At 37.9% G+C, this 54,211-nt stretch overlaps 1 protein-coding gene and 1 pseudogene across 2 annotated transcripts; one reads left to right on the top strand and one right to left on the bottom strand.

The window, feature by feature from the left end:
• Positions 1–1,027: 1,027 nt before the first annotated feature.
• LOC114482019 (cerebellar degeneration-related protein 2-like) lies at positions 1,028–17,233 on the bottom strand (annotated as a pseudogene).
• A 15,087-nt stretch (positions 17,234–32,320) lies between these two features.
• On the top strand, positions 32,321–53,461 carry sap30bp (SAP30 binding protein). 2 transcript variants are annotated; one of them, XM_028476791.1, is made up of 10 exons: positions 32,321–32,544; positions 34,053–34,159; positions 36,312–36,356; positions 38,055–38,093; positions 45,674–45,763; positions 47,940–48,031; positions 49,822–49,934; positions 50,002–50,060; positions 52,729–52,819; positions 52,936–53,461. In XM_028476791.1, the coding sequence occupies exons 1-10, from the start codon at positions 32,451–32,453 to the stop codon at positions 53,112–53,114; spliced, it is 909 nt and encodes a 302-aa protein (XP_028332592.1). In that variant the 5' UTR covers positions 32,321–32,450; the 3' UTR covers positions 53,115–53,461. The 2 variants fall into 2 exon arrangements, with proteins under 2 accessions (XP_028332592.1, XP_028332591.1); XM_028476790.1 differs by having other exon boundaries at positions 52,933–53,461.
• Positions 53,462–54,211: the final 750 nt, after the last annotated feature.

Genomic DNA, 54,211 nt, shown 5'->3' with positions numbered 1-54,211 from the left:
ACACTTTTTTAGACTTTAGCTACCTTTTGCCAATAAATATCCCTCTTTTTTCCTCAATTTTTTGTCAGTTTTTTATTCAATTTTTGTCCTTGCTTTAATTTTTCTGCCTTTTCATCCCAGTAAGCTAACTTTTGCCCAATAAATACGACTTGTTTAATTTTTTTTTCCTACATTTTGCCTGTTTTTGTTCCACATTTTTGCCCTTTTTCACTATTGTTTGCCACATTTTGCCCATTTAAGCTATCCTTTGGCATTACACACCACCTGGTTCCTCTTTATTTGCCCATTTGTTGGCCACTCATGACTGCTTTTGGACCATTTTTCACTTTACACTCTTTTCTTGTTACGTTTTTGCCATGCAACTGTGGACCATTTTGGCCACATGTTGCCATGTCTGCCTCCATTCACTCATCAAAAAACCCAAACATGTAGCAGACCGGACCGGCCCACTTTGGGTCGACAGCCCGCCGGGACAATGACCAGTATGTCATATGGCCAGTCCACCCCTGTCTATAAAAGATCTCACTAAAATAGATAAGAACTGAGAGTTCTGCCATCAAGTCAAATCTCATACAACCTTCTACATCAGTCATATTGATTATACGTTCACACCAAACGCGTCAAAAGCGGCAGGTGGACATTCACAATATATGGTGGATGCGCTTCTAGGGAGCGTCAGAGGTCCCGCTGCGCATCCCGCGCCTCTTGTGCAGCGCGTTTTGAAGCTTTTCGCGTCCCGAGCATCTTCAACGTTGGTGACAAGCGTCTGTATTCAATGAACACAAGCGTCCAACTACGGACGTGAGGCACGATTTTGACGCCCGAAGCGCGTTTGGTGTGAACGTACCAAGACCATCCAATTAGGCCCACAGGAGACAGTAAAAAAAGACAAAAAAAACAGGAATTACTGTGTAAATTAGCAATTACTAATTCAGTTGTAGATCTCTCAGCCTTTCTAAATACACTCATTTAAGGAAACGCCACATAATTTGGAGGAAAAGTGCATTTTTCCCCATACTTTTATCACATGACTGCAGTCATTTTAAACCTCAAATTTTTCAAACTTTTCTGAAATTATTTCCCATAATTTTCTAAAATTAAATAAAAATTGAACACAAAATCAGTTCAATTTAAAACAGAATACCCTGCAGGGACTGATATCTTTCACTTAATGCTTCCATATTTTTGGCACCTTTCATACTTTATGCCAACTTAAGAACAAACCACTTTGTATTTGACTCCTGAACTGTTCTAATGCAATCGAGCCATTCACACCTGCTTTATCATTGACTTCATTCCGCAGTCCATTAAACTCCCAGTCAGTCCAAGACCACGCCCTATTAGACCATTCCCATCTAGAATGTGACCTACTGTTCCTACATTGCTTATGTCATACCTGGAAAGGCCACTGTAGGACATGTATTGGGAAGATGAATATCTTCACCTTTGTATCAGTAGGATCTTAACACACATGTTCAGTTATTTCAGCAACAGTTACATCCACTTTCGTTTAAGTCATAAGTTCGGACAGTAAGGCAACTTACAGTATATCATATACATAGTCAAGATTTATATTTAAAACCTTTTCTTTTTAGTGTGAACACACTATTTTAGAAAACGTGTTCATACTGTAGATTAAAGTTACAATTTCTGTAATAAATGATTTACGAGAGGTTCCTTTAGCATGAACTGGGAGTCGGTCATTTACATTTATTATGATTTATGTACTGTGCCTTTAATAAATCACTGGCACTGAAGCCTTTGAATGTTGTTTAAATCTTTAATAATAAGTCAAGATCATGTAAATAGTCAATTAAAAATGTTGATGTTTTCCTCTTTTATCCTTGCCAAAATAAATCATAAATGATTTATAATGGCTTCTAAAAAGTTATTTTTTCATTCCCTTTTTTTAAGAATTAAGGTTACAGTGAGTTAAACCATAGTTAAGTCTTTTGCGTTATGAATCTAAGGGGGTAAACTTCGAATCTAGAATCTAACTTCCAGGATTGAATCCCTGTGTGCTGGCCTACGAAACTCGGTGAAGCTGAATCACTATGGCAAACTAGTCTTTCACGGCTAACCTGGTCCCGACAAGTTTTTCTATGGAGCTTAAATGTTAGCTAGTGCTAATGTCCCGCCTCCAGACCAATCAGATCTCTAGAAAACGAGCTGTCCAATGAAAGGTGATGTGGGATCACGTCACTGTGTGGATCTGATGAGACACCTGACCATGGACTGTAAATAAAAAGACGCTGAAAGGAGAAGATGCAATCCTTTCATTTACCAATGACATTCTTTAGAAAAAATAAGATTTATAGCTGATGAACTGATAAATAAAATAAATAAAATAAATCATCTGATAACACATGCGTGCATCGGGCCCATTCACACGATAAATTAATGAATTCATTCATGTAATGCTGAGAGCCTCTGCCCTGTAGATAATAAAACATATAAATATATTCCACCTTATGATGTAGGCTGGTCTGTATGAATGCAGGATCACAGCCACAGCAGACATGTTAAAAAGAAAAGAGAAAGTTAAACTTATCAGAATGTCCGTTTATAATCTCACAAATGTAAACATTAACACACATCAATTCCTGCATTAATAACTTCTGCTTTTACTGCAGCACCAGTGGTGTTTTTAGTCTGAATTATGAATTTTAATTCTTCATATTTTCAAACTTAAGCAACACGAAACCGATCGGGACCAGGTTATGAAATGAATCAGATCTGACAGCGAGTATAAAAGCTCCGCCTCCGGCACTACTGTTGCTCTTCCCTGTCATCATGGATTTATATTCATTATATTTAAGATCATAAGCTGTTTCTCCTGTGAAGACGTTCTGCCAGTTCTCTTCATTGATTGGTCAGACGCTGCAATCTCCACCCCTTTCACGTGAGCGCACGTACGAGGGTGAAATCACTTGGCTTAAATTAGCGTGTTTTGATCGACGTTCGTAATCCAGCACATATCTGGAAAGGAATGTTTGGTTAGTTTAAGCCAGCAAACGGAGCTTAATCCAATCTAGATTTGTAGTATACCCCCTAATAGTCAAGTCCAAGGTCCGTATTCAGCTGAAACCCTAAGTTGAAGAATTTGTGTTCACTTCAGTCAAACTAGGCTATTTTGAAACCTATCAATCATTCAATTGGTTTTAATTAGTTTAAATAGCAAACACATGCTAGTTAGTTCTTCTTCACAGTAGCACCTTCAGTTTAAATGTTTGCGCAAAGTGCCAAGTTCACAACTCAGGAGCTAAACGTTAAAAACACCTGTATAAGCTTGAAGTGGAGCTTCAGCGTTTGCTAGCTTTGCCGGACTTCCCAGGTTTGCTAGCTTTAGCAGCTTTGGTAGCCTTGATGTCCATCTTGGTTTTCTGGATTCGGGAAAAGATTTCTTTAAAAAGGGCCTTGTACTCGGGACTGCTCTGCCCCAGACGCTTATCCACGGCCTGCACCTGCTTACTGATGCTCTCCATGACCTCAGGGGTGGACGGGGGACTGGGTGGGTGTAGGTGGAGGGGCTGGAGTGGGGCCCATGGCGCAGTCTTTCATAGATGGGTCTCTGGAAACGGGGCGGGAGGTCTGGACCTCGGCGTGACAGAGGCTCTCCTCGTGGCGTCTGCACTTCCCTAAAAGCTCCTCGTACTTCTCCAGCAGTGCGTGGTACTGCTCGTCCACCTCCCTCAGGATGGACATCCCCCGCTTCCTCACGCTGTTGGCGTGGAGGGCGTAGCTGCCTCTTCTACGGCCGGACGCATCTCGAGCCACGATGGCGTTGAGTGCCGTGTCACTGCAGCTCTTCCTCACGGGCTGGACTCGGGCAGAGCTTCACCTCTCACACCTCCACCGCCTTCGGCCTCCTCACGAACCCCTCCCCCGGTTTCATTGGGCTCGACCTCAACAAAGGTGTCAGTCTCAGGGGTGATGTTCAGTAAGGTTTGAGTGAGTCCCACGCCGTCGTCCTCGCCGCCCAACAGGAACGTTCGAGCACGACGCAGCTGCTGCAACTCCTGAAGCTCCGCCTCCCAACTCCCTCACCCTTGCTTGGCAGCTCTCAGCGTCCTGTGAGCGCGAAACGCCACAAACAGAAATAAGGACATGATGAGAGAAGTGAAAGTAATGGATTACAAGTACAGGTACTCACGTTACTGTAACTGAGTTGCTTTTATGGGTACTTGTACTTTTTTGAGTATATTTCTAAATCAGTAATTTTACTTGTATTTACAGTACATATGTTTTAAAAGAAGTAGAGTAATTTGTTACATTATTTTTTGTTTTAAAATGATCAACAGACAATTTGAAACAACAAGAAATGAAATTACCAGACAACAATCAAATGCATCACATCATGAGATTAAACGTAATGCATGGCGCCAAAACAGCATTGAATCCCGGTTATTTTATCAGAGCTTATAAAGCTGCAGTATGTAACTTTTTTTTTGGCATCATTTGGTCAGAAATCCATAATCATCTTTGAGCATATTGTAATCAAAGTGTTTGGAGTAGACACGCTAATTTACTTTCATTTTATATATAATTATTTATTTACTTACTTTTACTTTGTATAATTATCTATTAATATTAATATTATTTATCAGCCTGAGATTTTTTTTTTATTTTGACTTGAATTCAATGGTGTTATTTCATTTTTAAAAAGAGAAGTGTACATATTGACAAAGTTTTTATTGTATTCAGATGCCTTTGTGGAAAATAATATAAAATGAATAAATTAATGCATACCCTTTGTTAAAATGCTTCTTCCAAGTTATTCTTATTGAACAAACATGGATAATGTTTGTCTGATTGATTTTCCCCCTACTTATTTCAGTCAGATGAGATGTGTGTGTGGCCTGAAAAAAACAAGCCTTGATGGAAACGTTGCATCCACAGCTACATTATGAACACTGGGCTTCCCAATACAAATACGGTCCATTTTCTGGGTACACGTCCATACCCATACCTGGACTCGGGTCTGCAGCCGGGAAAATTCAGCCACCATGACATTGCACTCCCTCTCCACTCCTTCTCTCTTCCCTCTCTCTGTTCGAACAGCGGCACGAAGAGTCGACACCGCCTCCCTCAGGTGCTGGTTTTTCCTCTTCCTCAAACGCAGGACGCTTATCCTCTACTGTAAAACTCTCAGCTCGACCCACGACGAACTCGTCCTCGTACCTGAGGAAATGATAAACCGTGAGCTGTAGGGCTGGGCGGTATGACCAAACACGTGTTTTTCTAAATTCTAACGGTTTCACGGTATATGACGGTTTTTTTTTTCATGCATAATCAGGTGTTTACAGTATTTTCTTGTGGTTGAGAATCAGTATCAGTATCAGAAAGGCTTATTTTGCAGAGTACAGTTTTAAAAGAAAACAGCACATGGAATTTGACTTGGTAGTCGGTGCGCAGAACAAAAAACAAAACGCAAGCCAGCAGCAATAATAATAATAGTGATAAATATAAAGATAAGGGATAAATAATGGATAGAGGATAAAGAAAAATAAAGATAAGAGATGAATTACTGCAGTAGATTGACTTAGGATGGTCTATTTTACTGTCATGATGAGTGAATATTGTAGAATAATTCCACACTAGTAGTCATACAAGTTTGCAACAGCAGCCCAATGGCTCTTTGCCGCGCTAGCTTAGCTTTAGCATTAGCTTGATTTCTAGCTTTAAATGCTGCATACTCAGTGGTGCGGTGGTTTCTTATGGTGAATAAGGTTAGCGTTTGTTTGCAGCTCCACCAGGAGTTATTTCTCCATTGCGATCCTTTGCTTTCTTTTTTGTGTTTTACTGCCGAACTGCAACATGCTAAGCTAACCGTGCCTCCGTGTCCGTGAATGTTGTTCTCCTGTAGCAGAGGCGTGCGAACGCAAGCACATGCTCACATGCAGCTTCAGAGCATTTTATTGTGTCTTATTCTTATCTATGTACACGTATGATTTACACCTCAACTAACACCAGAGCGCTACTGTTTACCTTCATATTTAGAAGTGCAACGTTGAAAGGGGTCCGGTCTGAAACGCGGCCAGCGTAGCATTCAGAAAGTGTGTAATCAAATACACCGGTACGACGGTATATTAAAAATCATATCGTAATGAAAATATTATACCGGCATTCAGTATGAACCGGTATACCGCCCAGCCTTAGTGAGCTGGTCGCCTCCTTTCGTCTCTCAGGACATGAGGGGTACCTGGGGCTGTGCAGAGCTCTCTCAGACAGGGAAATGAGTGGATGGTTTTACGTCGCTCCCCTCTTCTCCCTGCGAACCCGTAGCTGCTCCTAGAGTGGAGCTGCTCCACCTGCCCTGACAGAGACTCCACCTGGTCTGCAAAGTCTCAATAGCTCTGTTAAACTAGCACAGGGGGAAAAGGACATTTAAGTTCATTAAAGTTGCAGGTTATTCAAAGTTAAAAGCTGGATTATTGAGAAGATAAACCTCCCACCCTCTCAATCCGTTGCTGTGAGGCCTTGCTGTCCGTCACTAGTTTGTGGTTTGTGCGCTCCAAGTCACGGGCTGTGCTGTCCAGCTGCTCGTACACTTTGGCATGTTGCTCATTCATGTCCCGGAGAACATCCAACTGCTTTGACAGATACTACACACAAACATACAGAAAGGCATCAGGCAGGAATAAGTTAAAGAAAGACACATTTCCTCGAGTGTTTGGCCAAAGCTGACCATCAAAGGAAGGAAAATAGCAACGTGCTCGATTATAGAAAAAATAATAATCGCCATTATTTACTCGTACTTGAAATCAAAATTATTAAAACGATTATTTGTCAACCAAAAAGTTACCTTTTTTGTACAAAACGATTGTAAAAAATATTCTAAAATAAAATAATTTCACAACATAAATCAAGTATGATCACTTTATCGCAAATTTCCGTGAAACCTAACCTGAGTACAGCAGCGCGCCTACCTGCCCGTTCTGATTGGCCGATTTGTCTGAAGGGCACCTCATAAGCCAATAGACTGCGGCCAATGTTGAGCTGTGGCATTTGTGTAGATTTTTCTTAGAAAATTGCTAAATTATTGTAATGCGGCCAATAAAACAGTGTGCTTTATAGCACAATCATTACGGTAGTATACATCCGGGTATTTTCTCGCATAATCAATCTTCTCATACAATTTAATGTGAAGGCAGTACATAATAATTTTGACGTCAGACTTGTATGAGTAGTATGTTAGTATAAGTTCACATCATGAATTCATGTTAACCAAAGTCTTTTTTTGCAGGAGCTCTGCCACCCGTACCTCTAGTTCTTGCACTTGCTCTTCATTAGTGATGTACATTTGTTGCAGAGAGTCCTCCAGCTCTTTGTTCCTTCCAGCAGAGTCTTCCCCAGCTCTGCTGCTAAATGAAGGTCTAGAAGGAAGAACAAAAAAGGACATTCGGACAAAAAGCTGTGAGCAGGACGGGGAGGTGAATAATGAAGGATCGGTATCAAAAAAGAAGTTCAGAGTCGGAAAAGTGTCAAAAATGATCAAGTAGAAAGGAAAGAATTAGGAAGTTCATCCCTCAGACAAGAAGATAAAAAACTCTGCATGTAAAATTTAAATATAGTGACGTCTAGGCTAATAGACTTTTCTATTTTCAACAGGGGTTTTATTTTAAACAGGCCATCGTCTTCATTTATAGAACACAATCAGTATGAAGATGAACAATGAGCTCCCTGTGGCAGCATATGCTTTTTAATCATCTCATTTATTATTACCAGATTATAAAGATCCTCTAATTGGTAAAGCAATTAGATGATAGTGTTAATAATCTAAACATTTTCTTTTCTTTGAACTGGAGGAACACAAACAACGTCTGGGAATGAAATCTACGGGGAAGAAGGATGACACGAACAATGATGGAGAGGAAGAATTAAAAAAAACAAAAGAAGACAACACTGACTACAGATGAGAATAAATCCGACACAAAAAGGACAAAAAAAAAAAAAAAAAATGAAATTGGTGTTCAGAACCAAAGAATGTTTGACCAGAGAGACAAGCTGTAAATTTTCTGTGTTCAAAATAGTGGACGTGACTCGGATAAGCAACCTGCTTCTCTCGTCACCTTTTTCGGCATGTACAAAAAAAAAAAAACAGAGAAAAGGAAACAATGAATGCAACCATGTCGGAAATAAACTGAATAAATTATAATAAAAAATAAATAAATAAACATTAGTCATTTACTTCCCTCTCTCATTTGTGATCTATAAAGAAAGTACCTGACAGTATAAGTGAGGCTAGTGTCGTTGTCATCTCTGATCTACATGGCTGTGGACTAAGCAGCATCAATGACCTCCTTCACACATCCAGAGTCAGCGAGATATAATGCTCAACCTCACAGAGAGCAACAATGTGGCTAAGACCTCATATTCAGCTGGGAGAGATGCCAAGCCACAAGCAACACACAAGAACCTTTTCTATTTGGTTGAATACTGCTAAATGAAGTATCGAGCACTTAAACAGGATCCGACATTCAGCTAAGATAATGGCTTTTTTTTCTCAATAAAGTTTTACAACAAAAACAATACTAAGTCACTGGAGAAAAAAAACCACAAAGGCCCTTTTAGTTGTTTTATTATCTTAATCCTGTGCCCTTTTTACGATTATCTATGTTGTTATTCAGTTTCTATATTTAATCATTATTATATTTTTTCCCTTTTATCCTGTTGTATTAATAAAATAACTAAATTAATCACCAGCAGCACATTATCAACAATTTACGCTATTTTGGATTTTTTCTCTTATGAGGACGAAATGGTGTGAGTAAATTCTAGAGGTAGACAGATATGGGGTTTCAAAAGCCGATGCAGATACCGATTAAAAAAAGAAAATAATTCTAAAGCCGATTTTGGAAGCCAATATACTTTTTTTTTTTTTTAAAGCAAATTGATTATGAAAAAACAATTGAAATGCTCATATGATATAATGTATATATTAGAAATTAAATTAAAGACACCAATAGAACTCTGAACATTTACTAAACTTTAAATATTCCCGTACACAACCAAGTAAAACAAAAATCCTTATCCAAATAAGGATATAATAGGATAAGGATATTTCATCAGGCACTATTATATTATATCCTTATCCTATTATATCAGCTTTTTATTTGTAAGCCTATTGGCTTCTACTTCTCCCATGCACATGCTATTATTTTATTACTTTTTTTTTTGTAGTATATTCATACATCTGAATGGATGATTTTTATGTTCTTTCAAATTTTTGCCTTTAATGGCTACTCTAAAGTACTAATTTATAAAAAAGTTAAATTAATTTTTTTTTAAAAATCGGCCAATGACAATATTGAAAAATTCCTATATTGATAAACCTCTAGTAAATCTGTAGTGTGGCATCATTCAGGGAAGGTCTGAGTTGCTAAAAAGCTGTTTTTGTCAGGGTCATTAAAGGTCCCATATCATGCTATTTTTCACCCATCTCCATTTGTTCTAAGAACCCCAAAAACATAGTATTTGATGTTTATTTTCCCAAACTGCCTGTTTTCCAGAAGTTTAGCATCTGAAAAGTCACTTTCTGAGCAACTCTACACAAACAGGCTGATTTGCGGCCTACTTATGCATATTCATGAGTGGGCGTGTCTACAGACGGAACACTGACTTCCTCCTCCCTGCACTGTGACGTAGGACCAGAAGATGGCCCACCCACTCCGTAGCCAAGCTCAAGCTGCTTTATAAACACGAGCGTGGGGGCAGGGCGTTCACCAGTACATGCATAGACTGTACAAAATACATACAGAGCACTGCGCGAAGGATGCTGACATGCTCACCTTGTGGGCGTGTCTGTTTACATGTCAATCACGGCAGAGAGCTTCCTGGAGGCGCGGCTTCTCCAGCTCAGTGCCGCGTCAAATTCATCATCAAAGTGGGAATGCGTCATTAAATTGGAGCGAAGTGTTTGGGCTCACCCTGCAGCACGAAAGGAGCAAATCACCCTCTAACTAATGATTGAGGGAATCAATGAAAAACACTTTGGGCATGTGTTTTTCACATGCCCAATAGTACTTTATCATGTTTAAAGCACAGTACTTTACAGTACTTTATCATGTTTAAAGCACAGAAAGTTGATTGGCCCTTTAAGTGTTCGTTTTGATTTTTTTCATTGCAACACCCCTGTCGTTAGTTCACCTGTATTAATTAGGGATGTAACGATTCACTCAACTCCCGATACGATTTGATTCACTATACTGGGTTCACGATATGATTCTCTCACGATTTATTTTACAAAATGGGACTGTAGACAAATGATGACTGTACTATTTTCCTTTTATTTTTCATTGTCAAAAGAATCCCTTGATAAACTATTCAAAACAATGCAATTTAACTAAAAATAAACCTTGAATGAAATAAAGAAAGGAATAATACAAATGAAGAAGAAGCCTATTAATTTAAATTCTAGTTCTATGGTAAACAATGCAAAACTGCATATTAGTTCTTTTCTTTTTAAAAGTACAACTGAAAATGTAATTTGTGCCTTAACAATTGGACTTTAAAATAAAACCAGTCATTGCATTGTATTTACTTCAGATATTTGTTTGGACCAGCAGAGGGCGCTGGTAACCCAGTGGTCAGTTGGCATGCAGCTAATCTAGCAGTGAAGAAGAGATGCCATGCGCTAGCAGACAGAGCTAATAGAAAAACGTGACTTTTACAAATAATCACGCAATATTACAGATATTCTTTCAGTGCTAAAGGGGTAAAGAATCATTTATGAACATGTTTAAGAGTAGAACGCGGCCAGAAAGAAAGTAGTAGCAGATTCCGCCCGCCGCCAACACTTCTGGACAAGAGAAGGATAAATATATATAGCTTTAACTATTCCTGCTGTTTAAAAAAAGTACTGCGATTCAATTTTCACAGTATCGATGTGAACCGTGATACCAAAGAATCGATTTTTACCTGCCTTACGATTAATCGTTACATCCCTAGTATTAATCACCTCTGTTATTTAAATGCTGTTTATCCCTCCCTTGTTGTCAGTTCATCTTCTTACCCACGTCAGGCCAGTCTGGTTATTCCCTGTGTTCTAGTGTGCCGACTCCAGCGTTCCCTCCTGATTGTTTATCAGCTTTTGTTTGGATTATTCCCTCGTACGTACCTCTGTTTTTAGGTACCGACTCTAAGTGCTCTGCAAATAAACGGGCCTAACTGACAACCGAGTCCATATGGCCCATTTATTTATTTTTTATTTTTATTTATTCAGTTTATTTCCGACATGGTTACATTCACTTTTTTTTTACATTTTTTTTTTTTTGTACATGCTGAAAAAGGAGACGAGAGAAGCAGTTTGCTTATCTAGGTCCCGTCCCCTGTTTTGTACACCGAAAATTTACATCAAAGCTTGTCTCTCTGGTCAAACATTCTTAGGTTGTTCTGAACAGTCCTTTTTTGTGTAGGATTTATTCTCATCTGTAGTCAGTGTTGTCTTTTTTTTTATTCCTCCTCCTCTCTATTGTTGTTCGTGTCGGCCTTGTTCCCTGCCAGACGTTGTTTGCATTCCTCCAGTTCAAGAAAAGTTCATCTTCTTTCGAAGTTGTTCGAAATGTTTTTCCCTTTCCATCCATGACGTCACCACTCGGGAATGTCTCTTTTGGACACACAAGTTTGCAGCTTGTTTTGTCTCTACATCAAGGTTATTCCAGCTGTTGTTAGTTCTATTGGCAGTGTTGTATTTTCCACTGTTAGATTGAACCCTTTCTTGTATAAACACATTACTATGTCTTAGTTCATAAGCAAGGTAGTAATGTAATCCCTAATCACCCCACCACCTAGCAATTGAAATGAATAAGTGACAGACCTTTTTCGATCTTGGTTTCCACATTGAATTCAGTGTCAGTAATAATCACAGTCTGAGTCTTGTTTCCAGTGTTTATATAGATTTGGGTCCATGTCCGTGATTACCATCAGTAATGTTGTTGTTTAGGTGGATCCTTCGTATCTTAAAGACAGTAGTTGCATCAGGGGCCACGTGAGAAGTGTGTAAACAGATTCAAACACAGAGAGATTGTGATGTTACAGACGAGAAACACACGCACTGCTGTTTCCTCAAACGTCTCTCAGTGATTCCAACACTCAGAACTGAAGGAGTTTTACAGAGGACAACCAGACATTTGTCCTGTGGCTCCGATAGTCACACAGAGGAAGCACACGCCACGTATTTCCTCGTGTTTCTACACAAAGAGGGATAAGGAGTGAGTGAGAGAGGGCGGAGCGACGCTGCAGTGAGTCAGACACTGAGATACGCCACAAATGAAGTGAAATTCAAGAAAATCGTTAAAATGAAGTAATATTGTTTCAGACGATAATGTTGTTTCCTTTATCGCCAATAATAGAAAACATGACATAGACTCCGGATCAAAAATTTAAGATGTGCATTTTTCACTCTTGGATCTTAAAATGGTTCTAAGCAGAGCTTCAAAATGCAAGACAAAGAAAGAGGAGTGGGTAAAAAAAAGCGAACAACTATAAAACTGAAATAGGCTGTTTATCAGCTGATCAATAACTATATCTTTTCCCCTATATTTTTCCCACATTGTGTCTGCCAGACAGGGACAAATAGAGCAAAGCATCACTAAGATAAGAAGAATAACTGAGGAAGAGAAGGCGTAGGTTAAGGGAGTGGAAGATAAATATTTTAAGGAAATCAATAGACCTCAATGTATGAATGTATATAGGAGACAGGAATATCCTTCATGTCCAGATAGGGCAAAGCTACGACATCCTGCTCATGCATTTGTTGTGATTTGACGAGAGTTGCATTCAAACAGTGTGAAGTGTTTTCCAGGCTGTGCTGTGTTGGAAGCTGCACTTCACCCATGAGAGTCAATGGAATGTAGAAACAAGACTCCTCCTGTCATTGACTTCCTCTGTTGCACATCTGACTTTAACACAAGGAAAAATTCTAAATTAATCTGTCGCTGATCAATTTTGGGCTTTATACCAAACACTTCACGTCACAATATGCACAGAAAAAGCCTGATTTAGCAAAATAGGAAAACTGAAGACAAGCTGTTGTTGAAATTATGACTATAGTCAGAATATGTTCAGAACATTGTTTGAAGAAAGTGTCTATTGTACGGTTGCCGTACGGACAACCCCTGATGCTATTGGTAGTATAGTTGCACAATACCCACGCGGTGCCAAATTGTAACGGTTCCTGCTATACTAGAAATTCTACATGACGGTACAACCATGGATTACGATACTACCGGTGGCAGTTTTCGCTACATAGCGGCTGCCTCTACTCTCCTCCCGGTTTCTCACTGCACAGTCTAAACTCACTGTACGCTACTCACTTGAAAACAAACCAACATGGCAACCAAGCTGCCGCGGCAGCGTCGTCGTCAGTAGCATCACTAATCTTGCTCAAAAAAACCAAACTACACTACACTTTTGGCTTTGAACAAGACAGAGATGGTAAACCAATAGGAGATCCACTGTGCAGGCGCTGTCACCAGCTATAGGAGCCAAAGGAGGGAACACTCTTTTTGTTTGTTTTTTCCGCACTGGCTCTGAGCGATCTTTTATTTATTTTTATTTCTTATTTACAGAGGTATTTACAATGTACAAACAATATTTACAAATTTTATACTTACAAAGGAGGGATCACATCTAACCTCATAAAACACCAGTGACGTCACCCAGGAAATGCATACAAATATAGTTTTCTCAGGGAATCAGTTCCTGTCTATTGTATTTTATCCTCTATAGTTTATTATGTTGGAGAAGAAGCATTATTGTCAAATAGATTAAAAAAAGACAGTGGATTTGTTATTCTAAGTTGATTACTTATATTAGTTAAACAGAAATTGATGTGCAAAGGAAACTGAATGATTATTTTTTAATTTCAACCATATAAATTCTAACTTCATTTATGAGTTTTTTTTATTGCTCATATGCTTTTGTTCGTATACGCTTATCATGCACTAAACAACACTATAAGTAATTAATAAGTATTTCTAACTTGCACAAATACATTGCAGTTCATAAAAATAATAATAAAAAAGGCTTCAGTATCGCGATATTACCCAGAACCGTGATACTTTGTCTGGTAGAGTATCGTGTTTACTCATTTTGGCATCGTGACAACTCTAATTGGTAAGGTTACCAAAGTACAAGTACGTAGCGTCTTACGGTTAGGTTATAACCCAAAGTCGCAACAATTTTTAGGGTTAGAGTTAGGTTTAGTCTAAACTGCCCAATGACTGACCTGTCACATGACCTAAACTGGCCAAATAGGGGAGTTGTGTATGGATAGAATGTCGGTATGATACGGCAACTGTAAGGAAAAAAAAAAAATTAAAAAAAATTTCTGAATAATCATTTTTGGGGTTTGTTTGTGGGCTATTTTTTTTCTCTGACAAACTTTTTCTTCTTCTGTTTTTCAGAGTAATTTTTTCAGTTTTTCAGACAAGTTTTTTTCAGTTTTGCAGGTGAAAAAAAAGCCCAGAAAACAGGGGGAAAAATTTGCACGAAAAAATGAAAAAAAAGTCCAAAAAACAAATGAAAAAAAAAATTGTCCAAATTAAAAAACAAAAAAAATAAAAATAATCTGAAAAACAAAAATATTTTGAAAAATTTTATTTTTTTTCTTCAAGTGAATGCAACACGCTACTTCATCTACCAGAAAAAAAGAACAGCTATTTGTACCCAGACAAGTCCTGTTTTGCACAGAGTGTATCTATCAATGACATTCTGATGCTTGTGAGCACATGAATATGTGACTAGTAAAAGTCCAGCATCAGTTCCTGACTGTGCACTCCATCAGAAAAGTGGAGCAGTGTAATTACCTGGCAGGAGAGGAAGTGATCAGTAAATGAGAAGAGGAGGAGGCCAGGGTTTAAGTGGTGCAAAAAAACAAAACACGATGAGTCATGAATAACAAATGTACCGCTGCTTCAAGGACTCGCTGTGATGAGATTTCACGGGATGCATTAGAGTAAATAAAGGATTAGAGAACTGGTTTGGGAGGTTATTTTGCTAAGACAAACTTTCATAATGTTAATTATAACATCTTCTAAATAGCTACAATAAATCACTAAATAATAAGCACAAAATACATATTTACTAATCACAGTTAATGCCTTCATTTTTTAAACTGCTTTTAAGACAGAAAAAGCACAATTTCAGCATTTTAGTGGATCAACTTTTCATATAAATGACTTACAGATTACAGGGAATCAAATTAACTGCAAGACAGTAGATCAGAGATATTTGGAAGTAGGGGTGTCCCGATCCAATATTAATATTGGATATGGGTCCGATATCAGCCAGAAAACGAATATCGGATTTTATCGGACTGCATCTAAAATCTCCGATATATATTCAATTGTAGAATACTGTAGAAATTATGTTGAAGGTTAACATTTATGTAACCAATTGGTTCATAATAAATGGGTCAGTTTTTCCTCATACCTACTGTTGTTGACTATTGTTCTCTGTTTGACTAACATCACTTGATCAAGCCTTTTCTAACATTCCACACTACAAAATAAGTATTAAAAGTATGTATGATTCGTGCTGATATCGTATCAGATCGATTTTGGTATCGGTCAATACTGAAGGCTACAATATTGGTATCGTATCGGAAGTGAAAAAGTTGTATCGTGACATCCCTATTTGGAAGTGAACTGGATAATGTGTATTGATCAATGTTATCCCTGTAGTCTATATTACAAAACTATCTCTTGGACCTTATGGGACAGATTTGGCCCACAGACCTTGAGGTGGACATCAGTAGGCTAGCATCAGTACAGCAGACAGCACATGCATAGGGCTGGGCAATATATCGATATTCAAGATATATTGAGTTTTCTATTTTGGCGACATAGAAAATTACAATATCGCTTATATCGATATATATTATAGCTTATTTTGTATCAAAATACTTTAGTTAGATGGATTACTGAGTGCGTCCTAATCCAGACCTTCCCTAAACAAGCCAGACTACAGTAATCACCACACGTGCTGTCCCTCATTGAAGAAAAAGACTAAAGTGGCACATCTTGTGCAGCTTTTTGTTAATAAATTAGCCTTGTGGCATTTTTAATCAGTAAATTCAACCCTGAATTGTCTTATTTTAATTTAAATTATCACGATTGTGGTGCACAGTGACTTAGTGAATAGCACGTCCACTTGACTACAAGAAGGTACTGGGTTCAAGCCCTGGGCTGGACACTTGAGTCCTATCTGTGTGGAGTTTGCATGTTCTCCCCATGCTGCTTGGCATTGCTTCGGGTACTCCGGCTTTCTCCCACAATCCAAAAAAACACGACTGTTAGGTTGATTAGAGTCTCTAAATTGCCCATATATAGTCAAAGTGAGTGTGAGTGTTTGTCTGTCTGTGTGTTGTCCTGCAATGGACTGGTGCCCTCTCCAGGTGTATCCCTGCCCAGCGCCCAGTGTGAGATGACCACCGCAACCATGAAAACAGGAACAAGCGGGTCTGAAAATCGATGGATGGATTATCAATTCATATCGTATATTGCCATTTTGAGAAAAAATATTGAAATATTAATTTTGGTGCATCGCCCAGCCCTAGGGTGACATGGTCTTATTGCAAAATACAGAAAAGTACTGTTGAGTACTTTGCATCTTTGGTTAGGTTTTAATAGCGTACGAGGTATGTTAAAAAATGTAGACAATATACATGAAACCTACATGACTAAAAAGGGTCATATTCATTTGATTAGCCTAATAATAATAGAATAATAAGGATAGCATATTGTCTGGTCAGTCCAGGCCCTGGTTGGCATGATGACAGTATTGTTGATATGGAGATGCTCATGCACTGCTACAATGGTGATGCATCACATTAAGGCAGTATACTATAATAATAATAATAATAATAATAATATATAATAATAATAATAATAATAATAATCTATAAACAGCTATCAGCCCCACACGGGCTCTTTGATCGGAGAAGGCCGGTAGCTGACCGCCCCCTGCCCGGGAGGATGTCGCCACTGTTCGGCTGACCAGGATAAAGATGGAGACATGTCGTCTTACCCTGCTCCAGGTCCTGCTGGTCGTACCATGGCTCGTCCTCTTCGGTTATGAATTCGTCCATTGTTCCTGAGCTGAGCATGGGTTACTAACTAACCACTGCAGCCGGGTGAACCCAGACAAAGGAGCTCCGGTGGGTCGGAGGCTCCGGGTCTACTCAGTGCTTCTTTCCTCTTCCTCTTCCTCACTGACCCCCCACCACCGCCTCTCCCCCCGGCACTGCCCCGGGCCCACACCGCCTCTCTGCTCCGTTCATCCACTCACTGATGTCATTGAACGTGGCAGTGATGTTGCAATAACGGGTGTCACGTACTGAGTTTGTAACCCTAACCTAATCCAAAAACCAATAAAATGTACGTGTCCGTTCACTTTGAAAACAACAATAAACAAAAACGGAATTATTTAGTTATTTAGTTATTTTAAGCAAAAAATCCTTTAACGGAGCTGATTTCTCGCGATGCTTTCAATGACCGTCCAGAAATCACACAATTCGTCAGTGTGCGAACAACACGATGGGCGTTCTAAAAAAAAAAGATAGAAAAAAGCACTGATGGGCGCCGTTACGCCAACGTGAAACTAATGTACTCAATTGTATTGTTATTATTGTAAAGTAACAATAACATATGGAAGAAAAAAAAAACCCTTCGGACGCTTATAAATGCATCATTGGCTCTTTGTCACTCCACATCCAGATGTTTGTCCCCCTGTGCTTTTTAAAGTATGATTTCCCCATTGAATAAGTTATATCAAATAAATATATCATGTATTTATTGTGAGTTTAAACAGGTTTTTAAGGGATACTGGTAACATACAGGAACAGGCAATTCTGATTAGTTTGTGAGCCATCCATCAGCGCGGGTCTACTACTTACTATTAATATACTGATAACAATAATCCATCCATCCATCCATCTTCTGCCACTTATCCATAGTCGTTTCGCGGGGGCAGCATCCTTAGCAGGGAAGCCCAGACTTCTCTTGCTAGCCATTTTGTCCAGCTTTGATCACATTTAAAGGGACCCGCTCATCCGCGCCCACGAAAACTCACATGACATAAAACAGAGCACTCTGAGACAATTTCACCCACATAATGTGTATTCAACATGTTTCATTTACCTGGAATGCTTATTGTGGTATATTGTAAGTTTGTATTGTAAGTAGGCCTATATCTTGCATTAATGTAACAATTTCATAAAATCATACATATTTTTGATTAATGTTGATTTGTGAGTGGAAGGTGAGTGTGGGCAACCATTCTCAATGTGACGTTCTTTAGTTTCACTTTTGTTCCTCGTAGCCTGGTCGCCTCTTTCCTTTGATTTACATTCAAACCTTGTGATATTTCGATTACATCAGCCAGGGCGGCCTTCCCTACAGAGGGGCGCCAACTTCCCCCCCCCCCCCCCCCCCCCCCCCCCCCCCCCCCCCCCACCCCCCCCCCCCCCCCCCCCCCCCCCCCCCCCCCCCCCCCCCCCCCCCCCCCCCCCCCCCCCCCCCCCCCCCCCCCCCCCCCCCCCCCCATTTTTTCAATTATTATATTTTTAACACCCCTTTACAATCACTGTACATTTTTTTCTCTTAATTTAATATTAATATTAAAAATCTGTAATTATACCTGTAAATTTTCTGCCTATTTATATTTATATTTATTTTAATTCCTGTCATATTCTATATCAGTCTATTGTATTGTTTGCAAAGCCCACTCTTGCCTAGGGCACCAAATGACCTAAAGCCGACCCTGATATCAGCGGTTAAAGGCACATTGGAAAGTGTAGTCCTTTGTCAGAAATTTGTAGTTTTTTCACCACGGCAGATGCCACTACCCTTCACCACCAACAGATTATTACATCACCGAGTGGAAGTGAGTATGACTGTCAAAAACAAGAGGATCGCCTTTGCCTATAACTCCTTAATCCCGTGGATGATGTCACAGGGTTAAGGAGTTAGGGATAGGAAAGGAGTAGGGGGGACTATTCGTACACACCCAGGGTCTCTCCAGTGTGTCCTGGGTCCAACCATTTTATTGTCATTGTGAATGAGAATGCCACTGCACATGTATAACAACAGATATGTATTTATTTTACAACTAAGTTATTGGCTATAACCCTGAAAATTCCCTTCATTAAACTAATAGACTGCATATTAGTCATTTTGTATTTACCTTAAAAACATTGTTTGAAAGGTATTTGACAAAGCATTTTTGTAAAAATCAGATTAGAAGTTGAAGAAAATAAATTGAATATAATCGATTGTGCTCATACATCATGGACAAGAACAAGTTACATAAAATGATTGAAAGGCTGAAGTAGCCCTTTATGCAATAAATGACAAATAGTCTACATGAGGTCATTTTTTCCATCACTGTTATAAGGTTGGATGTAACTCAAATGTAGGAAAACATTTATCAGTTCCTTCTTTACACGTTTTGGTTCCTTGTTCTGATTATGACTGAAGAGAAAAAAAAAGGATGAGGAAGATAAGTAAATAAGCAGCAAAAGTTAATTAATTGAATCGTGTTACAGGCAAAAGAAATAATTGTCCGTGTTGTAAAGTATTACTTTCATCCCTCAACCCAAAACAAATGACTGAATAACTCTAATATGATTGTGAATATCACAGCATAGTGATTTTTATTTTTTGGTCAGAATGATCGCTCTGTTCATTAACTACGTCTATTTAACAGATAAAACATATCGTTAGCTAAACGTAAAGGGGCAGTATTATGAAAAAATCACTTTATAATGGTTTTGCAACAGTGATATACTGTACATTCCTTTAGCCTCATTCAGAGGACCAACAGAGCAAAGTTCATAGATCTTGCCTACGCGGAATTTTTGGAAAACCCTCAAACCAGAATCCACTTGCCAACTTTCCTAAAAAAAGGCAGTCACTAATTAATAACTTTGTATTAATCACATTCCAACAGTTCTCAAGAAACTGTTTTCTGGTGCCAAAACCTCAATATCCATGGATGGGAAGTCAAATTCTGCTAGATGTAGAATTTGCAACACTGACCAAACAAATTATAGCATAATAATACACACCCCACACTGAAAAAACTGTGGAAAATTCACAAAGAAACTCAAACAAACCTGAAACTTACAGTAATTACAGACTGTGTTTAAAGGGATGTGAAATGACCTGACAGATAGAAAGACAAACTGGTATATTTTAAGATTTAGATTTTATTAACAAACAACTGTTAATGTCAACATCAGATCAGCGCACGGGTAACAAGCTAAAGTGAAACACAAACAGCGGCGCAGTGCACGCAAGAGACCCATCGGATCTATTTACATAATTCATGTATCAAAGATAAGGATAATCCATGTTATTGTGTAGAAAAAGGAATGTTTTAACTGTGTATTCCTTTGAAAATGTCCTCTGCTCTATTGTCCTTGCCAAGTTGCCTCGCAGACACTGCTCTCTCTGTTATACAGTTTAAGCTGCACTCTGCAGCAGCTGTAGCAGCTGCAGCAGGAAAGGAAGAATGCTGCATGCAAACGACTCTATGTGAATGAACCCGACCACCAGTTCTAAATATCTGTCCGAAACCAACTCATCATTGATACGGTCGGGTATCCATCCTCTAGTATCAGCTTTAAACAGTTGATACGCGCTGATGGCTGCAGTTACCCTAACCAACGTATTTGAGTGGCTCTGAGCTGTTTTGGGGCATTACTCTTGGCTGCCCGACTAAAGTACAGTGGGGCAAAAAAGTATTTAGTCAGCCACCAATTGTGCAAGTTCTCCCACTTAAAAAGATGAGAGGCCTGTAATTTTCATCATAGGTATACCTCAACTATGAGAGACAAAAAGATAACATAACTTCTGACCACTCAGCAGCAGTCCAGTCCTTTTTGTCTTTAGCCCAGGCGAGACGCTTCTGATGCCTTGTCTCGTTCAAAAGTGGCTTGACACAAGGAATACGACAACTGAAACCCATGGAGATGCAAATTTCATTTTCAAACAGGACTCGTCACCTGCACACAGTGCCAAAGCTACCAGTACCTGGTTTAAGGACCATGGTGTTCCTGTACTTGACCTTAACCCATAGAAAATCTATGGGATATTGTGAAGAGGAAGATGCGAGACACCAAACCCAACAATGCAGAAGAGCTAAAGGCCACTATCAGAGCAACCTGGGCTCTCATAACACCTGAACAGTGCCACTGATCGACTCCATGCCATGCATTGCTGCAGTAATTCAGGCAAAAGGAGCTCCAACTAAGTATTGAGTGCTGAACATGCTCATACTTTTCATGTTCATTCTTTTCAGTTTGCCAACATTTCTAGAAATCTTTATTTTGTATCAGTTTTAAGTAATATTCAAATATTCTGAGATACTCAATTTGGGGTTTTCATTACTTGTCAGTTATAATCATCAAGAAATAAACACTTGAAATATGTCAGTCTGTGTGAAATGAATGTACTGTAGATGCGCTTTCACATCCTCTGTAGTAAAATTACAATGGCGGACCTTCCAGCAAGAGAAGACCCCATCACGGCGTTAGGCATAACGGTTACGAAAGATCGACGTGGAGAAGTAACAGTCTAAAGTCCCAAACGTACCCAGGCGGAATGGATTCCACTGAAGTCTGTACGGACTCAAAGAGGACGTCCGTGATTGTGTGCAGTCCGCCCAACATACTGGTTTCAGGGGACAGCGATAACAAACGGGATAAATCACTTGTAAACCTAAGAGAAGCATATACCAAGGTGGAGAGAACAAACGCAATTCATTGCAGTCTCGATGCGGAGTGGTGTGGGTCTGCTCTGACCTGCACCTGGTATCACTGCAAGCCACATGTGTAATCTTGTGTGTGTATGTATAACACAAAATAAATCCCTACATTTGCTACTAGTCTAAAGCAGAAAAAACCAACTGCCCTGTGACAAGTGTCCAACTTCTGAATGAAGAGAGCAAAAGGAACCTAAGAGCACAATGAGTTACTCTCGCTCTTACACACACACACACACACACACACACACACACACACACACACACACACACACACACACACACACACACACACACACACACACACACACACACACACACACACACACGCACACACATACAGACACACACACACTCCTTTTTGGATGGGGCCTTGTCTCCACGGTGACTGAAGACAAAAAAGCAGCCCTGTCACAGCTGGTCAGTATAAGCAGACAGAGCAGGAGGAAAAATATTCAGACCAGACGGAGGGTGAGGGGGAGTGGGAAAGGCTGCCATACATTTGAGAAAGCGAGAAAGTGGGAAGGGTGAAAGAGGAGAAGCAGAGTGAGAGCACGTTCTGCAAGAGTCCTACAGATTTTACTGCTGATAGACTTGAGTAGTTAGAATATCTCCAAAAACGAAGAAAAAAAAACACTGCTTCTTTTGGAAACGCAAAATGGACAAGGCTGATCAGATAAAGAGCTCAAGGGCAGAAGGCGGACAACACTTTTGAGAAAAACAAAGACAAGTGGGAGGTTGTAAACAAAGCCAAGAAGAAGAAGAAGAGAGTCCAGGGAACGTAGAATAACAAAGAGAGAGAGAGAGAATTCTTATCTCAGAGAAGCACAAAATGAAACAAAAACTTGAGGTAAGAAATTGTGTTTTGCAAAGCTGATCAGTACTTGAATTGTTTCACACCATCTTAGATTTTTCAGGAAAAATTTCATGGTCGCAAACAAAAAAACTTTAGTTTACTGCCTTTGAGACCTGCTGTAGTGTAGAGTGTAGAGGACGAATAAAGAGCAGTAGAGACCAGGGGAAAAATAGCTCATATGGCTGCTGAAGTATAAAGCTTCCAACACAAGCTTTCCAAACACACAGGGGTTGTGAATCTTTGTGTATTTAAAAAATATATTAGGACATTCCTTTCTTCTATTAGTTTAATGAGTTATTCCTAAAAATAAGTTGACTTGAAAAAGTGTTCATTCTTCCTTTCAGACACCAAGAAACACTCAAGGACCAAACCTTTGTGTTGATATTTAACATTTTCTCTGTTTAAATGTTGTTTTGCAATCCGAACATGTCTAAACTATAAAGTAAAGTAAAATATACTACCTCGAGCAATTAGATGCAGATGTGCCACCACAAATAGTTACTATTCTATATTATTATTAGTCACTATAATCATAGTGTGCCTCATATATCAATGAATCAAACATAATTTACTCCAAAAGGAAAGAAAAAGGCTTGAAATTGTTACTTGAAAGTTTGTTTTCATCTCCACCCTGAACACTAGCATTGCATTGTGGGATGTGGAGTCCCATAAATGAATGCGCTGAAGTGTTACTTGAAGTGAAGCACTTATAGTGATTTCTTGTGTTTCTTCACGAGACAAAGCAGACAGTGATGGTTTGATACCATTTTTTTGTAGTCTTTTCCTGTATTCCCCATGTTCCCAGAATGAAGTAAAAACACTTCTATCGACCCGTCTCCATGACTCCACGTGCCACAATGCAATGCCAATTGACAATTTCAACAAATGGAGTGTTTTACAGTGGAAATGAAAACAAAATTCATGTGGCACTTTTGATCTTTTCCTTTCTTTTTGGAGTAAATGATGTTCAATGTTTTGTGTTGTCGCTTCTTTTGTTTGCCAGAGATATTAACGTAGCATTAAAATAACATTTCTCTATCATTTAATTTATAATTCAGAGATTTATGCGACCCTCAACAGAGTTTGTGGTTGGTTTCTACGGCCTGTTTAAAGTCATCCCGAAAGGCTTCATCCACTCACAGCGTGATGGTGACAGGTCTCAGCCTTTACATGCCAGGCCTAAAATAGGTTGGCCTCGTAAATAAACTCTACATGCTCAGTGAGTTGTCCTGTGCACTGATCTAAGACAGAAAACAGGCATGCCAGACATAATGTACAAACACACATGACCCATCAAAATACTCATGCCAACAAATGGAGACCTAGATTTATAATCAGGGATAAAGTACATATATACTTTCTGTTAGTGTGAAGATGAAGTAGTCAAAGATTTACTTTGTATTGAGTGACACGAGGATATCCCACACTTTTCTCATTCTCCATTTCACTGTTTATTTAAAATGTGATGCCTGAACAGTAATTCTGATAACTGATTTATTCATTGTTTTTTTCCTTTGTATAGTTGTCATTACTGGTGCCCCGATCCAATATCGATATCGGATATGAAATTCAAATTTGCGGGTTTTTTTTCTTCTTCTTTTTTTTGCAATTCATTTTTTATTTATTTTATTCAATTGTAGAATACTGTAGATATTAAAAGGGTAAAATTTATGTCACAAATCTGTTAATGATAAATGGATCAGTTTTTCTCATCCCTACTGTTGCTGACTGTTGTTCTCTGCTTGAGTAACATCACTTGATCAAGCCTTTTCTAACATTCCACACTACAAAATAAGTATATTTAAATTTTTATTGATAAAAAAGTTATAAAAGTATGTATGATTCATGCTGATATGGTATCGGATCAATATCGGTATTGGCCGATATGCAAGAACGCAATATTGGTATCATATCAGAAATGAAAATGTTGTATCGGGACATCCCAAGTTGTCATTATTTAATGTGATTGTTGATCACATCTCAATCACCTCTAAGGCAGTTGACAGTAGAACCCTGTCTGAATAAAGTAACCTTAACATATAATTTGTAATCTGTAATGGATTACATTTTGAAAGTAACCTTCCCAACTGCTTACTTGGGGAATAATTGTAAGGGTCTCAATATTTGATCACAGCAGGGATATTATACATTGAAATATTTATGCAAAAGTCAAGAAAATTCCTTATTTTACTCAAGTCTTTTTTTTTTTCTTTCAAGTATAAAGGGATCTCAGAGGTTTATTTCTTCAGAGGATAAGCCTCGGTCAGTTTTCCACATCGTATTTCATCTGAACATCAGCATGGAGGCAAAGAGGGAGCTGGAGAATATTCTTGAAAGGATTTGGACCAAACTGCAGGGACTCCCAGAGGCAGACCCCCTGGAGGTGGGAGCTTTCATTGTGATCATCGTGTTTGTTGGTAAGAAGTCTGCGATTGATGGTAATAAAACCAAATATTTGTTTTTATGCTGTTAACCTGGATTGATGAAATATACTGAAAATAAGCTCAGGACAATTATAAACTCGCCGTTCGTTTAGTCCAAAGTGTTGTATTTTCTTTATCTTCTTGATTAAATTTCCAAGTTTGTTTTAAGATGAACTATTAAAGATCAAACCCGGAAAATACAGTTAAGTGGCTTGATGGCTCTTTGTGTCTTTTCATTCTTAATAGTTGATTATAGTCCGCAATCCTGTTCCTGTTATTCAGGGTGAAATTCTTATTTTATTTGACAGTAGTCAATACATTAAGTAATCTATACTGTAGAAATTAAAAGAATCCGACCCCTGTAGCAGCTGCAATTTTGTAAAAACTCCTGACATTCGGTCCAAATGAAAAGGACCAAAATTCCATCCAGGAATTTATCCTAACTTATTTCTATTAGTGTTAACATTTATGGCAGAAATGGCTCCTTCCTGTTGGAAAATATAGATGATTAAGAAATGTCATTGATACATGAAGATGCCTTATGATGCCTTATGTGTTCTTGTCCACTCAAATAATCCAATATTTACATATAATCTCCAGAAAATATGATAATACCAAAGTGAAAATAGAAGCCTTGTCCCATATTTTAGAGATATACCTGTAAAACCATTGTTATCAGCATTATATTATGCTAATAATTTCCATAATTATATGATAATATAAAATATTTACATAGTAATATAACATAACATTATATTATGTCGTGTATTATATATTATATATATTATAATATTATAGTAAATAAGGTTAAAAATAAAATAACACAAAGTCAAGACTGTGAAAATACATATGGTAATTGATAATTTTACCTGTTATCGTTTTACCCATTTACACATTGGTAATATCTCATATTCCAGTTAGTGGTAGTAATTTTGGTCAAATAATAACTAATTAAAATTTACAAATTAGAACACGTGACAGTATAAGTAGTCATAAATATTCCTTCATCGACAAGATTCTTAAAGGAAAAGCACCATTTATTTTGGGACACTATTTTTTTTTTTAATTTTAAAAACTTACACAAACACTGATACTTTGTGTAATATTCTCTGCACTAGATAAATACACTGTGATGGAGATTGTCCATCAATTGTTAAATTGTTGTGAATCTGCTTTTTTCTGTGTTGATGGTGAAAGAATTGAAAAGAAATCATGTCTATGCAAAGTTATTGAAAATAATAAAGCCTTTTTATAAAAAAAAAGAAAGAAAAAGTAGCGTTAGTTACAACTTTTGAAACAATATTTGAAAAAAAAAAAAAAAAAACTGCTGTAAAATCAGGCGTTTTAGGCCGTAACAATCACAGAAATTGGTCACAAAATCCTAAAGGTGCTGAGGAATGAGAAAAGGTCATGTTACCAATTTATTGAAAGCATTTTATATATAATGAAATATACAATGAATGGCAATTTCACCATTAATTTCATGTAATTTAAGGAAGAACTACTATATCGAGATATACGTCTACCAATATTGTGATATAAAACTTAAATATCACACAGCACTAATCACCACCAAAGGACATTCTGTTTCCATAACGTTATTCACATATTTGAGCAGCAAAGACAATAAAGGAGTAAAATGGCGCCGTTGACCATAAGCAGAGCAGCATTCCTATAACGACTAAATTCAGTGGAAGCTTTGCAGATAATTATCAAGATAACAGTTGCAAATAAGGTTTTGTTTTCCAAGCACTGAGCTAAAATGATAAATTGTGGGTTACTTTTTTTTTTTTAATTTATGCAGATTGATCAATCATCAGATGCTCTTCTGTTCTGACAAAGTTCTTGTGCTTTCTGTTGCTGTTTCTCTTGTAGGTATGTTTCTCTTCATGTTCATGGTGCCCTTAGTTAAGCCTATGTTCTGCTGCTGCAGCCACGACAAGAGGCCACGACAGCAGGTCTCCAGAAGAGTTCAACCCATCCAGCTTGACCTTGATGGAAGTAGATGAGGAAGAAACTCAGCTTTTTAAAGCAATCTCCTCCAACACTTGCCTTATTTAAGTTTGGCCATGGACTACAAATGTGAAATCTGACCCTTAATATCAATGGAAATATAAAGAAAGACCTTCTGGACTACCTGGAGTTGCAAGATCCATCTCAGCAAAAACTAAAACTTTAAGACACAGCTTCATCGACTTATAAGAAAAAACTATTTGTGCTTGGATGTCAAATGGAAACTTTTTCCTTCCAAAGAAGCTGTTCATCATTCTGTTGACATTTGAGAAGAACGTATAGGAACCAAAAAGAGAAACAATGTAATTCTAGAACTGGTGAAGTTACAGGGCCTCCTACTGGCCTGGTGGATACCTATGGTTTCTCAAAAACATGCAAAAAAAAAAAACAAAAACAAAAAAAAAACAACAAGAACTATTGTTCGTTTTTTGAAATGTTCAGGGTATATTCTTCAAATGCAAATGTTATACAACAGTACCACAGCAATATGTTATGCAAAGGAGTAAAGAGTACTGATATGTCCTACTCAAGTACTGTTACTTGATTAGAATTGTACTCATGTACAAGTACAAGTAAGACATACATAAAATACTCAAGTATCTTCATTTATTTTGGTAATAAATGTTGCCACAGTTCCCTTGCCAACAGTAAACATCTCGTGTATAAACTAAAAAAGGAAGAAAACAAATCTTGCACAATTGGAACTTAATTTCTTTTCCACCAACGCATCTGCATGATGACATGCATTCGATTGTTCTCTCGTCATTTTGCTTTTTGTAGTTCCACAATGTCCGTTGATCATTTTAAAACAAATAATAAAGATTTTGAAAAAAGTGTTAAATTTGGCAAAATTGCAGACTTCCTGTTGAATTCAGGTTATAGGTCCAAATTCCATTTTTGTTAGTCACAGTCCACTGCATACATCTATTGAATGCCAATTAGGTAGTTCAAACCAATGAAAAGTTACAAACTCTAGGTGGCGCTAACGAGTCCTGAAATTGCATTAAAAAACTAGATCTTTCACCAAACTATACTGTCCTGCCAAATTTCATTAAATTGCACCCATGGGAAGGGCCTCACAAATCCAAGTAAAGTGGTGCAAGTAGAAGTAGAAGAAGAAGAAGAAGAAGAAGAAGAAGAAGAAGAAGAAGAAGAAGAAGAAGAAGAAGAAGAAGAAGAAGAAGAAGAAGAAGAAGAAGAAGGATCCTTACGGGAACAATACAGGGCCTTCGCACAACTTCTGGTGCTCGGGCCCTAATAATTTACTCAGTAACGATTGGGTGTACAAATGTAACAAATTACTTTACTTTTTTTTTTTTTCCAATTGAGGGATATTAAGGGACATTGTTTCGCATTATACACATTACATACGGTCTTCAACTGACCGCTGCATCACATTTTACACTGACAACAGGCTAAAACCGGGGGGAGGGGGGCCCAGCAAAGGAGGAACAACGAAGCCGATAAAAGCCGGGGGGGAAGTGAACACATCTTCTTCTTTTCGTTCTGGAGCTCGTATAGGGGAAGGATGTCACTGAACTAGCGCCGAATAGTCTGCAATAAATAGGCAGTGGCTAACCGTACGGTTGCCGTATCAATATACTGGCATTCTATCTGTATGCAGCGCCCCTGCTAGTTTAGGTCACGTGACTAAGACTAAACCTAACCCTAAACCCAAAAATTGTTGCAATATTGGGTTATCCTAACCCTAACCCTAACCCAAACCCTAACACGCTACGTATGTCTACTTCGGTAACCGTACCAATACCACTGGGGGTTGTCCGTACGGCAATCGTACAAATAGACGACACTTTCTAATAAATAACAACTCTATTCTTTGACTCCAGTTCCATTAGAGTATTAGTGTAAGTCCTCCTCATGCATTAAAGAACTGGGTGGGTTTTCCAGCAGTTGACATGGTAGATCGCACAGGGACCAGAGTACATGTAAGAATTAACTCAACAAAACGTTTTTAAGTACAAGTAAAATGACTGATTTAGAAATATACTCAAAAAAGTTTAAGTACCCATAAAACCAACTTAATTACAGTCACATGAGTACTTGTAATCTGTTAAGTTCACCTCTGCTGATATGTGTGAATTCTTCCTTGTGTAAATAAAAGATGTCTGGTTTCCAAGCTCTGACAAAAACACGTCTAACCAGCAGAATTCTGGTAAACATTTAGGGTTTAAACATTACCCTGTAGCCCCGCCCACACAGAGCAAACCGCCCTGTGGTCTGCAAACTGAGATAGGGACAACATTGGTGTGTAATGTAGTGGCTGATGAAAGGGTCTCTGGTGGTGCTCATGGATCAGAACATTATCTGTTGTCTCCCAGCTTGACTCATTCAGCGTCTGTTTGGAGCCAGTGAGCCGTGAGGTGATCAGTGGTAGCTACAGGTCACATGGCTCAGCAAAGGTGAGGAATGTGTTTGTTCACAACAGTAACTAACATCAGCATTGTACTGAGTGTGAAGCTTACACGGGTATTTGGATTAAGTTTAAGGTTAAGTTGTCGGTCTTTTTGATTCAGATATAAATATAGAGCAAGGGTCCCAGGTAGCCCTCATGGACCATGTGAGGGGCCCTCAGGAGCTCGAGCCACCAATGAGCTCCATCTAAAATCTGATTTACTATCCAGGATTCAAACTCACAAAGATAAATACATATGACAGATGTATACGGTACTTAATAGAGTTAAATACTGCTGTTTTTTGTTGTTGCTTGTTTTAGCATTAAATTACCATTTTTAAACGTTTATTTTCACAAAACCATTGTGACCAATGTTTTTAATGTTGCAGATCTGGTGTATGGTCAGTGGGTATATTATTACATAATATGATGTAAGATGTATTTTTAAAGACAAGGTGGATTTTTGTAAATTATGACATCATTGTTACATTTTACAAATTTTACATGTTCCAATATTAGTTAAAAGTCATTTGCAAGTTTGATAATTTACTGTGAAATGTAATGAAAATGAAACAATTGCATGAATTAGGAGAAATAAAATGTTGCATGTTGAAACGTACACATTTCCTACCTAGCATAATTTATTATCTTACGCTCTAATTCAGTGTTTCCCAAACTTTATTGCCCCATGCACCCCTTAGCCTTTATTTCTTATGCAAAGTACCCCTTAGCTCATGTTATACATTATTTATTTGTGTCTGCAGGCTCGTCTGAACTTTTTCCTGTCTCTCGGCCAACATTAACCTTGAATTAAGGCCTTTTCATTCATTTATTTCTGATGTTTTGCTCTTTTAGAATTTGAACTTCACCTTTTGGTGTATTTTAAAGAGTTGTGCCACTAATTATTATTGATGAATAAGAATAATCTGTTTTCATGTAAAAAAAAAAAAAAAAAAAAAAGAAATCATTAAAAATGTTAAAAATTAAACTGACAAATGTTTCTGTGTATGTAGCTCCTGAGTACCTCCAAGGGGTACATGTACCACAGTTTGGGAACCACTGCTCTAATTATGGCAAAGTGAACGTTTAGAATTTTACAAGTGCTTTTCTAACTGGTCGCTCTTTGGAATATTCAGTACCTATGAAGTAGCTCACAGTTTCAGAAAGGTTGGTGAGACCCTGATATAGAGGCTGACTGTGCAATAGGACCGCATTGCACTTTTAAGGTTTGTTGTGTCTCCTCACAGCATGGCAGAACTTCCAAGGCCCACAGGGTCTCCCGAGAATTGGATGGAGTGGGTCCTGCACCGGGTGCACCAGGAGCCCTGGGCGTTCGGAGGGGCTGTGGTCATCGGTCTGTTCGTGCTGGGAACTCTGAGCCTGGCCCTTTTTGCTCTGCTGTATGGATGCTGCTGTGTGTCAGGAGAGCAGAAGAACAAAAAGACAAAAAGCGCCAAGAATAATGTGATTTAGACAGGGTTACTGGTTTGGTTGTTTTCCTCCTGCTTTTTCATTTTCTCTTTTGCAAACTAAACTAAAATTCAATCATTATCCTTGATATTTCATGATCATTTTAGTTTGGCTTGAAAGTAATTGTTTTGAATAATGCCTAAAGCTTTAAGGCACAATATAAAAAAATTGAATTATGTCGTGGACTATCATGTTAACTGAAAAATATTTTAAAATGTTAAAACCATTTTTTGTTTTGAGGCAAACGTTTCAAATAAGTCATGATTGTTATTGTACTCACGTTACTGTAATTGAGTTGCTTTTAAGGGTACTTGTACTTTTTTGAGTATTTCCAAATCAGTAATTTTACCTGTACTTAAGTACGTTTTTTTTTTAAAAAGTAAAGTAATTTGTTGCATCTCTACACCCAACCATTACTGAGTCATTTTTTCTTCTTTAAAATGATCAACTTACATTGTGAAACTACAAGAAATCAAATGACCAGACAACAATCAAATGCATCGCATCATAGCCGACCAATCAGATTAAATGAAATGCATGGCGCCAAAACAGCATCAATAGTTGGTTATTTTCTCAGTTTTAGAGTTCATAAATGTAGTTATACTGAGAGCCTCAGAATGTGTTTTATTTTGAATTGAAATAATTGATGTTATTTTGTTTAAAAAAAAAAGATTTGTACATTTTTGACAAACCTTTTATTTTATACAGATGCCTTTGTGGAAAATAAATTAAAGTTCCAGTGCAAGATTTGGTCTCTTCCTTTTTAAGTTTATAGATGAGATGTTTACTGTATGCAAAAGAACCGTGGCAATGATTTATTACCAAAAATAAACGTGAGGACCATTATTGATTGGTTGTTTTTGCTTATTCCTTCCAGGAAACTTTAAGTAAAAGAGCAATCACAGAATAGATATATTAGCTTAAATTTGATTTGTTTTTTTCGCCACATGCACAATTGGAGTCTATTTATTCCATATCTTTGGAGTGTTTTTGGGACGAATAAATATTGTGTATTATATTGCTAATTTCCAAGTAAAAAATGACCGTGTTTATTATCTAGTTCACTAATTACTTCAAATTTATCAGACAAAATAGCAACAAAAAAGACACCAAAATGTATCAAGAAATCAGCATTTTCTTGCTTTTTTAAGTTGTCACTAATTGAATGTGCCTTTTTCATTTCCGTCTGTATTTTGCTTTTATAATTTCTTCTTTTTTTCTATTTTTTTTAGAACTTTGTTGTGAATGTTTACTCCTTTAGCAAGTGTCAGACTGTGTTATTGTACCTGATTTAAAATGTATGTATTATTACTGCAAAGGGGGAGGAAGTGACTTCACGTCCCGTTTTTAGCCACTTCCGTCTGCGTGATTACGTATAATACGTCACCAAACGCGCCTCGACCAACGCTTCCAAAAGAACTCCCTTAGATTACGCGGTACAGACTTTGAAGACTCGGCACGCTAGACGTATTTACTCTGCGACGAAGCATTTACGCAAAAAGGTGTCATGGCGAGCGGTAAAAAAAGTGCTCTGTTGTCTTCTTTGGCTGATTATGGAGATGATTCAGAGCCGGACTCCGACTCCGAGCCAGAAGAATCTGGTACACAAATTATTTGTTTTCGTTTTTGTGCTGTAGTTCTAAATATTGCGTTGGTAGTTGGCTTTGTGTTGCAGCTCTAGCTAGTTTTTAGCTAACCGAGCTCGAAATCCATGTCTGGGGGTAAACGAAAATGACATGTTTTGAACATTTAGCTGACTTTGCCCACATTTAGCTCATTTTTCTTTCTTTTGAGGCAAATTCATGTAAAACACGTTCTATGTCATTGTTAAATGTGTAAACATGAACAATACATTACATCTAAATGTTAAATCTCTATGTAAAAGTTAAATCTGAGAGTTACATGTAAATCTAAATGTTAAACCGGTCGCCAAGTGTAAAGCTAGTGATCTGACCTGCCCACTTTGCATAATTTCTAAACATTTAGCTTTACACTTGGCGACCAACTTAACATTTTGATTTAGATTTTACCTTTAGATTAATTTTTTCATGTGTACATGTTTTTAACAATGATATAGAACGTTCTATTTTACATGAATTTCTGGCTCAAGTGAAAAAAATCTACTTTGTAACAGCAAAATACAATATACAATATAATAAATAAATAAGTTATGTACATACGGTTTTAAAATTAATTTCTGTCTTCATAATAAATACTTTAAAAAATCTGAAATCACTGGCGACTCAAGTCAGTCACCTTTATTATGCATGATAACAATCTCATCTATGCCTTCTTTAAATCTCTCAATCTTCGAAACAATATGAGAAACATCTCCTTCTTAAAATTAAAACAATAACAAAACACTCAAGGATTACAGACAGTAATTCATCATTAAATATACACTTCAATAAATAACCTTTTCAATTAAATCCACAGTTATTTGCTCTCTTTTAATATCTTTCTCTTGTTCTTTGGTCATTTTTCTCTTTCCTCGTGTGTGAGGAAAAACAGCATCTTTAATGATTCTGTCATGTGTGAGTACAATTACTGTGATAAAACATATTGGATTGAAAAAGCAACACTTCAGTTTTCAGAAGCTTGTGGGATTTCTCAGAAAGAGCAAATATTAGCAGAGTTACATCTTCTAAATGAACACAATGTGTTCAAGGTCCCTTGGAAACCCAGACAATTTCATTAATTTGTAAAATATCCCTGGACAAGACGTGAACCCGTACATATTGTCACCCTACATAACATCCTATTAACAGTCGTAATATTTTCATCAAAGCATCTCAGTAATGGAAAAGGCTTTTTTACGGACTATAATCAAACCATCTTTTATTATGATGTCTATCAGATCAGATGTATCAATCTATCTCAGCCATAGCAGCACAGTCATTCTTACACTTTTTGTGTTGTTATCGTGAACCTCATTGCACATTTGCATCTTTTTTTAAATCATATTCTTAATAGAGCACCATGTCAACATCATGCTGTCATTTTAGATTTGCATGAGCACAAATTCCTCTTCAAGATCAGCAGATTTGTATTTGATTAAAATATTGTGTTTTAGAAGTCTCTGGGTCTCTTGTCTCTTCTGTCTCTGCAGGACACAGTGGAAGTCTTGTTTACAAGTATGCAGACGATGAGCTGAATCGAACAGAACACATTGAGGACAAAGGCTCTGCAGATGAGGACGGCCAGGAGATCCAATCGGTCAGTATTCTAGTTTTAGCTGTCTCTCTCTCTCTTTATTTTCGATCGCATTCTTAAAATGTCGCCCTCTTTGTTGGAGAACACGTCACTATATTAATTTCAGGATCATATTTAGGAGTTGGATTCTGGAGTGTTTATCATGAGTGGAAATCCAGTTAAAACAGGTCTTTGGGCTGGACAAAGTTGAATAGATAACTGTGGCACATATAATTGAACTAGCAGATAATATACTCAATGGCCACGGTTCAGAATTAGTTATTCGGAATTAGTTATTCGGAATTAGTTATCGGAATTAGTTATTCGGAATTAAATAATTCGGAATTAAATAATTCGGAATTAAATAATTCGGAATTAGTTATTCCAAATTAAATCATTCGGAATTAAAGTGTTCTGCTTCGTGTTTACATGGAAATAGTAAATCAGAACTGAGATTCACATGGAAAACCGGTTTATTCGGCTTTTATTAATTCCGCTTTAGGTCTGGGGGTTGGAAAAGCTCTGATTGGACAGGGGGCGAACTTGACGTATTCACGTCTATCTGGAAAAACACACAAAGAACCTTTTTATTGACGGCTCCAACATAGAAGACCACACATAAGGACTGTTTGCACTTTTATTTTGATTGTAGTTTTTAAGCAACAGCTCAACAATAACACACTTTGATTCGCAGAATGGAAGGGAGGTAGGAACTGATCACCAGTGGGGCTGGGCGGTTTTGCATAAAAAAATCTCACATTTTTAAAAGAAAAAAATTGAGTTTCGATTCGATTTTTAATTATTTTTTTTTCAATGCACTAAAAATAACTGCAGATATATTGTCAAAAGTGCAACTTTATTGCTGTGATTGTCCTCGAGTTAAAATACACAGAACAATCCCCAAAAAATTTGAAAATGAGGCTCTGTCATTCAACAATTTAAGCTTTAACCCAGGTTTAAGCAAAAGTGCAACCTCGCCTTCACAGTAGCTTAAATTTTCTGATTAAGAAATCAGATAACTACATATTTTTAACATATAACATTACAATAAATAAAAAAAACTCTTCCCTTAGCATCTCAGCATGGTGCGAATAAAAAATTAAACATGCCTGTGGCACACACATAGCCTACTCAAAGGGTAAACAAAGAGGGGGCTGGCTCACATCGCGCTATGGTAACCCACGAGGAATGAACGCGAAAAAGTCCGAAAAAACTGTGGTGGGGAATTTTTTATTTATTTTTCTATTTAAAAAAATTTGCAAAATTAAAATTGTTTTTATTTACATATTCGATAAATTGATTAAATCAAGTTTTCGCCCAGCTCTAATCACCGGTAAATAAAGCCCAGTAAAACGCTGTAAAACAATAACCAGGAATAGTTGTTCAATATATAAATAGTTGCTCTACAACCAGTGCAATTATAAACTTGGTGATTTTACAGCCTGTGCAGCAGTACTGGGACCCATTTACTCCGTCTCCTGGTCTAGTATCACTCGTCCGATGAATCCTGTTCCGTTTGCCGATGTCCGTGTGTGTTTAATAAGTCCGTGTGAATGTCCTCATGTTTATGCTTCCATCTATCCACTCTTTTCATTATATCAATGTCTTTTAAGGCTCTTATTATATAAATAGTCTCAGCTGTAGTCCGGGCCGCCATCTTGGATTATGTCGTCACCAGCTCGTCATCGCGGCAAGTCGCGCATGCGCAGAACGACCGGAATTAACTTAAAGGGAAATTAAGTGTTTACAAGAAAGAGAAATTATTTAATTTGGCATTAAAATCAGAATACACCAGCCACATAATTCAGATTTAAGTTTAATTCAGAATTAAATTAATATTAGGATTTAAGTTTTTACAAGGTCATTTAAAAAAGGAATTCATATTTATTCTGCTTTAAAGAGGAATTAAAGCTTTCATGTAAACGTGGCCAATATAGCGCAAGTTATCAGGTTATCATTATTCTCTCCAACACGACTGTCTCCTTAGTCAATCCCCAATATGTGAAAAGCTCGGCCTCCATGACAGAGCTTTATAGCTGACCTTCTTTAGAGTTAAAGAAAGATGCGTGACAGGCATCACTTTGGCATCCTGTGCTGATTGATCACAACATATCCTGGTCTCTGTATGACCTCTGACCCCTCAACAATTAACCCCTCTGCATTTTTGTTTTCTTAGGAGTTGGAGGAATCTGACGAGGGGCGGGACGCAGATGATGTGGAGGTATTTGAACGCCCACCACGTGGGAGCTGATTATTCAGCAATGATTGATTTGTGACTAACCAACTCAAAGATTTGGGCTGTCACGTACGTTATCACGTACTAGGCCTGGACGATATATCAAGATTTCTATTTTGGTCGATATATATATATATAGATTCCTCCAGAGTTTTGGCACTGCCACAGCAAAAGCACAATGTTTCTAACATGACCTGGGCACCTCGAGCAGGTGGTGTTGGGCTGTAAAATTACAAACTCACTGTGTTGAGCCTCACAGAAGCTTCCATTGCACTTCAAAGCCTCCTTTTTTACACACATTTATTTATCTCTTACACAAGTGGTCGTACCTGTCTTAAAGGGGCCACGTAGTCTTTACAACATTAAATGAAGGGAGTGCTGAGTGTGCCCAAATAACTGCAACTTAGGCCTTTTTGAAACAAGTTGCTGCAGAAGTTACTGACAGTCCTTGATGAGATAACAAAGCCCAAAGTGGTACAACATTTAGACATTGTGCGGCTAGTTGTTTATTGAGTAATCGAAGTGTCTATGTGGCATTTTGCACCAAAATCCTTTATTTGATATTTATATCATGTATTGTATTGCCATTTTGAGATGAGACAGAGATATACATTTTTGTCGATATCCATTAACTTTGTATAGTAAATGTATAGTTGTATATTTGCATATGGAAATCCCAATTAGCTTTTGGCAAAAGCTATTTTAAGTGTTAATTTAACTTTCAAGAAACAGTATCTATTGTATGCTTTCTGAGACAAGTTTTATTTATTCCATCTTTTTGTAGTACTGGTGGTTAGAGTAATCTGTGTTTGTGGGTAAATAGTATTATGTCAAGGTTTAGGACCTTGTTAAGGCAGGCATACACTGAGTGATTTATGGCCCATTTTTGAGCCAAATTTTCACTCGTGCCTCTATTTTTGGGATCGGACTGAGTCTTGGCTAAATCGTGTGTCACGCATCGATTAGTATACATGGGGTCAAGAGAAGTGATTAACACCTCACGACCATAGACTGTAAAAAGAATGAACCGGACAACCTCCCCGGTGGAGTGAAGCTTTTATTTTTAGAGCTCCCCCTGCTGACTGGCTGCAGTATAGGTCATAAGCCCCGCCTCCTCAATGTTAGCGGATGGGATGTGGGTCTAACTGTAAAGTTGAAATACTTATCACATAATTTTTTAAAAATAAAATACATTAAAAGTGTTTGATTCAGCTGGTGTTCTGCGTATTGGCTCTGAGTCAAACTGTAGGGGGCTGCACTTGGTCTGATGTGTTCTTTTTGCTCGGCTGTTTCCTTCACATCTCTCTGTCCCTCCCCTCCTGATTTGAGGAGCAGCCTTTGATGTGTGCGTGATGTTGCTAGGTAACGAGGGGAACTCTCGTAAACACCAGCAGGGCTTAACCTGTGTTATGTTTACAATGTGGGCTCCACAGGAGACATAGTGACCTGGGCACTGCAGAGACTAACAAGACATTTTCACTTTCTTTGCTAGCATTCTTTGATGTAGCTATCATTGTATTTATTAAAGTGGAAACATTATTCTATTACCAGTAATTTGAAATGTAGGCGACTCTAACCAAACCAGGACCTTGCAGATTATGTAAATGTGGAATTGTCTTACATCAGGAAGACTAAAGTATCCCATGTGTTTCTTTCACTTTTCTTCCATCTTTTTTTTTCCAGGTCTCAGACACAGAAAAAAAAGATCCCAATGAGCTTGTTTGGTGAGTACATTTAAAGACACATCAGTAGGGCATTGAGTTTTCCATTTTGAGCTACCCCAAATTATGTTTCATTGTGTACATTTTTTTACGTTGTTGCTATTTTTGTTTTTATTTCAATTTAATGAGCTTTCCCTAATTTGACGTTAATTATTGACCTACTTAACGCTTCAAAATCATGGCATAAAATGCACGAGAGAGATTAATTAGGTAAAATTGTGTGAATTATTGTATTACAAAAAAAAGAAATATTGCAAGACAAAACAATACATGAAGAAAACACAAAACCATAGTAAAACAACAACAAATAACAGACAAGGTGCAGAACAGAAGCAGATTTGTTATATAATTAATATATACATATAAAACAAAGGGACGATGTGTGTGCATACAGATTTTCTTAAAGTGACGTTTGTCAATTTTTTACCCGGTAGTTATTAATGGTCAGGTGAGATGGAGAAATAAATGTAATGGTTATGGTAGGTTTGGTACTTATGTTTTAAATAGATAGTTTTTTATAACATTTGAGGAGCCAATAGGGTGCAGAAATTCTTATTAATAGTCACAGCCAAGCTAAAGTGTTTCCATGGGCCGCCAAGAGATGGCAGCGCATTCATGGAATCATTAATTTGTAGCTTATTGAAGAATTGCCGGGGGTTTTTTGCCATGGTTCTCTAAATCTGGTTGACAATGTGTGAAGTGTTACAAAAAAAATAAAAAAAATTTTAAGGTAAAAGCAAAAACTGAAACAAATGGTAAGTTTTTGACGTTATTGGTTCAGTAACACATGCTTATCATGGCTTGGTAAATATTCTTTAGCCACTGACCGACAGCATGGGTATGAAGGTCTAACAGGAAGCTTACAGTGGTTAGTCAGTAATGACTTAGCTCCATGGGTGTGCATGTTTAATCAGACAGGATGTAACAGATGCAGGGAGTGGCCTTTATACACCTCACTGTTGGACAATAAACTTAGTCAAGTTCCGCTTTTACTGTTTTGTTGGCACAGCCTGGAGCTAGATAAAGATTATTCATCTTAACACTCAACCTTCATGAAATGTCTTATTGGTGAGCGTCACAGGCTGTGATAAGGTTATGATCAAGTTTAGGGTTTCTTTTCGAAATATGTCTTGTTTTAATTACCGTATATGAAATAAATGAATTAAAGCAAAGATTAAGACAGACATGGACGATTGTGGAAGCAGATGTTATTCTATATGTTTAGATTATTTTTCTAATTTAAATCACGTTCATAAATGGGATCAAATGTTAAGTATTTTTCACTATTTCTTTTTTTTTTTTGACAAATTGACCACAAATGGGACATTTATAAGGAAAAGCCAGGTTTCAGACATTATTGTATTGCAATTTAAACTAATTAATGGTAATGACATGCGTTACTAATGGTGCCTTCATACATTTATTGTTGAATAATGCATTTTCTGAGGCGTCGGTGCTTCTCTTGTTTACAATATTAGGGATATTCAAACCAGAGCTCTAAAAATAATGTTTTATTCTGGCCTCAATGTCTTTAGCTTTGCAATGGATGTTACTGAGTAACAAAAGAAAACTGCACAGTCTTCTGCACATCACACAGGGATCATAATTCCACATGCATGGATGTTGGATGGCCTACACTACAACATGAATAACTGCACTAAACAAGCACAGGCGATATTTGAATGCAAAAAACCAAATCATATTTATCACTGGTCCTAAGATGTTCCCCCACCATGCATGCTGGGAAACTAAGACATCTTTTAAATGAGAGTTAAAGGAGCAGTCAAACTGTTACAGTTGAACAATTCCAGCTTAAAGCCTTAGAGTAGGGCTGGGCGATATATCGAATATACTCGATATATCGCAGCTTGTAGTCTGTGCGGTGTTGAAAATGACCATACCGTTAAACTCGCGGACTTTTTTTTTTTTTTTTTTTTTTTTGAAATGTCATCTTAATGACAACATGCACAATTGGGCCACTATTTGTTTTAAAATATTGTAGTGGCATTATGTACAAAAAGTGCACTTTAATTTTTGTGTTTTGAAATGCCATGTGAGTTGCATCCTGCACTAATGTCTTGTTTTGAATGTCTCTGTGACAATTTTGCACAGAACGTGCACTTTCTGTTGACAATTTTATGTTTGAGCCACTCACTGTTTAATAAATACAGTTATGTCAACTTTGACTTAGTTGTTGATATCCGCTTTTTTGCATGAAAGTTTAAAATTGGCATATATTAATGCAGTATGATCAAGAATGTTTTAATGTAGACATATAGAATCATCATACTGGTGTGATTTTGTGCATCAAAGTGTTAATTCAAGGGTAATGCAAAATATCGAGATATATATCGTGTATCGTGACATGGCCTAAAAATATCGCGGTATTTATAAAAGGCCATATCGCCCAGCCCTACCTTAGAGTGTAAATTTGAAATAGTTGTCCAAAGAAATCCCAAACAAATCCAAATTTCACATTGTACTGGTATCATAAGGTACTTATTTAGCAATGCTAAACATTGATTTAATCTTTCAATATTTAAAAAGGAAAGTGATTTAACCGGGGCCAATTATTTAAACCTTCTTAAACTTAGTTTTTTATTCATTTCAGCCAACACAGTACAGCAAACAATTGTTTTTCTACTACATAACCATTTTTAAATTGTAAACTTCAGGTAACAAAATCCCCCAAAAGAGACAAAAACCAAAAAGAAGCATAGTATAGGAATAAGTAAACAAACACAACAAGAACAACCAGGCAGGCACCCCAAGAGGGAAAACCAGAAAATATAACAATATAATGCATATCTACCGTATATTGGTAACTTATAATTTCCCCTATAGAGTCATCTATAAAGTTACATGGGTAAACAAAAATCCTGAGTACCAATGACAAATAATAAAAACAGTAGAAACAAAATGAGGTACATTATAAGTCTCATCCATCTAAAACACAGATATATGGTGCATAGTTTTTAGGAGTACAGGTACAGTACATGGTGTAAACACATGGTGTGGTAGAGGAGGCATTACCAAATGTAGCTAAAACATAGGCAGAGTGGGTCTCCATCTTGTAATTAAAACTTCTTTCTGGAATCTTTAATTAATAGGTATGTAATTTCCTCCAGTCATTAAAAAAAATAAATGCCATAATCAGGTGTAGCCTTTACGCTACACCTTTTTCCACCCCATTAGCTAGCTATAGCATGTCAGCTCTAAATCCTCTTCTTTTAGCATCATTCTTTCTTCTCTTTTGCTTTGCTGTCAGTATTAGGGATCGACCGATATGGATTTTTTTTTAGGGCCGATGCCGATATTTTTTTCCCATCAGCCTTAGCCAATGACCGATATAGACTGTCAATTTAGGAGCCGATACTACTTTTACTCCCTCAATTTACATCATAAAAATTACACAATGATGATAACAAATGGTACGAGTCTCAATTTTAAAAAAAGGACATTTTATTGAAATAAAAAACTCGTGATGTAGAATAAGAACTTCGAAAAATATTTTAAGAAATATTAAAAATAGGTTGATGTTAGAACCAGAACAAGTAAAAAATATTTCTGCTCTCTGTAAATAATACGGCAAACGCAGCAGCCCGCATCGGCCGATGCCGATACATGTAAAACAAAAAACTCAAAAAATTAGCCGATGTGTCACTAATCATTATTTAAAAAGGTTAAAACATATGATTGAGTAGTGTTCATTGTTGATCAGTGAGCCACTGCATCAGAGCATGACTCAAACTTTCTAGCTCTGTTAGCTGTTGACATTCCAGCAGCAGAGCTAGGCTCCAAATGTCACAGAACGTCTGGCAGGCAGCCTCGGTCAGACGACCCTTTGTCTGCTCACTGAAGGGATGGACATTGTCCTCGTGTGTCCAAAAGAGCCCCGGGGCACAAAGTGACTTTTTGCCTGTTTTTAGGAGGACACATGGTAATTAGGAACAGGCGAACTATCGTCTTTCTGTGCTGCTGTACGATATTATTCCTCTCACATGTAACTGGTTGTATTCATCACCCAGTCTGTAATTCATTCACGTTTCCTGTTTTTGTAGTGTATTTCAGTTTTTCAGATCAAAGTTTATCTTACAGGGCTGAGAAGTGACTGTGTGAGTCTCAGATTTGACTTTAGTGGATTAACAAGCTTCCACAAACCAAACGCCTGCAGATACAACATATTTAATTGTGCGTAGGAATACACGCATGTTTGCATCCTGTGTGTTTTGTACTTTCTCTAATGAAATACCAAAGTAGTGCCTCTGAGTCATTCCACTGTTTTTGTTGAGTTTTTGATTGTCAAAGGTTACAAAACCAAGGCAATGCCCGGCATTCGCTCTAACAGGAGAACAATTATCAGCTTCTTCAGAGCTGTATAGAAAAAGATGGTCGTTTCCCCTTTTCTTCCTCACTCTCAGATGTGAGAAGTGGATTAGCATATGGGGCAGTGATGACCTCAAATGATCTTAGAGTGGAAAACAAAAAGTCAAGCAAAGGGTGTTAACAGCTGGCAGAGGCTGCTGTGGCACTGACGCCAACATTTTAGCACTCCCCTAAAGAGGAGTCTGTCACAGATTAAACCTGAGCTTCATAAACCAGAGAGTTATGAAAGTGAGCATGCAGGTACAATTTGTTTATTATTTAATTTCGAGCTAGGCAACAAAACAAACACAAAAAGGTTGTCATTATTATGACACCTGTCATTAGCATGAATAAGGTCTCATTAAGGCTGTCATTAAATGCCATTCGTTACCTTAACCTCACTAGATCCCTCCACCTAACCCAAAAATGTCAACATAGCTCCAAAGGCGTCATAATTTAGTGAACAGCAAATCATGACATTCTTCATGACATATTATTCATGCTAATGACAGATAATGACAGTGTAATATCAGCCTTATGTTTAAAACTTCAAGTAAAATGTTATTGTACATTTTGTGCAAATTAAGTCTGTATCTGATTATTAAAAATAACACAAATATAAAAGCCTGGAATGGAGTGGGATGAAGTAAAACTTATTTGAACCCACCCCAGGGTCAAAAAAAATGACATTTGAGAAAAAAAAAAAAACAACATAAATACAGTTGAACAAGAATACACATTGTTATTTACCAAAATTATACCAGGTAATTTATTTTATTGCATAATTGTGACCATCACCAGCCCTCCCTAAGGAAGGGTAAGAAATACTTTATTATAGAGAGGACATAAAATGAGAGGGCAGTGTTACACCTAGGTGGGAGGGGAAGGGAACAGGGAAGAGGGAGTCGGGGTAGGTAGGAATGGAAAGGGCTGAGAAGGTGACTGCTTTAAAGTGAGAGTGAGATGTGATGTTATAGTTGTGTATATTGTGCTTATTGTGTTGTGAAATCCGTTCAGCCAGTCTGGTGACAAGTGTGGAGCTCAAGTACAATGGTGGTGTCCGTGACTAGAGAGAAGGAGTGAGTGGTTATACCTCAAACTGGTATTTGGACTCAACGTATTTAAGGTTAAGCCCAGTACAAGTTTATCCCACAGCCCGAGACATGCCAGTTCTCATTTACAATGACGACTTTGGCCGGAGGAGTGAGATCTAGCCTAAATTATAAATAGTTAAACCTCACTCTGTATTGTGACCAGACACTTTGTTTATACAGAGATTTAAAGCAGTAAAGGTTTTGACTTTGCCTGTGTTCCACAGACAGACACTGAAAAACTCCTCCTGGTGCTTTTAGCTCGAGGAACATTAAAGATCCTAAATTCTCGCAGACTGTAGGACTGCTGTGTTTTTTTATGGTACAATCATTTACCGTAATGTCCTCCACGGTTTAGAATGGTTTAAAGCAGCGGTTCACAAACTTTCCACAGTCAAAAATAAATAATATATTGCAGTGTTTTTCACCCATGTGGGATCACCTGAAATTCAAATGGAGTCCCCTGGAATCTCCAATCATTTTGAATTGTTTGATAAAAACGATGCTGATTAAAAATGTATTTAATTTTCAAATTACAACAATACACACTCAAAACGATCTTAAACAACTGTATTCTGTACTTTCACTTTCTCAAATAATCTAGTTCAAATAAAATGAAGTATAAAAATATCTGAGCTGGCACATCTTGTCACTTTGTGTACCACTCGTCTATTTATATTCTAGTTTTTAGTTTTTATTTATGTACCCCCTGTGGCAATTTGCGTACCCCACTCTGAAACCTAGGGTTTAAAGTTTTAAATTGATTGTTGGAATAAATGTGTAGGGGGAATACTGGAAACTGGCCTAGAATGCATCCTTCAATAAGCTCCAAATTCTAGACCCTGCAGGGTTCTCACCTGGAAGTTTTCACAGTGTAGGGGGAATGCGAGTGTTGTAGGGGGGTCCGGGCGCATCCCCCCCCCCAGAACATTTTGAAATGTATAATCCTCTGATGGCCAAATTTTGTGAAGTAAAGCTGAAGCGTGCGTTTGTTGTTGTCTCACTGTAAAGCCAAAAGTTATTTGTTGACAGTTACTCATGCTTGGTATAGATTCTCCACAAATAAATACTGTATACTACTATAGACAAGACATAACATTTTATTCAAATGACTGGTCGAAGACGCGCATTTCAAATTTAAAATGGGTAATATTTGGTACCCGCAGTAATGTATGTGTTTCTCTGTTATGCACATTACAAATAGAGTTTAAATGACACGGGCAGGCCTGGAAGTCCACTTGTGCAACAATTATTACGACTGTACCGATTTAAAAAAAAAAAATAAAAAAAAAGGAAAAAAACAACAGAAAAGCTGGTTGAAACACACCGTAGGGGGAACCCTGCTCTGGGTTGGATAGAGGAACCTCATCAAATCACGATAATATAAATAATAGAGCAGTTTTGAGAATACAGAAGTCTTCTACTAAATCTGTAGACACATAAATGATGATGCAAGTAATTGGTTTGTATTTTAAAAAATTTAAAATATGCCGTAGTTGTACTTGAGTCAGTGCCAGAGAAGTTAGACAAACCAATCAAAAAACAATCTTCTCAAGTCCAGTCAAGTTCTTACTTGTTAGCTTGTGTCATAGTGTCGGCTAACATGAGCACCTCTGCAAATGTAGCTTCTTCCTAGATTTATAGTTACGGAGCAACTAAGTTCTTTGTCTGTCGGAGATACAGTGACACTGAAAAATAGCAGTGAATGGGCACAGAGAGGTGGATATGTGGAAAGGTACGGGGTGGTGGGGGATGATGGAACACTCCCCTCACATAAGCCTGACAGCAGCCACTCCCTGCCTGGAAAGTCCAATCTTCGTACCACAAACCACTTTACGATCCACCAGCACAGACTTGGGAGGACAATAATAAACACAAACATTTTTAGGAATCCTCCCCCGTTTTTTTATATACATACCAACATTTGTTACTCTAGCTAAATCCAAATGTACGCCCCACCATTCCCATATATCAGGCCTGTCAGCTGGTGCACATTCTGATGCTCACTGGGAGCAGTTGTTTCCCTCCGTACCTGTAAAGACACGCACTGGTGCGAAAAGGGAAAGCCAATGAGGCGGAACTGTACAAGACTTAAATTATGTTTATGTTTCCCCTCCTTTCTCCAGCTCTGTTCTCGGAGAAGGTTAGGAACATGTCACCAGACCAGATCAGGATCCCTTCTGAGCCTTCTGGACGCTGCTCCAGCCAACTGCAGGTACACACTGTGTAACACATCAGATTTTAGCCCACACACCCAACAAGTAGAGCAGAACTTTCTATCCCCAACCACTGTTTCTAACGTTCCCATTTGTGCAAGCAGTATTCATAGTCGCATGTTCACAAGCTAATGACGCTAATCAGATCTAAGGGGTAACTTTGCTGTTGAGGGGCAGCAATGTTGTGAAACGCTTTGCTAGATAGTTGGTAAATTCTTCTAATTAAGTGATAAAACTCTGACACTACAACATCATAAGCAGAAACATTCGCTTTCACTATCAATCCAACCCACTCCAACTAAGTTTATATTTAACATTTATTCCAAAATGGCACATAAATTAAATCATTGATTTATAGCGGTGATTCCAAATCTTTTTTGTTTCGTGTACCTCTTTTACATTTTTGTCAAATCATGTGTACCCCCTCTTCATAATTTAATATGCTTTTTCATATGTGTAAAAGCATGGTCTCCTTTAACATTGGTTCCTAAAGCTTAAAGCTGATTATCTGGAGGATGAAAAGAGAGAAAATTTAAAAGCGAACGTCTCAATGTCCCTCCTTAATAGCTCCACTTCCTCCCCCTGCTTCTGCCAATCTACCTGAAGCCGCGCCTCCACCTTTGTGCATAGCGGAGCATAACAAAGTCGCATCAGGTCGTGATGAAGTTTTATACGTTGGCAATCGTGGAATGGGTAACTGGAGTTTTGGCGCGCTCCTCCATGATGCTATGCTGCTCAGAGTGATACCTGTTTGCTGTTGTGATGCGCAGCCTTTTCCGTGCACAGTTAATGCACATGCATTCACTTTGATTGACAGTCTCTGCTACAGGAAGTCGAAGCCTATTCGCTATTTGTATAGGGGTCTATAGGACGAAGGCGGGACTTGTTTACATTGATGTACATGAATGAATACCGGCAGTAGACCATCGTAAAAGACCAGTTAGGCATTTTTTCGCATTTCAAAAGAATGATACATAAACGTAGATTTCTCACAAACTCTAGATATCAGCTTTAATCTACAAATTCACAACAAAGAGTTGAATTTAAAGTGGAATTTCTTTTTTTAAATACCATGCAACCTTTATGTGAAAATTCACTAGTAAGTAAATATGGTCCCCTTTTTAAAATGTAGCTAATTATTGTCTCCTATTGTCAGAAGTGGCCTCTACAGCATAAAATAGTCCTGTTTCAATAAATTACAAGTAAATATAATATTTTATTGGGCAATAGTACTGTTAGTCTGGTGTGAATTTAAAAAAAAATTGCCTAAAAAGGAACTATGAACTTTTTTCCCTGATTATTTTTAAATTAATTGTTAAATCTTTCCAAGTACCCCCTGCAATGTGCTTCGGTATCCTTGTTTGGGAAGCACTGAATTATATGAACAAATATTCTTATCCTCCTCACGTCAATCACATGTTCAAACCCTAACTAATGGCCACTTCAGACCAGAGAACAGTCATATAACAGCTGACTTTCTATAGCTTCATTATCAACAGAACAACATGGATAATTAGGGCTGAGCGATATCAACCTAAACTCACATATTGATATTTTTTCTCAATATGGAGATAAACAATATAAATCGTTGGTTTTGAAGTTAGATTATTTGCCTGAACATTTGTTTAATACATCTTACTTTTGCTTGATATAGAGCAGCATTCCAACATTTCAGAATGAGAATAGTCTTAATGTACAGCATTAAAATGGAAGCGTATAATGTCACGTTTTTCAAAGGAACTAAGCTTCCTCTAAGCAGCGTCTTAGGGACTGTGCAAAAGACCTGCACGAGGTTATTGGAGCTTCATAAAAGGTGCTCTGCCAACTTAAAACAATAGAGAAAAACACCTTTTGGCAAAATGAGAAGAAGTGCACTTTAGAATTGTCCTGTCAGCAGAAATGCAAATATTGTTGTCTATTCATTAAACATAAGCCTTCATGAATCACTGCAGATGACACATCTGGCAGCTCCCTGTGGGCGAGTAGAACCTAGTTGTTAAATATTTCGCCAAGGTACCAAGAAGTTCTAGAACAATAGCTTCATTTACACCAAGTCCGACTCTAGAGTCGACTGAAACTCACTATAAATAGTAAATACAAAGTGTTGATGTTTAAAGCACTGGCGTGGCTTTGTAGAGGTTTGTGTCCTTAATCGAGCTGCTTGTTTTCCAATAGGAAAAGATCAGCAAGCTGTACGAGAGGAAGCTCCATGGAGACTTTGATACAAACACTCACATCCAGCAAAAGAAAGAATTCAGAAACCCAAGGTATGCACTACACAACTACACATACACATGTACTTAACACTCCTATTATCCTCAAATATTATATTATACACATGTTACCCTCGGGGTCGATTTGACCCCAGGGATATTTGTCTTTAGAAAATGATTTTCAGGAAATTATTGATCAAGTTTTTGTTTCAGGCACTATTTTATTTATTTAAATCTTCTCAACATTAATAACCACAAGAGTATGAACCCTATTGGTTGTGGTGATCATGTGACCTTTCAATTTTAGTGTATTTTCTAATTTAAATATCAGTTTTAGTTTGGCTGATGTGAGTACTACACAGAGGTGTAAAAACACTGATATGTACTACTCAAGTAGAAGAACTGTTACTGGATTGAATTTGTACTCAAGTACAAATACCAAGTACAAGTAAGTCATACATAAAATACTCAAGTAAAGGTAACTAGTTACTTTCACCCGTTTTTTTGGTAATAAATTGTTGCCATGTTTCCCTTGCATACCGTAAATATCTGATGTATAAATGAAGAGACCAAATCTGGCACAATTGGAACTTAATTTATTTCCACAAAGGCATTTGTGTAAAATAAAAGGTTTGTAAAAATGTAATTTTTTAAATAAAATAACGCCAATAAATCCAATTCAAAATTTTACATTTCTACATTTATGAACTCTAAAAACTGAGAAAATAACCTCCATTCAATGTTGTTTTGGTGCGGTGCATTATGTTTAATCTTCACAATGTCTGTTGATCATTTTAAAACAAAAATTAATAATTTACTCAGTAATGGTTGGGTGTAGAAATGTAATGAATGACTTTACTTAGTTTAAAACGTACTTAAGTACAAATAAAATTACTGATTTAGAAATATACTCAAAAGTACAAGTACCCATGAAAGCAACTCAATTACAGTAACTTGAGTACTTGTAATCAGCTACTTTCACCTCTGGTAGTAGGTCACACATGCACACATTCATGCCCTTGGTGTGTGAAAGTTCTCATGAGACTATTGCCCAACCCATTTCATCAATCGACTTAAAAGTATCAACTGTGTACCTGCAGGTGGGGGGATGTGAGGTCACACACACTGAAAAGTTTTACACGGCAAAACAGTTAAGGTCAAATGACCCCAGGAACACCAATGCATGTAATGTGTGTTCAGCACATTGAAAAAACATCATCATGCTTAATCAATTACCCATCAAATTAGGAAAAGTTAAGGCTCAAACATACTTGGGCGTACACCCTCAAATCGTCCACCGGACTCCTTGCAAAGATCAGATCAAAGATCGCATAGTTGGTGTCACACAAAAACTGCTCGTCTCTGTATCGACCCACATTAAATGTAACACCGACCTGCATTTCACCCTCCTGGTAAAACGGAGCAGTAGAGATGAACACGAGCTTAGAGGAGAGACTGGCAGACGAGCTACAACAGTAGCAACACCTTTAAAACACATCCCTGGAGAACAAGGACTACAGAGAAGTGCTAATAATGATGGGACATGTAGGAATTTAAACTGAAACTACTATGCGGCGGTGTGCCCAAGTATGTAAGGTCTGAGGAGAGCGGACAGTCCGTCCGAGTATGTTTGAGCCTTTATGAAATATGAAGCAAAAAATAATATTAGTCAACTATTATTTTTGAGTGATAAACATTTAAATGGGGTCAAATTGACCCCAAGGATAATAGGAGGGTTAAAGATCTGTTACACAGACCCATGCATAGACCCATTTTATGCACTATTAATCTTTAAAACAGCACTTCTGCCTCTTCCTTAGTAGATTTTCTTGGTTTTCTTCCAGTATTTACGAAAAACTCATTCAGTTTTGTGGCATAGACGAACTGGGAACAAATTACCCCAAAGATATGTTTGATCCCCATGGATGGTCAGAAGACTCGTACTATGAAGCTCTCGGTAAGCTCCTGTCACTTCATATTCTCCTGTTTAGACCTCGACTTCATTATCGTGTTTTGTGTTGCAGCCAAAGCTCAGAAGGTGGAGATGGACAAACTGGAGAAAGCCAAGAAGGAGCGCACCAAGGTGAGGCCCGGAAAGGTAGAGACATTTCTTCTATGTTTGCGTCAAGGGCAAGTCGCTACCAGCTGCCCATCATTTCTACTTCATAATCTTCTCCAGACTCCTGGAAGTCTCTTGTGCCAAGTTGAGCTCTACTAACCCAACCCAGCCCAGGCCCCACCCTGCACCTCTGCTTCTGTAGTCAGTGTTTAAACTGCCTCTGGGGGCCGACTGCATGTCAGTGCTGGGCCCCAGTGGTTGAGTGATGACTGTCATATGCTTGTGTGGTTAGAAAACAGTGATACACACTGCCAGCAGTGCAGCATCATTCCTGTTGCACAAAGACTTGCATGAACATGCACCCACAAGCAGGTATTCTCAGTGAAACATCCCCAATGGTATGTAGGCTACGCCAGAGCCTCAAAGCTATAAGAAATGCTTTTATGCAAGTTTCAAAATAGGTTCATATTTATTTATTTCAAATCCATCAGATGTATGTAAGAAATGTAATACTTTAACATAGGCATGGGCGATAAAACGATAATGATATATAACGCAATAGAGATGTAAATAACACCAATGGAAAATGAATGTGTTCGATAATATCACTGAGCTCTATTAGAATAAACCCGATTTGATTTGATTGAGCATTTATTTAATTTCTATTTATACATTGAACAGTTTATCTTTTAATTCAGGTGTTTTACTTTTTCCTCCCATAGTTTTGTTGACCTCTTTTTAAAAGATAAAGATTACATTTAAAGTAAAAGTATTTTTTAATTTGGCTTTTTTTCTTCAGGTCCTTATTTTTAATAGGTAAAAAAAAAATCAATAATTATGATATCGACTGATATGAAACACTTACTGTATATTGTGATACATTTTTCAGGTATATCGCCCAGCCCTACTTTACCAAGTTTAGTTGCTTTGGGCTGAATATCAAGGTCGTGAATTGCCTCATGTGTCTGGTCCACAATGTCATGGGTAAAGGGTTTGTAGTATAAGATGGGAACAGTTCAAGCTTTTGGTATTACACTGAGGCTGCTGGTAAGAGTGGGATGTTATCTTTTCTGCATCAATGCATCTCCCTTAATTTTCAGAAGTGCAAATGTTTTAAAGTTAAGCTTTTTGTTACCTGATATTTTTTTCTATTGTGAAGTACAGTGGCCGTAAATGCTCACAACACAAAACGCAACAGAAAACAAAAGTGCACACAAATACAAACCCCACAACACGAAAGCAGTTCGGTTAAAAAGCCACAATCTACGTGCTTTCATGTTGTGTTGTGAGCTTTTGTGTTGTATGGTGGGGTTTGTATTTGTGTGCGCTTTCGTTTTGCCGTTCGTCCTTCTGCGTTCTGTTGTGAGCTCTCAGGGCTTGTTGTGTTGTGTTGAGGGGTTCTTCATTTTGTGTTGTGTTGCGAGCTTTTACGGCCACCGTATTGAAGCACTTTGTGATGCTTTTGGTGTATGAAAAGTACTACGGGCCATATTCTCCGGTCTGGACTTTTTTACGCGCCTGCAGTTATGCGCCTCTCTCCTGTGCGTATTTTCCCGCTCCAGGCTCCCGACACGCCCTGGTGCCGCGGGGCACACTGCGCTCCTGTGTTTGACGTGCGTTTGTTTCCCCGTGCGCTGATCTGATGTTGATATTAACAGTTTATTAATAAAAGCAGGCTTACCATTCAAACATAAAACAAAAAGGAAAAATAGGTTTTATTTGTCGGTTTCAGGTCAGGCTCTGATATAAATACCTAACATCTGTCAGACCTGTAGGTTTCACTTTTGCTTTGTTGGGTTCTGGTCAAAGTTTGAATAAGGTTCATATCATAAATGGTCTGTGTTTAAAAGCAAATCGTCACCACAAAATGCCAAAACTAAACTAAAACTAAAACATTCTCTGTTTTGTTTTTCTGTCTTTTTCTTTGGTCAACTAATCGCTACGTGTGCCATAGCCTTGGTCGACAAACCATTTCCTTGGTTGACTACAGCCCTAGAACGCCCACATTTCAGGGCCACTACACCCAGAGTGAGTAACTGGGTCGAAGGCACGCAGTGACTGACTTAAGTACAGGGGGAGAATAGCGCACAGCCAAAAATGGCGCCGCTGCGCACCTTTACTGAATACGGACCTACTTGACTCATTAGTGTGTTGAAACATATTTGAGGTGTTAATAATCATGTAAAGGCCCAGCAGCGGGCTTTGTGCAATATTTGTTTGAACCAGTTTAGACTTGCGTGTAAAAATTCCAGCAAGTTTTGCTGCACTTGCCTGACTATTGTTTTTAATTTTCAACATGCTATTACTTTTACCAATTACCTTTTTCTTTCCTCTGTCACAGTTTTATGATGCAACGGTTTGAGTAAACAAGTGCTGAGATTTGGTGCAATAAAAAATATATACTGTATATGACAGGGGTGCCCAATCCTGGTCCTCAAGGGTCACTATCCAGCATGTTTTAGATGTATCCCTCTTCCAGCACACCTGATTGAAATGACCAGGATCATTATCAGGCTTCTGCAGAGCTTGATGATGAGTTCATCATTTGAATCAGGTGTGTTGGAAGAGGGAAACATCTAAAACATGCTCGATATAGGGCTCTTGAGGACTAGGATTGGGCACCCCTGGTATACGAGAATTATGTTTTAATGTTTCATGCCAAAAGCTGCCAATGTGCTTTTGTATCTTTCAGATCGAGTTTGTGACGGGGACTAAGAAAGGGACCAACCCCACCAATACAGCCTCCACCACCAGCAGTACCACCACCACCACGTCCGCCACAGGTAATCACCATCCAAATTAGATCTCTAAAGGAAAACAGAACTCATTGCATAGAGGTTGATATTGATGATTTCGTCCCGCTTTTATCGCCACTTTCTGTTCTGTCTCTCACCAGCAGAAGCACAGAAGAGAAAAAGTAAGTGGGACTCAGCGATTCCTGTGACGCTCGCACAGCCCACCGTCATCACGACCACCGCCACCCTGCCAGCAGTCGTCTCCGTCACCACGACAGCCAGCGGCACTAAGACCACGGTCATTTCTGCAGTGGGCACCATCCTCAAGAAGGCCAAACAATGAGCGCGCTAAATCCAAAACATTCATAGAAGTGAACGATCAATGATGATTTTAGGAGCCAGCCCCTCATACTTTAACTGTAAATCTGATGCCTGCAGACTGAAACCACAAGTATTTAATACTGAGCAACGCTGTTAGTGTAAGGCGTAGTGAAAAGTAGAAAAGGACCTGTTCCACACAAAATATATTTTCTAACTGAACGTTCAGGTGCGTTGCTCAACACGAGTGTAAATGTTTTTTAACAGTTTCTGTTCTCTGGCATCATGAGAGGCTTTTCTTTCATGCTATTACACACTTGTACATATGTATTGATTAATCATTGAATAAATGATTCTAATGTTGCCTTTTCAGTTTGTGTCTTGTGTTTAATTATGTTCCTTTGTGGCATTTGTCTGTTCAGGAATGATTGATAATAACAATGTAATACAAATTTCTAATATTGGTCTTTTTTTTTAAAAAAAAATGGTCATTTCATGTAATCTCATTAGCTCCTCTTGTTTAAATGTCGCTTTTAGGATACAATTTCTCAGCCTTGTTAAATGAGAATGGCTGGGCAATATATTGAGTTTTCCTATTTTGGCCATATAAGAAATACAATATTGCCTATATCAATATATATTTTTAATGCTTATTTTGTAATATAGTACTTTTTTCGGAGTCGCTGCTTTCACTACTCAGAACAGCAATACATTTCTGAGTGCGTTCTAACCCAGACCTTCCCCTAAACAAGCCACATTAAAGAACTCACCCACACATTCTCTCTTATATAAGAAAAAGCTAAAAGTTGCACATTTTGTGCAGCTATTTGTTAATAAATGCTGCCTTTGTGGCATTTTGCATCAGCAAATTTAACCCTGAATGTTCTTTCTGGTAGGACTTGAATTAAAATCACCAACATTTTTGTCCATATTGCCCACCCCTAATCATGAGCAACATCCTAACTTATTCCTACATTAAAATTGTACCAAATTTTGCATTTCATGAACAATTTGTTGTACTGTGGGGCAAAAAATCGTTTTGAAATACAAATTACAACCTTGTGACAACCTGCAAAACGCCTGTGCAAGGTCAGTCACTTACCCACTCACTTTTACCACACC

This window comes from Gouania willdenowi, chromosome 19, assembly GCF_900634775.1.
Source record: "Gouania willdenowi chromosome 19, fGouWil2.1, whole genome shotgun sequence".
NCBI lineage: Eukaryota > Metazoa > Chordata > Actinopteri > Blenniiformes > Gobiesocidae > Gouania > Gouania willdenowi.
Note: the sequence above shows the minus strand (reverse complement) of the source record. Positions and strands in the feature narration are given on the sequence as shown.

What these genes read in the sequence shown, in the direction of transcription:
- sap30bp (XM_028476790.1), top strand. Translation starts at nt 32,451, where the DNA reads ATGGCGAGCGGTAAAAAAAGTGCTCTGTTGTCTTCTTTGGCTGATTAT. An exon ending in GGGACGCAGATGATGTGGAG is followed by an intron (nt 36,357 to 38,054) that starts GTATTTGAACGC and finishes TTTTTTTTCCAG; the next exon opens with GTCTCAGACACAGAAAAAAA. An exon ending in CTCGTACTATGAAGCTCTCG is followed by an intron (nt 49,935 to 50,001) that starts GTAAGCTCCTGT and finishes TTTGTGTTGCAG; the next exon opens with CCAAAGCTCAGAAGGTGGAG.